The sequence below is a fragment of the Oncorhynchus mykiss genome, chromosome 28, assembly GCF_057628025.1.
Source record: "Oncorhynchus mykiss isolate SJ-2025 chromosome 28, ASM5762802v1, whole genome shotgun sequence".
Classification (NCBI taxonomy): Eukaryota; Metazoa; Chordata; class Actinopteri; order Salmoniformes; family Salmonidae; genus Oncorhynchus; species Oncorhynchus mykiss.
The window spans coordinates 4,606,253-4,678,341 of record NC_143049.1 but is presented as its reverse complement, the minus strand read 5'-3'; the positions used below and the strand labels follow the sequence as shown (position 1 = coordinate 4,678,341).

Below are 72,089 nucleotides of genomic sequence, written 5' to 3'. Positions count from 1 at the left end.
CATGCTCTGGACACTACGCTGACAGACACAGCAAACCTTCTTGCCACAGCTCGCATTGATGTGCCATCCTGGATGAGCTGCACTACGTGAGCCACTTGTGTGTGTTGTAGACTCCGTCTCATGCTACCACTAGATTGAAAGCACCGCCAGCATTCAAAAGTGACCAAAACATCAGCCAGGAAGCATAGGAACTGAGAAGTGGTCTGGTCACCACCTGCAGAACCACTCCTTTATTGGGGGTGTCTTGCTAAATGCCTATAATATCCACCTGTTGTCTATTCCATTTGCACAACAGCATGTGAAATGTATTGTCAATCAGTGTTGCTTCCTAAGTGGACAGTTTGATTTCACAGAAGTGTGATTGACTTGGAGTTACATTGTGTTTTTTAAGTGTTCCCTTTATTTTTTTGAGCAGTGTGTGTACAGTGGAGCAAAAAAGTATTTAGTCAGCCACCAATTGTGCAGGTTCTCCCACTTAAAAAGATGACAGAGGCCTGTAATTTTCATCATAGGTACACTTCAACTATGACAGACAAAATGAGAAAAAAATTCCAGAAAATCCCATTGTAGGATTTTTTATGAATTTATTTGCAAATTATGGTGGAAAATAAGTATTGGCCAATGATTATAACAGTGATCCTGATCCAAACATTCATTCATAAATTGTGCCCCTGGGCCTGAGAGTTCAATATGTAGATGCATGTTAGAAGGCTAATGTTAACTAGCTAACGTTGCCCATGAAAGGAAGTTAGGCTCGCAAGCAGGCATTTTAGCCGGGTAGCCTAGGAAAACAAAAAATAAAAGCCTGATATGTATGATGGCGTGATAGACACTTTCGTCAGCATGCAAAAGAGGAGGATGGCATTGGCGTTTCTCTATAAGTAGGGTGGGTAAACAGGTTTTTTCTACTTGCATGAATGTGCACACACACGCACAAGCACACAAAAATTAGAACCATGGACAGCCACATCATATTTAGCTTACGTTTGGACTAAATTGTTTTTGGTATCTTTTAGTTGTCACTGTATTAGACTGAGCAGAGGGGGTTTGATGATGTTCAAATGGTGCTGGAATAGAGGAGGCAGCTCCTGTTTTCTTTGCGACTTGCGGGAACATTGTCAGAGCAGAAGGAAGCAAGTTTTCTTCCAGGACAACCTTGTACGTGGCTTGATGCGTCCTTCACAAAGACAAATCTGCCCGATTCCAGCCTTGCTGAAGCACCCCCAGATCATCACCGATCCTCCACCAAATTTCACAGTAGGTGCGAGACACTGTGGCTTGTAGGCCTTTCCAGATCTCGCAACCTATGTGAAATTTGGTGGAGGATCGGTGATGATCTGGGGGTGCTTCAGCAAGGCAGTGCTCTACAGCAAGACAATGCTCCATGCCACACAGCCAGGTCAATCAAGGTGTGGATGGAGGACCACCAGATCAAGACCCTGTCATGGCCAGCCCAATCTCCAGACCTGAACCCCATTGAAAACCTCTGGAATGTGATCAAGAGGAAGATGGATGGTCACAAGCCATCAAACAAAGCCGAGCTGCTTGAATTGTTGCACCAGGACTGGCATAAAGTCACCCATCATCAATATGAAAGACTTGTGGAGAGCATGCCAAGACGCATGAAAGCTGTGATTGAAAATCAGGGTTATTCCACCAAATATTGATTTCTGAACTCTTCCTAAGTTAAACCATTAGTATTGTGTTGTTTAAAAATGAATATGAACTTATTTTCCTTTGCATTATTCGAGGTCTGACAACTTTGCATCTTTTTTGTTATTTTGACCAGTTGTAATTTTCTGCAAATAAATGCTCTAAATTAGAATATTTTTATTTGGAATTTGGGAGAAATGTTGTCGATAGTTTATAGAATAAAACAAAAATGTTAATTTTACCCAAACACATACCTATAAATAGTACAACCAGAGAAACTGATAATTTTGCAGTGGTCTCTTCATTTCTTTACAGAACTGTATATCACGGTCGCAATGCACATGAACTAACAGGATTTATAGAGCAAACAACGCAATTTTCACAACACATAGGTTGTAATATGGCTTTTTTTTCTGGCTTCCCCAGTGATTCCACCCAAACACCGCTACTCCCAACAGAACAGTTGTATTATTCATTTGTATCCTTTATATAATAAAAACATATCCTCTGCTAAATATCATCCATACAAAATGCGGTTGCCTTTTTGTCTGAATGTAGTTCACAAATGCCAGTTAGTGAGTGGATGTGGAGGAGCCATGACCATGTTGAGTGTGTCATTGGATGGTGTCACACTTCGCGCAATCCGTCCATCTCCAGTAGGGTCATCTTTTGTACGCTTTGGGAGGTTCATGAAAAGTAAAAGAGACATGAAGTCATTCATTATTTCATATAAATAAGGAACTTACAATGAATGACTGAATCAATAGACCACGGCATTTGTAACGTGTTTTGGAGAGTACTGTAGACCAGCAGAAGCATAGCACCGATGGAAAACTTGTGTGGTTATTTCCCCTAACAATACCAATTACACTCACAGTTAAGGTCTCATACCAGACACAGAGAAAAAAGCTAAACGTACTAACCAACAGTCCAGTCAAAGCCTTGGTGAAATAGCGAAAGCCTTGCCTGACTTTACATTTGGATGTCTTGCTCTTTTTGACATCATCTCCGGACACATCAGGTTTGGACTCCCTGCTCCCATTGACGACCTCATAAATGGTTGGCAAAGAGAATAATGACGCTGATGAAGGTGTTCGATTGATGTCACCACCGGCCTCTCCGGCTGTAATCATATGTAGAGACCAGTCTCGCCTCAGGGCCTTATCTGATTGGGTAGAGGCCAGAGGGGATCCATCCTCATTGGCAGACTGGGAGCATGATGACTGCAGTCGAGTGGACCTCTTCCTGGGAATCTAGGTGCAGTCAAGGGGGAAAGTAGCACATCACAGTTCTACAGCTCATGTAGGATTCTGATATAAACATAGTATATCTTCAGAGGCGCAGGGTTTTCACACATATCTATGCTGACAAACTAGCGATCAACAGCTTGGAGAACCACAGGGTGTACAAGGTTTTGTTTAAAGCCCAGCACTAACCAACCTGGTTCAGCTAATGAAGGTCTTGATGATCAGTAAAATCAGTTAGTGCTGGGTAGGAACAAAGGTTGATGCATACTCTGTCAATCTCAAAGTCTAGGGTTGGAGACCACTGGTCCCTTCTCTGACCAGTACCTTCATCTCTTGGAGATCCTCTGCGATAGAGTGGAACTTCTCAGTGAATGTGTCCATCATGGCTTTGGCTTGCTCATGGCGTTCCCTGGCACTGGAGACCCTCTCCTTCCGGTCTGTGGCCTCCTCATCATCACTGGTCCCAGGGGACTCCAGCTCCCCCGGAGCTATAGGGACAACTGGGGTCATCACTGCCCTGCTTCTGGAGGAGTGGGAATAGGACTGAGAGGTAGAGAACATGTAGACAAGGCATTGGGTTTACCAGTTATGTGTTAGGACTTTCTGTTGATTATTCTATCAAAGTTGTGTTTTGAGCTTAGACGCCTAATACATTAACTGAGACGCATTTCATTCACAAAATGGCAAAAGGCATTGTTAATCTATTGATTGTATGGACGTGTTGAATAAAATAATCAACTATGGATGGCATCATCAGCATGTAAAAGATATCGCTAGATACCTTCTCTGACTTTTGTTTGGTCCTCTTCTTAACTTCCAGATACTCTTGATTATCAGCAGTTATGTACTGTAAGAAGAAATGTCTTTAGTTAGAGAATGCGTATATCAAGTATAAGGATTCTGGAAGAATAAGAATAACATGTACATTATCTTCTCCAGAATCACCAATAATGCAGACCTAAATGGATCTCATTAGTTACTTCAAGTCAAATCAAACCAATCAAACTTTATTTGTCACATGCGCAGAATACAACAAGTAGACCTTACCGTGAAATGCAGAATACAACAAGTAGAACTTACCGTGAAATGCAGAATACAACAAGTAGACCTTACCGTGAAATGCAGAATACAACAAGTAGACCTTACCGTGAAATGCAGAATACAACAAGTAGACCTTACCGTGAAATGCAGAATACAACAAGTAGACCTTACCGTGAAATGCAGAATACAACAAGTAGACCTTACCGTGAAATGCAGAATACAACAAGTAGACCTTACCGTGAAATGCAGAATACAACAAGTAGACCTTACCGTGAAATGCAGAATACAACAAGTAGACCTTACCGTGAAATGCAGAATACAACAAGTAGACCTTACCGTGAAATGCAGAATACAACAAGTAGACCTTACCGTGAAATGCAGAATACAACAAGTAGAACTTACCGTGAAATGCAGAATACAACAAGTAGACCTTACCGTGAAATGCAGAATACAACAAGTAGACCTTACCGTGAAATGCAGAATACAACAAGTAGACCTTACCGTGAAATGCAGAATACAACAAGTAGACCTTACCGTGAAATGCTGACAAGCCCTTTACACCAATAGTGCAGTTCAAGAAGAGTTTGGAAAATATTTATCAAATAAACTCCAGTAAAAAATAATTAAATGTAACACAATAAAATAACACTAACGAGGCTATATACAGGGGGTACCGGTACCGAGTCAGTGTACTGGGGTACAGGTTAGTCGAGGTAATTTGTACATATAGGATATAGGTAGGGGTGAAGTGAAGTGATTATCCTTATGTGTTAAATGTATAGTTCATTTCCTCCATATTATGGTTGATGGCGCATTTAGAAAGGTCTTACAATTTTCTTAACTTCGGTCCTGCTGCTTGGTCGATAGACAGCTTTCTTAGGGTCATCCTTCAAATCCTCTAGTACCCATTTCAATTCTTTCACCCAGGGTTTCTCCTATACAAATAGCGAGAGACAGATTACAAATATAGTACATTCTTGAAAGCTCAGTAAACATGATGAACAACAATTTACCATATTCAGTAGTACGCTGAGCTCTATAGCGAACAGTTATCTATGAATAAACGTTTTTGTGGCACTGTTTAAATCTATATTGTGTTTAATTTCAAAAACATTTGTTAGTTCATCGCGTTCGATCGATTACGACATCAACATCGATTTGCTTCAATCGGTAAACTTGTTGGCTTCGGTGAAAATGTTATCGAAGTCATTCGCATGTTTTACAACAATATAAAAGAGTTATGTGTTACTAAACCTTAATACATCAAAAGATTCCGTATCAACAGAAGTGTACAACAGGGATGCCATTTGTATTCATTTTGGTTGTGGAACTTCTTTCTCTAGATATTCTGAATAATGCAAATCTGTATGGCTTAACCATTTTAAACAAAGAAATCTAAATTTCCCAACTGGCTGATACTCTTTTTTTAAGAAACAAAGACCAGGTCGCCCATGCCCTTAATGCTATCATTGCATCAGGATTAAAACTGAACGTTTCTAAATGTGAAATCTTATGTTTATATGACTGATGATAAAGAAATAGAAAACATTTCTGTAAAGGACTGTGCTAAATATTTAGGAATACATCTGTCAAAAAAAAGCACTTAGTCAGACTGTCTCGTTTCGTGTACCCCTCATTATCGTTATTTGTAAGTCCCTCTAGTTGTAAAGAGATCAACAAGACCTTTCTTGACTTCATCTGGAAAAATAAGTCTCACAAACTAAAAGAGTCAGTCCTCTCTAATAAAAGAGCTGAAGGCGGTCTGGAAGTGTTGGTTGGATTTGGTTGAAAACTGGTTGAAAATATGTTTGATTAGTACCGATTCAATATGGTATTTCATTCCAAATAATGTGTAATAAGTTACATTTTTACTGAAATGTAATTATATTCCTGAATGATTAACCACTAAATTGGCTAGGTTTCACCAACAAGCTTTAATGGCCTGGAAAATATTTCCTGAACAATTTTTCCCCACGTAAAGCTCTTTTGTGGAATAATTCAGACATAACTGTAAGGAATAAGTCATTGTTCTACCCCAGCTGGCATGAGAGGAATATTGACTTTGTTCTTGATGTTTTTGACATCAGAGGTAATATTCTTACATATGAAGAATTTATAACATTGAATGAATTTCCAATACCTTTCAGAGTTTATTGCTGTGATCAAAGCCATTCCCAGTGGTTTAACTACACTAATGAAAACTAATCTTAGCTTTGGGAATGATTACAGAGCTTATCCAGAACTGAGATTGGAAGGCGTGGGCTTACTTGAGAAATGTAGTTGTAATAAATATATAAGACAAATTCTTAATTCACAAAACCAACTTACACCGAGAGGAAAATCTTTATGGAACGTGCTTATTCCTGACATTGTCTAGAAAAAGCTTGGTTATTGTATACCAAACAAATTTAAGGAAGTGCACTTTAAAATTCTACACAAGATATATCCATGTAAATTATGTTGTCCAAATTTGTGGCTATTACCTGCGTTTTCTGTGAAAAAGGTGAGAATCTGACTCGTTCTTTGAATGTAAATGTGTGTCCGAATTCTGTGAAAACCTTGCAGAATACTTATTTACCATTATGAACACTACCCATGTTTTTGACATGAAGGATATAATATGTTACTATTGCAATGATAACAAGACCATTGAAATGATTGCATTTTAAAAAATTCTTGTTGCCAAATACTTTATAAACAAACACAAATTCCAGAATTCTATACCAAAATTACACATGTTTTTGATTGAATTCTCTTAAGACATTATCCCTAGTGAATAACAGCTTCCTTAATCATGACATTTTCTCAGGGTGAATACAATTGCACTAGAATAGTTATTTTTATTATTTTATTGATATTTTTTGTATGTTTGAGTATTTTCTTGTTAATACCCGTGTTTTGTTTTGTTTGACATGTTTGATGTAAGTTGTTGATTTTTGTATTATGAATAATATATATATATATATATATATATATATATATATATATATATATATATATATTTAAAGGTACACAGTAAATTGATTGGATAGGTTTTTGGATGTCCGCACAGGGATGACGATGATCTAGAGTTGATTGACACAGATCAATTAAATCATTCGCGGAATAAGCATTCACAAACGTGCACTGCAAGACCTCTAGATGCGACATGCACATAGCATTGACAATTTGGAGTTGGCTTTGCACTGGGTGTGCACTATTCATTTAAATTAAATTGAAAACATTCCATTGTGAATATTTATTTATACGTGGACAACCATCTGTAAACATTTGTTTCGACCCATAACACATGCATTGCTTTTCTTTCAGTCTAAGCTTTGTGAGGACATTCATACAACTCTCACAATGTCAATTAATTCAGGCATAGTAAACCTATTACATATTCAAACATAATTAAGACATAAGACATTGATGCAACATAACAACCATTGGCCTCAAGTAGTAAAAATCTTTAGTGGGTGCATGGCATGCATATGGAGTGTGTGTGTAGGGGGGATCCTGAAGTGATTCTGAATTGGAAACCAGTATTGACAGTAGACAACCTACTTAAATTTCAGTCAAGCTTAGCAAAAAAAGAGGCAGCATTTTTTAAGACTTTCCCCTCAGCTCCAGTAATGATTCATAGACAACATTTGCAAGCAAGCTTTTGTAACGATGAATATTTTTGCTTGAGATTCAGCTTAATGGTCAACAACAGGGTAGGCATTGTCTTTCAAGAAAAGCACAAAGTAAAAAAAGACATGTTTGTAAATCATCTGTTAAAACACGTGAAAACATTGCATTAAAACAGCAGTTGTAAATGACACTAACCTGTACAAATAAATATAACCAACCAAATAAGATAGAAACATATGATATTGAACTGAGGGTAAGGCACACTTATAAATACTGTAGTATTACTATAGTTAAAAAACTATAGTATGTACTGCAGTGTTCTGTGGACATGACTGTACTATTTACTATCGTGTTTTATGCATATATTACTAATATACTATAGTTATTCAAATATTATAATATATTTCTACAGAATTCACTACAGAATTCTACAGTAAGTACTACACATGAATGAGGAATACCACACTGTGTAGTATAGTATTCTACAGTATACTACCAAATTATATATTAAGTAATACCCTGATCGAGGGATACTACCGTGTGTAGTATAGTATTCTACAGTATACTACAGTTTACTTAGCCTGGGTACCAGCCTTTTTGGCTAACATTCCACTCCTCGACAGGTCGACATGGAGAAAAGCTGTCCACGACGAAGTTGCATGGTACAAAGAAAATCTCTGCCGTGCCGCAGAGGACAAGCGGCAACTTCGAAAGGAGAGACTTCCCATCAAGAACGCCCACCTGCCACCACCACTCACCCTGGCCCATACCGCATCAAAATATGTGGCTCCCGGATCGGCCTCTTCAGCCATCTGAAGACCCACAAGCAGGACCCACCAGGAGGACAATCATACTCAACCCAGAGTGCTCGTTGATGATGGGTACCAGTCTATTTAGCTAACATTCCACTCCTTGTAGCCTACTCCATGTCATATTCCAAAGAGACGGGTCTTTCTTCATTCTTTAAATATATCTTATGACACGGAGTACAGGTAGTGGAACGTTAGCTAAATTGACTGGTACCCAGACTACAATTTACCACAGAATTCTATAGCAAACTGTAGTAGTGTGGGATTCTCTAAAATGTGCGCATGGAGCGTCTAATATTACAGTGGAACAAAAATAGTTTGGACAAAGCTCTTGAACCTCGTTCACAGTGTTCACCTGAAGACATCGATACCTCGTCCTCTATGTTTTAAGGTCCATAATGCAGTTCTTAACGGGTATATTGCACCATATTGGAATTTCACCTGGAGTTAAAGAGAAGAGCATCCTTTTTGGAGAGTCTACTGCTATGGCCTATCTCAGACCCAACCTTGATTTCATGGTTCTCCTCGTAAGGCCCAGTACACAGAGTGATCACAAGATGGCAACGTTTGGTTGTCATAAAAGTCTGTGCGGATCACTAAGTTCCAACTAAACTGTCCAAAAAGACCTAAAGACTTAACATCCTGTATGACTGTCCCTGCATCATTTGGAGATCCCCAGGCCGGTCTTCATGTACTCGTAGACCACATAGCTGAGGCTCACAGCAGGAATCACTTTCATGAAGTTGGGCAGGATACCCCGGTACAGTCCAAAGAAACCCTCGTTAGCCATGATCCCCTTCATCAGTCCAGTCATGGTGGACTTGTCCGACGCTTCCAGAGTTGCTGAGAGAGACAGTAAATGAACAAAAGGATGCAGAAGGAAAGAAAAGGTTACACAGCCTACATATCAGGACAAATCAGTAGCAGCCTACATATCAGGACATATCAGTAGCAGCCTACATATCAGGACATACACTGTCTGTAGCAGCCTACATATCAGGACAAATCAGTAGCAGCCTACATATCAGGACATACACTGTCTGTAGCAGCCTACATATCAGGACATACACTGTCTGTAGCAGCCTACATATCAGGACATACACTGTCTGTAGCAGCCTACATATCAGGACATACACTGTCTGTAGCAGCCTACATATCAGGACATACACTGTCTGTAGCAGCCTACATATCAGGACATACACTGTCTGTAGCAGCCTACATATCAGGACATACACTGTCTGTAGCAGCCTACATATCAGGACATACACTGTCTGTAGCAGCCTACATATCAGGACATACACTGTCTGTAGCAGCCTACATATCAGGACATACACTGTCTGTAGCAGCCTACATATCAGGACATACACTGTCTGTAGCAGCTGGATCCATTCGTCAAAGATTTCTTTCTGTGCTGCTGGAGAGATGATTTGGAATGTTTTTCGGCTTCAATAAATAAAGAATATCTCATCTAGTTGCAGATGTATTTATTACCTTGTGCCTGCATGCGTGTGCGAAGCAGGGCGAGGGGGTAACTGGCCAGCTGGCCACAGGTGCTGGAGATGGTGCCACAGCCCAACAGCACCAAGATGCCAGGGTTGGCTGTGTCTTTGGCATAGCGGGACAACCATGCATTCTTCAGGCTCTAGGGTGCACAAAGAGAGGGTGGGGTAAGGGACAAGGGAAGTATCATCATTTAGGGGATGTGACTGGCGCCAAAGAGAATCGGTGTTCAGACAGTGGTCACATTAACGTGGTCAGCCTTCTCTCATTTAGAATAACACAACCGTTCGATGAACACAATTCAGTGGATTCAATCTTGAGTCCTGAAAAACGTCCAACATTATGGAATTCTCCGTTTTCAGTAATGCACGTCAGTGAACTGTAAATCATTGCAGTACTACAATGTGGAATGAGAAACAGCATTGACTCTATGATAGAAATCGTCAGCCTGCATACCTCGTAAACAGCTAGGTCGATGCCAGCATAGGGAATGATGCCTATCATGTTGGGAGTGTAGCCTTTATAGAAGGCTTTGATGCCCTCTTTCCTCAGAATCTTCTTGGCACAGTCAAACATTCCATTATACTGGCCAGTTTTCCCCAGAGTCAGTCTGGTCTTCATCACCTAAAAGGAGAAAGAAGACAATGGAGAGATGATGCTCAGCTATATAGAATTAATAAGTACTGATAGTTTATGAGAGGTAGTGGAAATGCTGTCATAATGTGTGCTGATCCTACAGATTGCAATCTTTCAATGAGAAACTGATTTTTATTCGATCAGTTCAGGGTGTTTGCCAAATAATTACATTAAAATACACTACCGATCAAAAGTTTTACTCATTCAAGGGTTTTTCTTAACTGACTATTTTCTACATTGTAGAATAATAGTGAAGACATCAAAACTATGAAATAACATCATGTAGTAACCAAACAAAGTGTTAAACAAATCAAAGTATATTTTATATTTGAGATTCTTCAAATAGCCACCCTTTGCCTTGATGACAGCTTTGCACACTGCATAATAATGACTGTATGAATGAAAATGCACAATGTAATCATGTCAACGTGTGTCAAATACAGTATGAAAGTTGAAAACACTATGTTAAAAGCACTGTGTGTGAGTTTCCCTTGCCAAAAACAAAGAGCTGTGAATGGATCAGTGGTTCACCAATCAGGGCCTTGATTGACTCGGCAAAAGTAACAAGGTGTGACGTGTAATGGAAGAAAACTAAGATTCTTTGGGACCATCAGGTGACGTCCTGACAACTGTTACACAGAAATGTTCCTGCAACGTTCCCATGAAACGTTTGTATGTTCGGTTACACTAACGTTTAAGTTGAAACTTTTAGGTTCAAAATGTACCCGAGAAATATATTTTCAGGGACATATTTCTTCCTGAGATAAAGTGTTTCTTATGTTAAATTAATTGTATACCACCTGCTAACGTGAATGCAGTTGACTGATTCATGTTGCTGTACTATGGGATTGCTACTTCATCAAATTAATTCCATGGATCTGACAGTGACGGAGACACTCGGTAACAGTGGGTGGTCCTCTCACCTCCATGGGGTAGATGGATGACTGGGCGGTGGCTCCTGCTAGAGAGCCAGCCATGAACCTCTGGTGGGTCTGGACCTTCCCTCCCTCTGGTGTCAGCAGCTTCTTATACTGATGGGGGAGAGAGTTGAGATACACCATGAGGATAACACAGAGATTCTATTAGAACCCCTCTCTTTCTCCCTCTGTAAACAACAGCCGTAGACTAGCAGTGAAAGGTAGATATGTACATACATGTAGGGATAAAGTGACTAGGCAACAGGAAAGACCATAACCGTAACAGTAACAGCAGCATATGTGATGAGTCAAAAGAGTGAGTGCAAAAAAGACAAATGTGGATAGTCCAGGTTGGTTAACTATGTAGCAGTCTTATGGCTCGGGTGTAGAAACTGTTCAGGGTCCTGTTGGTTCCAGATTTGGTGCATCGGTGGCTGGAGTCTTTGAACATTTTAAGGGCCTTCCTCTGACACCACCTGGTATAGAGGTCCTTGATGGCAGTGAGCCTGGCCCCGGTGATGTACTGGGCCATACGCACTACCCTCTGCTGTTTCTTGCGGTTGGTGGCCGAGCAGTTACCATACCAGTCAGGATGCTCTCAATGGTGCAGCTGTAGAATTTGTTGAGGATCTGAGGGCCCAGGACAAATATTTTCAGCCTCCTGAGGGAGAAGAGGCATTGTTGTGCCCTCTTCATGACTGTGTTGGAATGTGTGTGTATGGACCATGATACTCGTTAATGATGTGGACACCGAGGAACTTGAAGCTCCCGACCTGCCCCACTACAGCCTCATCGATGTGGATGGGGGTGTGCTCGGCCCTCCGTTTCCTGTAGTCCACGATCAGCTCTTTTGTCTTGCTGACAGGTCTCTGACCTCCCTGTAGGCTGTCTCATCGTTGTCAGTGATCAGGCCTACCACCTTCATGTCGTCTGCAAACTTAATTGTGGTGTTGGAGTGGTGCGCGAACAGGGAGTACAGGAGGAGACTAAGCACACACCATTGCGGGGCCCCGTGTTGAGGGTCAGCGCGGCGGATGTGTTGTTGCCTACCCTCACCACCAGGGCCGGCCCGTCAGGAAGGGTTCATACAGACAATAACAAGTCAAATTCGAGGACTTTCAAGTACTAATATTTATTTTCAAGGAACATCCATTTCTAATAGTTCATATTATGCAATTGTTACTAATCGCCACCAGATGGCAGTATAGCACCACAACCTCATGAAAAGAAAATAAACATAATATTCATCACTACCTTACAAGTTCTACTCAATAATACACTGTTTCACTATATACATGAGTGGTAAGTCAGTACTGATGATTTTGTCATTTGAGTAGTGATGAGCAGAGTTCTGGGACATGCCTACTGGAGAAGGGCGGGAGGGCTGTATGAGGAAAACAGCACGTAAACGGCCACCAGAACAGCAGGACCACAGCTGCCGCTTGATAAAGTGGAATATTGCGGGCGCCCTGGGAATTTTAGCTATCGATGTCACGTTTGGCCGCGCCTAATCAGTCAGATCTGTACCTGCCTGGCTGAGTGGCAGTGTGGGTGGAATGAGCGAGCTCGCCTGGCAACCACAGCACGAAACACGAGAGGAAATCAAATTTGGTAGTCTGCCTGGAAAATAGTTTGCAAAACCAATACATTTTTCTATAATTTTTCATAAACATATTTGATCATTATCTGTTCTCCCCTCATTTTAATTCAAGTACTTTCAAGTGTCAACTTGAGAAAATGTCTGTTTTTCAAGGTATACCAGTACTTGAATTTCAGTGCCAAACTCAGGTACTTTAACCTACTCTTGAGGGTCCATAGTTTAGTGATGAGCTTGGAAGGCACTGTGCTGTTGACCGCTGCGCTGTAGTCAATGAACAGCATTCTCACATACTGTAGGTGTTCATTTTCCCTGTCTGTCTTCCCCTCTCTGTCCCATTTCCTATTCCCGCCATCATTGTACTATTTACTTCCTGTTCTAAATGTCGCGCTGTAACTTCCTCTATAGGTCTCTCTCTCCTCCTGCTTCTCCCCCTCCGTCCATCAAACTAAAAACAGAAGAAACGGTGTCCAACCTGTTCGTAGGCCATGAACTTGATAGCAGTCTCAGGGGCTATTTTTAACACGTTGACCCCGTTCCCTCGCCATAATGAGGCCACGCCCCCTTCCTTAATCATCTGCTTGAATCCTCCCAGCAGGGTGACCCGGTTGGACTTGGAGGAGTGGACCTGAAACACAACCACAGGGGTTGGAGAATACACCATTTTGATGAAATGTTTGCATTCGTTATACTGTAGTCTTTTTTCACAAGGTATGATGTTAGGAATAAGGGTTGTGGTTAAATCATACCTGTAGTTATAAAGCATTGTATTCCCATCCTCTTTAGTAACAACCCTTCCAGTACTCAACCTGCATGAAGACCTTCACCCTGTCCAGGGGGGCGGTGCCTGTGCGAGAGACCGCCCCAGCCATCGCCCCGGCCGCCAGCTGTTTCCACCAGCCACCAGAGGTCTTCTCCTCCTCTGTGAACTCATCAGGGATGGCAATGCTCTCACCTATGTCCAGCACCTAGTGAGTGAAAGAAGAATGACGTTATATTGTCCTTATGCCCATCAGCCACCACCAAGAGTTTTGAACGTTTATCATAGCATTGTGCACTCAAGCATACATCGGGAAAAATATTTGAAAACTTGTGCAGTGGTGATCCATATCCCCGATCAATAGCCCCCGTGCACTGCAGCCTTTTATACTGTTGCAACTTCATCAGTCAGGCCTGTAAGATCAACTGCATGCTATTTGTAAGTAGCACATGTGGTCAACAAAACTTGCTGTAGAGAAACACACACTACCACCTACCCTACCAACAGGCCTATTCTCACACACTACCACCTACCCTACCAACTGGCCTGACTGATAAAGTTGTACAATGCTGAGAGAGGAACGTCTTGTCCAGACCTGCTATCTCACCAGTTGTGGCTTGAGAAATTGCAGCAACACCAGCCTAGCATGTAGTGTCTCAGCAAAAAGTTTATAAAAGGGACTCGCTATCTCCCAGAAACAGAATTTGTAAGATGATCTGGACTGGAGATAAACCATGCACTGGAGATGAACATTTTGTTGAAAGAAAGTCAATAAGATAGGAGTTTCTCCACAATATTGCTTGTACACATCTTGTTTTTCAAGGGGTGTGTGGGTGCAGGTGTGAATCCGGACTCCGGACTGGGTAACCCACTCACCGAGGAGTGTTTCCAGTAGCGTATGATCTCGTTCAGGTTATGGGCAGGATTGAACAGGAAGTGATCCCTCCACTCGTTCCAGTCCACCATCATGGTGCCATCAATGTCCATGCTGCACAAACAGGATATGAGGTCACAGAGCAGATAGTAACAGTACTAGCCTGGTTACCATTCTACTTCTGCTTTAGCCAACTTGACCATTTTTGTTCCAATCCAGCACTAATTTAACTCATCAAGGGTTTGATGATTAGTTGATAAGTGGAATAGACTAAAATGCTTATAGTTTGTAAGAAATGACATGGCTAATGAAGGGACACTTAGCTTATGAGGACAAACCTTTGTAGGATGGTCTGGGCCTCTTCCTTGGTTATGTCCATGCCCAGCTCTTCAAGGGATTGCTTGATCTCAGAGGCATCGATGTGCCCTGGAGGAAATGATAGAAGGGTTTTGTTTAAGTACATGCTCTAGTTCACAAGTATATGTTCATAAGTATAATGCATGTTCTATCATGCCTTGTTGTTGTAACAGTGATGTTACATTGTTGTGAGAATCATGTGCAGTCATTCTGACAGAGACAGGTCTCAGCACAACAAGATCACAGTCTCACTTCAGATTTCAACAATAGTCCAGGGGGGGTGGATGAACATCTATGGGTGAAGTGAAAGTAGGTCAAAGGTGAAGGTTGTAAAAACAGAACAAATTGAGGGTTAATCATAAAAAACTTGAGGATTAAGTTTAGGCATAAATTTTGCCTGGTTAAGGTTTGGGATAAGGTTAAAACAGAACCGTGACCCTTCCTGTATCCCCATTCACAACGCCCTAGCAAACTGGGAGCCAGATAGTAATACATGCTCACGCTGCCCCTAGTGGACGGTATTGAACGCATCTCCCGGCATCCTAGGGTCCTGGACAAATGTCAAATACTGAAGTCTATCTGTAGTGATCTCGCTGCTCATCAAGTACTGTACTTCCTAAACATTGTGTCACCAGTGATCCCCCCCCCCCCCCAGATCACCCGTGCCTTGTGGAGAAGGATATGATGTGGCAACCTACCATCGTTGTTTTTGTCCAAGCTCTTGAACGTCAGGCGCAGTTTCTTCTCGTGTTCTTTCAGGTATTTGTTGAACTCATTGAAGTCAAGCCCTCCATCTTTGTTTTCGTCACCAGACGATACAATTTTCTGCACAAACACAAAGGAGAGGATTAGTCTATTTGCCTCACTGTTGGAAGTTGAACCGCTGAAGCAGAACTTTGTACATTGGCAAGGTTACTCACACACAACTACGAGTCATAGGCATCACATAGGCTGCCTCGCTAATTCATGCAGTTGCATAGTGACTCACACAAGAACAGTATAGCTTTTCAATGCTATCATTAAATGGTAGGCTAATGTTATAGCGATACTGTGTAACCATAAGAGCATGTTGTGCACATTAATGAATATTGCATAATGACTGGAGATGGTGGCCAAGTCAATGGGGCAGGTATCTCCACTCTAGTGGTGCTAGTAACAACACAAACCAATATCTGTGTTCATTCCCTGATACTGGAGATGATGGCCAAGTCAATGGGGCAGGTATCTCCACTCTAGCAGTGCTAGTAACAACACAAATCAATATCTGTTTTCATTCCCTGATACTGGGGATGAGTCATTTGTAGATGTCATATTGATGATGAAACCTGTGTCCCACTGGACAATCTGTGATCGCTACATTCATTTTTGTACTTTTAAATTCATGATACATACTCATTGATTCTTGAAGAAAATGACTTATAAAAACCTTGTGAGATTAGTTCAACTGTCTAATCCCATCAGAACCCAAAACATAATCTTGATTTACTTGAGTTATTTCATTGTAAACAAATACTGTATAGCCTCAAAACATGGTTAAAACAAGGCAACACTAAACATGTCGTCCTCCAAGAATGATGCAGCGCCCCCCTTGGGCCAATCAGTGTTATTTTGTAAATGCCACATCTCAATAGCATTCACCCAAGTTTCGTCAAAACCGGGCTAATACATCAAATGTTGTACTAACATATGGCTGGAGACAGATCTAGTCCCCCTCCCCCTTTTTATATTACATTTATCCAGCCTCATCCCTCAGCTGTTTACCAAAACAGTGGTGGGGTGCCCGCTTTGTTGTTTGAGTCGCAGATTGCCCCTTTAAACCAGCCCTGCCCTGATAACACCAGACACTAACACGGTTACTACGGAGTTATCGCTCCAGAATGTGACAGGGAGAAACTAGTTAGTCGGCTAAAGTTGAGTATTTCGTTTATATAAAGTAGTAGGTTGTTTTATTTACAGGGAAATGCCCACAAATGGGCCAATAGGCTAAGTGAATGAGAATGGCATTATGTCTAGGTCTGTGTTGCGTATATTTGCTACACATACTGTATGTCCCAATCCCAAATCCTTCACGTCGGGAAACCGCATGGCTCTACTTTTACCTGCGCTGCACCTCTGCGGAATGACATGCCCATTGCGGTTAGGCCCGCTCTCAATTCAGCAACATCGACCTTCCCATCCTTGTTGGTGTCCAGTTTATCGAATAGGTCTTGGTATGACCTTTCACTATCGGGATCCCAGCATCGGGATTCTGTTAGAACAAGTCCTTTTATAACATGATACATTGTTGCTGTTGGCAAAGAGGCTACCGATAGCAAAAGCCCAATGTTTTTCAGAAAGTTGAATGCATAGTGCTCAGTCAATACGGAACCGCGGGTTGAGAAAAGGGTCGCTTGTCGTAATCCGTCGCAAATTCGCAATTATCTCCGTGGTCGACAAGGTACATACCGGTACACGAAATTTGAGACGACGATCTGACACAGCTTCATATCTCCTACAAATACTGCTGCATATCAGTAAATAACCTGAAACGCACTTCTCGGGATTACTGCAGTCAAATTGAGGGTGCGCGGTATAAGGAAGGACGCACCAGTATTCTGCCAGCAGCACAAATCATGACTCCACGTTTGTATGGTAATTTCGAAACCTTTTTTAAAAAAGCCCGATATTCAAACCACTGCAATGGGAAGAATTCATTCAAAAAGTGTATATATTTTTTCATCATTGGCCACTAGTATTGTGCCAACAAGAAAAGGCAAAAAGTAATTTATGAAAATAAAGACCAAAAATGAAAAAAAACGAAACTACAGTGTAGGCCGGGTCTCTGCTAACCAAATATGGTTTGTTTTTGAGGGAGACTCAGCAAGATCTCTACCAAGATTATTATAGTTTTGTGATTTAATTTGTTTTTATTTCACTTTTCGATTTTTATTTGAAATTTGACTTAGTTTCAGTTAGTTTTCAGATTTGATTTACTCGTTTTTATTTAGTTTCAGTTTGATAAAAACATTTCTATTTAGTTGTCATATTATTTAGTTTCAGTTGAAGTTTTAGTTTTAGGGGGAGAAAGTAGCCTATACGTGGGAGGGTAGGAGCCTTGCTATGTGTTGCCATCTGATGCACATTCAAATGTCATAAATTAACACTGCAGAGCTCTCCCTGTCCTCTGCCGTGTCTTGATTGTATTACTGTTGATGATATCCTGAAATGTGAATGTACACCCTGGCCCATCTACTGTTGCCAGCCCCAATTTGGACATGCTTTAACCACCTGACAAAGTCCTAAAGCAATGGGACTCCCTAAATCTTTCTCAGATTATTACCAATCCCAGTTCACAGCCAGCCAGCTTCTGTGTGTGTGCACGGGTTTCTGTTCAACCAAACAAGATTCTCTGCTTTATTTTTAAGAAGACTGGGTTCCAGAGAAGTGGTTGTTCAATTTCTCAAGTATGATGACAGCTGTCCACAGACAGAATACTGTCTCCACGAACACTTGGGATTCAGGAGCACAAACCAGATCTAGTGCCACAGGGCACAGCTTTAGATAAAAAGCCATCATTGTCTGACAGAATTGGAGAGGTGACTGTAAACATGCCCCCCTTTCCTTCTTCCAGGTATTTCCACTGCTCACGCTGGGCACTTAAAGATGCAATATGTAACTTTTTGGGCGACCCGAAATTTTAGTTATAGATATGTAATTCTCAATAAAAGCAAGTTTAAGAAGCAGTAAATCTGTTCTATGTGTGCTATTTCTATGCTTCCCATTGTTAAGTTTTGCATCTTTTACTGCTGGTTTTGTACACCAGCTTCAAACAGCTGAAAATACAATATTTTTGGTTATAGAAAATATATTTCACAGCGGGTTAGCTGGTACAATAAGGGGTATTCAAATCTTAACCTACGAGGTTCGGAGCCTGCTGGTTTTCTTTTCTACCTGATAATTAATTGCACACACCTGTTGTCCCAGGTCTAAATCAGTCCCTAATTAGAGGGGAACAATGAAACAACGCAGTGGTACTGTCATACCCTGGCCATAGAGAACCATTGTTTCTCTATGGTATAGTAAGTCAGGGCATGACTTGGGGGGGATTTAGTATATGTATGTCTATGTTGTATTCTAGTTTATTATTTCTATGTTGGTATTCTAGTTTTCATATTTCTAGGTTGGTGTGCTTGATATGGTTCCCAATTACAGGCAGCTGGCTATCGTTGTCTCTAATTGGGGATCATTTTTAAGTAGCATTTTTTCTACCTGTGTTTCATGGGATATTGTTTTGACTAGTGTATGTTACACCTCTTTGTTACGGGTTGTTGTTTTGTGCGGTTCTAATAAATAAAATGTGGAAACCATATCGCGCTGCAGCTTGGTCCGATCATTATTCCAGGGAACGTGACAGGTACTGGCTTTGAGATCCAGAGTTGAGTTTGAGGGCTCTACACTATACGTGCTTGTTTTGTCACACAAACTGAAATTAGGCTAACTATTCTAATTTTAGCAACCAGAAAATGGTGGAGTGATTTCTGCACAGTGCACCCGTAAGATGGCGCCGACAGACAGAACCTCTGCTTCTAGCTGCTAAGCCACTTTGTAGTACTTTGTTTTTTTTTGTGTTCTTTCTTACGTCAAAAGTTATATTTCTTAATTCTTTAGATTTGTGTGTATTGTTTTTAATTGTTACATATTAGTGCACAAGCATTTTGCTACACCTGCAATAACATCTGCTAAATATGTGTGACCAATAACATTTGATTTGATAATGCCCTGCCAGGTTGACCCTCCGGCTGGACAGTGACCCCTGACACAATCCTCGATAGGAAGACACATGTCTGAAGCACTGTGGCCAAGATGCTTGCTGGATTCATCATGCTGGCATCTTCCTGTTGGCTCCACGGCTGAACTCTGATTAACTAAAGTGCAAAAGTCTCTGTTTCTCTCATCATTGGCTTCATATCTGTTGAGCGAAGTGCCAGACACATCAAGCATTCTGCTACAGGGGTTGGATCGACGTTGGCTACCAGAGGATTCAGTATGCATGCAAAGCGCTCACGCTGTGATTTCAGGAGGACCTGTGCCAACTGTCTTGCAACAGTAGTTGACTGCAAGTTCTAGCTTGACCCAGTCACGCTCTGTGCTTGACCTTGGATTTCTTGGCTGTTAGCTAGTGATAGATAGTGATAGTGATGCACCAGTTAGGCCAATTTGATACATCGACATCTACTTGCAGCATTTACCCTTCTAGATTCAGAAGCTTAAACACCATTAGAAAAGTTTAGAATAAAAAAAATCTAAACATAATTTATGATGGTTTATTTTATTTTGTTTTTCAGTCAAAGATAATAGTTTCAGTGTAGTTTTAGTTTTTCAAAAAAAGGAACTGTGTCGTACTTATCCAGCAACACTTCGTTCTCCACCCCCCCCACCCCCCCCCCCCACCCCCCCCCCCCATAGCCCCCAAAGCAATACACTGTACAATATTATACATGGGGAACATATTGGCTCGTAGGGGTGGGAAATACTCCGTAGCGTCTCTACTAACCAAATATGGTTTGTTTTGGAGGGGGACTTTGTCGCATGGCCTGCTGCTGGCTTTTCACTCTGTCCCCTCCATAGTCCCCAATAAAATACACTGTAATATACTGGCATGCATATATTATTGTAGAGAACTTTTCTATCTGTTTGAAATATTACTTGGTTCAACTATTCGTTATTTACCCTGGCTATCAATGGCTTTCTTGCACCGACTGCATTAACTTTGGATGTGGAGGAGATCATTGGGTAAGACTTTTGCAGGTAGCATTTCCTTCACAAAAGATTGTCACACACATAGCGGTTTTGAAGCCTCTGTTGAAGCAATGGTTGTGTAGCCTGTCCTGTTTCACTGCATTTTTTTTTACTTACGGAAAAGTGGTGATTCCTAAAAATGATTGTACGAAAGGGATTTTTTTTCCTTTACTTTTGCTGCAAATAAGCCTTCCCAGTTATGTCTTAAAATTCCTGACACCTCTTTGTGAATGGACTTTTTCCCATTCATTAACACTGACTTACTTGCAGTTTCCTGCCTAAATTGCTTAAAAGTTGTTTCAGCTGACAAAACACACTAGAGTGTTCTTGACCTTGCTTATTTGAATTATAGGCTATTTATCTACTTCATCCACAGAATCATTACACTCAAGTGTTTCCGTGCTTATCAATGGTCCTACATCTATGTTTTTGATTACCGTCTGTTTATCTCAGTCATCTTCACAATAATTTGCAGTGTGTACTGGTTCCTTCCCAGTTAACCTACTATCTGACATGTATTGCATTGGGGGTTATGGAGGGGGTGGAGAACGAAGTGTTGCTGGATATGTACGATACAATCCCCCTCCAAACCTGCACATATTTGGTTAGTAGAGACAACTGGGTATTTTACATCCCACTTTAGCTGAGACCGGTATTTACAGTTGAAGTCAGAAGTTTACATACACCTTAGCCATACATTTAAACTCAGTTTTTCACAATTCCTGACATTTAATCCTAGTAAGAATTCCCTGTCTCAGATCAGTTAGGATCACCACTTTATTTTAAGAATGGGAAATGTCAGAATAATAGTAGAGAGAAGTATTTATTTCAGCTTTTATTTCTTTCATCACATTCCCAGTGGGTCAGAAGTTTACATACACTCAATTAGTATTTGGTAGCATTGCCTTTAAATTGGGTCAAACATTTCGGATAGCCTTCCACAAGCTTCCCACAATGAGTTGGGTGAATTTTGGCCCATTCCTCCTGACAGAGCTGGTGTAACTGAGTCAGGTTTGTAGGCCTCCTTGCTTTTGAGTTCTGCCCACAAATCAGGGCTTTGTGATGGCCACTCCAATACCTTGACTTTGTTGTTCTTAAGCCATTTTGCCACAACTTTGGAAGTTTGCTTGGGGTCATTGTCCATTTGGAAGACCCATTTGCGACCAAGCTTTAACTTCCTGGCTGATGTCTTGAGATGTTGCTTCAATATATCCACATACTTTTCCTGCCTCATGATGCCATCTATTTTGTGAAATGCACCAGTCCCTCCTGCAGCAAAGCACCCCCACAACATGATGCTACTACCCCCGTTCTTCACAGTTGGGATGGTGTTCTTCGGCTTGCAAGCCTTCCCCTTTTTCCACCAAACATAACGGTGGTCATTACGGCCAAGCAGTTCTATTTTTGTTTCATCAGACCAGAGGACATTTCTCCAAAAAGTACGATCTTTGTCCCTATGTGCAGTTGCAAAACGTAGTCTGGCTTTTTTATGGCGGTTTTGGAGCAGTGACTTCTTCCTTGCTGAGCGGCCTTTCAAGTTATGTCGATATAGGACTTGTTTTACTGTGGATATAGATACTTTTGTATCTATATCTTCCAGCATCTTCACAGGGTCCTTTGTTGTTGTTCTGGGATTGATCTGCACTTTTGCCACCAAAGTACGTTCATCTCTAGGAGACAGAACACGTCTCCTTCCTGAGCGGTATGACGGCTGCTTGGTTCCATGGTGTTTATACTTGCGTACTATTGTTTGTACAGATGAACGTGGTACCTTCAGGCATTTGGAAATTGTTCCCAATGATGAACCAGACGTGTGGTCTACAATATTTTCTGAGGTCTTGGCTGATTTCTTTTCATTTTCCCATGATGTCAAGCAAAGAGGCACTGAGTTTGAAGGTAGGCCTTGAAATACATCCACAGGTACACCTCCAATTGACTCAAATGATGTCAATTTGCCTATCAGAAGCTTCTAAAGCCATTACATCATTTTCTGGAATTTTCCAAGCTGTTTAAAGGCACAGTCAACTTAGTGTACATAAACTTCTGACCCACTGGAATTGTGATACAGTGAGTTATAAGTGAAATAATCTGTCTGTAAACAATTGTTGAAAATGCACAAAGTAGATATCCTAACCATCTTTCCAAAACTATAGTTTGTTAACAAGAAATGTGTGGAGTGGTTGAAAAACAAGTTTTAAAGACTCCAACCTATGTGTATGTAAACTTCCGACTTCAACTGTAAGTGCTCTCTCTACAAGCCAATATGTATCCCATGTTAAGTTTATTACAGTGTATTGCATCGGGGGCTATGGAGGGGGCAGAGTGAAAAGCCAGCAGCAGGCCGTATGACACAGTCCTCCCCCAAAATCTAACCGTATTTGGTTAGTAGAGACCCAACTGAGTATTTCCCACCCCAGTTGATACGAGACAGGTTTTTTCTCTACAAACCAATACGTATCCCATATACAGTGTATTGCATTGCAGTGAATGGAGTGGGCGGAATAAGGACCCACCAGCACTGTGAATTAAACCCCTTGCCCAGCACAAGAGACCAATTTACATCATGACTCTATTTAGAGTAATTCCAATAACATATATTTGTATTTTATTAAAAGTGTACTTTAAATATCGCCTACACATTGGCTTTCAACATACCAGTAAAATACATAAAATGATACATTTATTTGTTAAAAGGTGGTAGCAATGCTGTGAAAAAACTTGGTACTGCACTAGATTTCTAAATTCCCAATTTAGCGTATCTTTGCAGGGAGACTGTTATTTTGAAATAAAATGTAGTCGCGATCGTGCTACCAGCATAACATCCTGCTGCTTGGAGAACGGTAATGTAGAAGACACGCAAATGGTGAGGGTTGGCACATCGCTTTATGTAGTGAGAGCCCCTGGCTGTGCAGTGCAATAAGTAGGCTAATAACCTGTCAACGTTAATAACGTGTTTTATAACTAAGGTGGCCTTTACAATAGCTTGCACTGTGCATGATGCGGTTGTTAGGGGCGTTGGCTTGGTGGTCTGGAATGAGCAGAGACTTTTTATTTTAAAACATGTAGGTGTCAAATTTCGAGCTGCCTTTCACGCTTTGAAAATATTGCTCACTAGGTGGCGTTTTATGCTTGGATCGCCTTAGATAGACGGAAGATGGAACCTCCAATGACAGAACATGGATTCACTGTAGTAGATAGTCTGTAGGCTTTGAAATGGATAGGCTAATGAAGTAGATATTTGTTTTGTCATTTTACGTCATTATTTACAATGACTTTACATTGTTCTTCCGGACTAATTGTACACTCTATTTTCTGTGATTTGGACCCACAATCCACATAACCCTCAAAAAGAGTGGGCCAACAATACAAATGTAAACAATTGAGCAAATGCATCATAGGTGTTTTGGTAATGATAAGGTAAGACAGTTGTACTAAACTCAGCAAGGTGTTATTCTTTAAAATCAAAGGACATGCACTACCTTTCAAAAAACTCAGCAAAAAAAGAAACGTCCTCTCACTGTCAACTGCGTTTATTTTCAGCAAACTTAATGTGTAAATATTTGTATGAACCTAACAAGATTCAACAAATGAGACATAAACTGAACAAGTTCCACAGACATGTGACTAACATTCCTTCGATGATAAAAGAGAATCCGACCATCACCCCTGGTGAGACAAAACCGCGACTCGTCCGTGAAGAGCACTTTTTGCCAGTCCTGTCTGGTCCAGCGACGGTGGGTTTGTGCCCATAGGCGACGTTGTTGCCGGTGATGTCTGGTGAGGACCTGCCTTACAACAGGCCTACAAGCCCTCAGTCCTGCCTCTCTCAGCCTATTGCAGACAGCCTGAGCACTGATGGAGGGATTGTGTGTTCCTGGTGTAACTTGGGCAGTTGTTCTTGCCATCCTGTACCTGTCCCGCAGGTGTGATGTTCGGACGTACCGATCCTGTGCAGGTGTTGTTACATGTGGTCTGCCACTGAGAGGATGATCAGCTGTCCCGTCCTGTCTCCCTGTACAGTACAGATATTGAAATGTATTGCCCTAGCCTCCCGGGTGGCGGAGTGGTTAAGGGCGCTGTACTGCAGCGCCAGCTGTGCCATCAGAGTCTGGGTTCGCGCCCAGGCTCTGTCGTAACCGTCCTCGACCGGGAGGTCCGTGGAGCGACGCACAATTGGCCTAGCGTCGCCCGGGTTAGGGAGGGCTTGGTCGGTAGGGGTGTCCTTGTCTCATCGCGCACCAGCGACTCCTGTGGCGGGCTGGGCGCAGTGTGCGCTAACCAAGGTGGCCAGGTGCACGGTGTTTCCTCCGGCGCATTGGTGCGGCAGTCTTCCGGGTTGGATGTGCGCTGTGTTAAGAAGCAGTGCGGGTTGTGTATCGGAGGACGCACGACTTTCAACCTTCGTCTCTCCCGAGCCCGTACGAGACAAGATAGTAGCTACTACAACAATTGGATACCACGAAATTGGGGAGAAAAAGGGGTAAAAAAAAAAAATGTATTGCCCTGGCCACATCTGCAGTCCGCATGCCTAATGCACGTTCACACAGCCTACACATTGGCTTGGTGTTTTTCAGAATCAGTAGAAAGGCCTCTTTAGTGTCCTAAGTTTTCATAACTGTGAGCCTACCGTGTCTTAACGACCGTTCCACAGGTGCATGTTCATTAATTGTTTACGGTTCATTGAACAAGCATGGGAAACAACCCTCTACAGTGAAGTTATTTGGATTTTTACTAATTCTGTTTGAAAGACAGGGTCCTGAAAAAGGGACGTTTCTTTTTTTGCTGAGTTTATTATTGAGTAGAGCTTGTAAGGTGGTGATGAAAATTAAGGTTTTTATTTTTCATGAGGTTGTGGTGCTACACTGCCATCTGATGGTGACTAGAAACAATTGCATAATATTAACTATTATAATTGATGTTCCTTGAAAATAAATATTAGTGATTGAAAAAGTACTTGAAAGTCCTTGAATTTGACATGCCATTGTCTGTATGAACCCTGGACCCTGGGATTAAACACCTCCCTCTGCAACTGGGTCCTGTACTTCCTAAAGGCCGGCCCCGGTGGTGAGGGTAGGCAACAACATGTCCACTGCAATGACCTTCAACACGGGGCCCCTCAGGGGTGTGTGCTTAGTCCCCTCCTGTACTCCCTGTTTGCGCACGACTCCAACACCACAATTATGTTTGCAGACGGCACAAAGGTGGTAGGCCTGATCACCGACAACGATGAGACAGCCTACAGGGAGGTCAGAGACCTGTCAGGAAGACAAAAGAGCTGATTGTGGACTACAGGAAACGGAGGGCCGAGCACACCCCCATCCACATCGATGAGGCTGTAGTGGGGCAGGTCGGGAGCTTCAAGCTCCTCTGTGTCCACATCACTAACGAAGTATCATGGTCCACAAACACACACACACACTCCAACACAGTCATGAAGAGGGCACAACAATGCCTCTTACCCCTCAGGAGGCTGAAATTATTTGGCATGGGCCCTCAGATCCAAAAAATTCTACAGCTGCACCATCGAGAGCATCTTGACTGGCTACATCAGCGCTTGGTATGGCAACTGCTTGGCATCCGACGGCAAGGCACTACAGAGGGTAGTGTGTACGGCCCAGTATATCACTGGGGCCAGGCTCACTGCCACCCAGGACCTCTATACCAGGCGGTGTCAGAGGAAGGCCCTTAAAATGTTCAAAGACTTCAGACACCGATGCACCAAATCTGGAACCAACAGGACTCGGAATAGCTTCGACACACAAGCTATGAGACTGCTAAATAGTTAACCAGACTATCCGCATGTATCCTTTTTGCACTCACTCTTTTGACTCACCACATGTCCTTGGTTTTGAAAGAAAAGCAATTTTTTTGTCCATTACAAATAACATCAAATTGATCAAAAATACAGTGTAGACATTGTTAATGTTGTAAATGACAATTGTAGCTGGAAACGGCAGATTTTTAATGGAATATCTACATAGGTGAACAGAGGCCCGTTGTGTTAGCTAGTCCAAGTTAATCATTTTAAAAGGCTAGTTGATCATTAGAAAACCCTTTTGCAATTACGTTAGCACAGCTGAAAACTGTTGTTCTGATTAAAGAAGCAATACAACTGGCCTTCTTCCGACTAGTTGAGTATCTGAAGCATCAGCATTTGTGGGTTCAATTACAGGCTCAAAATGGCCAGAAACAAATATCTTTCTTCTGAAACTCGGGAGTCTATTCTTGTTCTGAGAAATGAAGGCTAATCCATGAGAGAAATTGCCAAGAAACTGAAGATCTCGTACATCACTGTGTACTACTTCCTTCACAGAACAGTGCAAACTGGTTCTAACCAGAATAGAAAGAGTGGGAGGCCCCGGTACACAGTTGAGCAAGAGGACAAGTACATTAGAGTGTCTAGTTTGAGAAACCGATGCCTAACAAGTCCTCAAGTGGCAGCCTCATTAAATAGTACCTGCAAAACACCAGTCTCAATGTCAACAGTAAAGAGGAGACTCCGAGAATCTGGCCTTCTCGGCAGAGTTGCAAAAAAAAAAGCCTTATCTCAGACTTTTCAAATCAAATCAAATCAAATGTATTTATATAGCCATTCGTACATCAGCTGATATCTCAAAGTGCTGTACAGAAATCCAGCCTAAAACCCCAAACAGCAAGCAATGCAGGTGTAGAAGCACGGTGGCTAGGAAAAACTCCCTAGAAAGGCCAGAACCTAGGAAGAAACCTAGAGAGGAACCAGGCTATGAGGGGTGGCCAGTCCTCTTCTGGCTGTGCCGGGTGGAGATTATAACAGAACATGGCCAAGATGTTCAAATGTTCATAAATGACCAGCATGGTCGAATAATAATAATCACAGGCAGAACAGTTGAAACTGGAGCAGCAGCATGGCCAGGTGGACTGGGGACAGCAAGGAGTCATCATACCAGGTACTCCTGAGGCATGGTCCTAGGGCTCAGGTCCTGCCAGAGAGAAAGAGAGAATTAGAGAGAGCATACTTAAATTCACACAGGACACCAGATAAGACAGGAGAAGTACTCCAAATATAACAAACTGACCCTAGCCCCCTGACACAAACTACTGCAGCATAAATACTGGAGGCTGAGACAGGAGGGGTCAGGAGACACTGTGGCCCCATCCAATGATACCCCCGGACAGGGCCAAACAGGAAGGATATAACCCCACCCACTTTGCCAAAGCACAGCCCCCACACCACTAGAGGGATATCTTCAACTACCAATTTACCATCAGACAAGGCCGAGTATAGCCCACAAAGATCTCCGCCACGGCACAACCCAAGGGGGGGTGCCAACCCAGACAGGAAGATCACATCAGTGACTCAACCCACTCAAGTGACACACGCCTCCTAGGGACGGCATGAAAGAGCACCAGTAAGCCAGTGACTCAGCCACTGTAATAGGGTTAGAGGCAGAGAATCCCAGTGGAAAGAGGGGAACCGGCCAGGCAGAGACAGCAAGGGCGGTTCGTTGCTCCCAAGCCTTTCCGTTCACCTTCACACTCCTGGGCCAGACTACACTCAATCATACAAAGACTCGATCAGGGACAGGTTGAAAATGTCAATGAAGACACTTGCCAGTTGGTCAGCGCATGCTCGGAGTACACGTCCTGGTAATCTGTCTGGCCCTGCGGCCTTGTGAATGTTGACCTGTTTAAAGGTCTTACTCACATCAGCTACACAGAGCGTGATCACACAGTTGTCCGGAACAGCTGACGCTTTCACGCATGCTTCAGTGTTGCTTGCCTTGAAGCAAGCATAGAAGTTATTTAGCTCATCTGGTAGGCTCGTGTCACTAAGCAGCTTGCGGCTGTGCTTCTCTTTGTAGCCCTGCCACATCCGACGAGCGGTGTAGTACAATTCAATCTTATTCCTGTAATGACGCTTTGCCTGGTTGATGGTTCGTTGGAGGGCATAGCAGGATTTCTATGAAGGGTCCGGGTTAGAGTCCTGCTCCTTGAAAGTGGCAGCTCTACCCTTTAACTCAGTATGGATGTTGCCTGTAATCCATGGCTTCTGGTTGGGGTATGTACGTACAGTCACTGTGCGACGTCATCGATGCTCTTATTGATGAAGCCAGTGACTGATGTGGTGTACTACTCAATGCCATCTGAAGAATACCGGAACATATTCCAATCTGTGCTAGGATAACAGTCCTGTAGCTTAGCATCTGCGTCATCTGACCACTTCCTTATTGAATGAGTCACTGGTACTCCCTGCTTTAGTTTTTGCTTGTAAGCAGGAATCAGGAGGATAGAGTTATGGTCAGATTTGCCAAATGGAGGGCGAGGGAGAGCTTTGTACGCGTCTCTGTGTGTGGAGTAAAGGTGGTCTAGAGTTTTTTTCCTCTGGTTGCACATTTAACATGCTGGTGGAAATGAGGTAAAATTGATTTAAGTTTCTCTGCATTAAAGTCCCTGGCCACTAGGAGCACCGCCTCTGGATGAGCATTTTCTTGTTTGGTTAAGGCCTTATACAGCTCAATGAGTGCCGTCTTAGTGCCGGCATTGGTTTGTGGTAAATAGAGAGCTACGAAAAATATAGATGAAGACTCTCTTGGTAAATAGTGTTGACACGACTTCTGCCGAAGTCGATGCCTCTCCTTGTTCGGGCGGTGCTCGGCGGTCGACGTCACTGGTCTTCTAGCCATCATTGATCCATTTTAAATTTTCCATTGGTTTTGTCTTCCTACACACCTGGTTTCAATCCCATTCATTACCTGTTGTGTATTTAACCCTCTGTTTCCCCTCATGTCTTTGTCAGAGATTGTTCGTTATTGTTTCTTGTTGTTTGTATTGGTGCGTGACGGGTCCTCGTACCCACTTTGTTTTGTTTATTTATTCATGGTTTTGGAGTTATGTTTTTTTTAAGTTATTAAACTACTCCATTTTACCAAGTTCGATTCTCCTGCGCCTGACTTCCTTGCCACCTACAGTGTATACACACGCCTATGACAGATTCCTTGTCCCAAATATGAAGTCAGCAGGAGAAGGTACCCCGGCCATGGAGGTGGAGGAGCACGTCCAGGAACATACTGAGAGGATTTACCATCTGAGCGCCGCCATGGATCGCGTTGTCCAGAATATGGACCGCTGGGAGAAACAAGGAGTTTTTTGCCAGCGCCTCTGCCAACACAACCGGGGTCTATCCTGAGCGCTCCTTTCCCACCTGAACCCAGAGGGATACGTTTATCTATGCCACAGGGGTACGACGGTGGTGCTGCCAACTGCCAGGGTTTCCTTCTCCAACTAAGCCTTTACCTGGCCACGGTCCACCCAGCTCCATCGGACCGTGAGAAGAGTTTTGCCCTCGTCTCGTGCCTCACCGGGATAGCCCTGGAGTGGACCAGCGCTGTGTGTGGAGAAGAGGATGCGCCGTTGGACCATTTTGAGGAGTTCGCCCGCCATTTCAGGACAGTATTCAACCACCCACCCGAGGGTAGAGCGGCGGGTGAGCGCCTCTACCATCTGAGGCAGGAGACGAGGAGCGCCCAGGAGTTTGCTCTGGAGTTTAGGATCCTGGATGGTGAAACAGGGCCCTGATCGACCATTACCGCTGTAGTCTACGCGAGGACGTCTGTCGGGATCTGGCCTGCAGAGACACCACCCCCAACCTTCGACCAGCTGGTAGACTTGTCCATCTGGCTGGACAACATGCTGGCTACTCGTGGACCTCCAGATCGGGGTCTGGTTGTTCCATCCTCCCGCACCCCCTCTCCTGTACCCATGGAGCTGGGAGGGGCGTTGCGCAGGGAGACCGGAGGGGGTTCCCGCTCGTGCACCATATGTGTTCGCAGAGGTCACACTGCTGGTCGGTGCCGGGTTGGTTCCTCTGGGAATCTAGGCAGCAGGCAGGGCACTCTGGCGTCACCCCAGGTGAGTATGCACCATTCTCATCCAGAGCCCTCTGTTGCAAAGATGTTTGTCTCTGTCACTTTTCCTGAATTTTCCCCCCGTTTCCAGCATTAGGAGCTAGTAGATTCAGGTGCGGCTGGGAATTTCATTAATAAAGTGTTAGCGCACAGTTTAGGGATCCCCATTGTTCCTGTGGATGTGCCTTTCCCTGTTTACGCCTTAGATAGTCGACCATTAGGGTCAGGGTTTATCAGGGAGGCCACCGCTCCTTTGAGTATGGTAACGCAGGGGGGTCACAGGGAAAATATTAGTCTTTTTCTTATTGATTCTCCTGCGTATCCCGTGGTGCTGGGCCTACCCTGGTTAGCTTGTCATAACCCCACTGTTTCTTGGCCACAGAGGGCTCTCACGGGGTGGTCGCGAGACTGCTCAGGTAGGTGTTTAGGGGTTTCCGTTGGTGCTACTGCGGTGGAAAGTCCAGACCAAGTCTCCACTGTGCGCTTTCCCCCAGAATATGTTGATTTGGCTCTCGCTTTCTGTAAAAAGAAGGCGACTCAATTACCACCCCATCGACGGGGGGATTGTGCGATAAATCTCCTGGTAGATGCTGCACTTCCCAGGAGTCACGTGTATCCCCTGTCGCAAGCGGAGACGGTGGCTATGGAGACATATGTCTCCGAATCCCTGCATCAGGGGTACATTCGGGCCTCCATTTCACCCGCCTCAAGTTTCTTTTTTGTGAAGAAAAAGGATGAAGGTTTGCGCCGTGCATTGATTATCGAGGTCTCAATCAAATCACTGTGAAGTACAGTTACTCTCTCTTATCACTATGGCGATTGAGTCAATGCACGGGGCGCGCTTCTTCACTAAACTGGATCTCAGGAGTACGTACAACCTGGTGCGTATCCGGAAGGGAGACGAGTGGAAGATGGCATTTAGTACCACCTCAGGACATTATGAGTACCTTGTCATGCCGTATGGGTTGATGAATGTTCCATCAGTCTTCCAATCCTTTGTAGACAAGATTTTCAGAGACCTGCACGGGCAGGGTGTAGTGGTGTATATTGATGTCATTCTGATATACTCCGCTACACGCACCGAGCATGTGTCACTGGTGCGCAGAGTGCTTGGTTGCCTGTTGGAGCATGACCTGTACGTCAAGGCTGATAAATGCCTGTTCTTCCAACAGTCTGTCTCCTTCCTAGGTCATCGTATTTCCACGTCAGGAGTGGAAATGGAGAGTGACCGCATTTCAGCCGTGAGTAATTGGCCGACTCCCACCACGGTAAAGGAGGTGCAGCGATTCTTAGGGTTTGCCAACTACTACCGGAGGTTTATCTGGGATTTTGGTCAGGTTGCTGCTCCCATTACCTCATTGCTAAAGGGGGGCCCACGCTTGCAGTGGTCAGCTGAGGAGAACAGGGCTTTTAGGCACCTGAAGGTTCTGTTTACCTCGGCTCCTGTGTTGGCTCATCCTGATCCATCTTTGCCGTTCATAGTGAAGGTGGACGCATCCGAAGCTGGGATAGGGGCAGTAATCTCTCAGTGCTCGGGTACGCCACTGAAGCTTCGCCCCCTGTGCCTTCTTTTCAAAGAAGCTCAGCCCAGCGGAGCGAAACTATGATGTGGGGGACCGGGAGCTGTTGGCTGTCATCAAGGCTTTGAAGGCGTGGAGACATTGGCTTGAGGGGGCTAAACACCCTTTTCTCATCTGACTGAATCCTCGCCAGGCAAGGTGGGCCATGTTTTTCAGCTGTTTTGTGTTTACTCTCTCTTACAGACCAGGCTCCCAGAACGTTAAGGCAGACGCACTGTCGCGGCTGTATGACACAGAGGAGCAGTCCATGGATCCCACTCCATACTTCCAGCCTCGTGTTTGGTGGCGTCGGTAGTGTGGGAGCTGGATGCGGACATTGAGCGGGCGTCACGTGCAGAGCCCTCTCCCCCTCAGTGTCCAGCTGGGCGTCTGTACGTTCCGTCTGCTGTCCGCGACCGACTGATCTATTGGGCCCACACGTCACCCTCCTCTGGTCATCCTGGGATATGTCGGACAGTGCGTCTTGATGGGAGGTACTGGTGGCCCACTTTAGCTAAGGACGTGAAGGTTTATGTTTCCTCCTGCTCAGTGTGCGCCCAGTGCAAGGCTCCTAGACACCTGCCCAGAGGTAAGTTACAACCCATACCCGTTCCACAACGGCCGTGGTCGCACCTGTCGGTGGCTTTCCTAACCGATCTTCCACCTTCACAGGGTAACACCACGATCCTGCTCATTGTGGATCGTTTTTCTAAGTCATGTCGTCTCCTCCCTTTGACCGGTCTCCCTACGGCTTTACAAACTGCGGAGGCCCTGTTTACACACGTTTTCCGGCACTATGGGGTGCCTGAGGATATAGTGTCTGATCGGGGTCCCCAGTTCACGTCAAGGGTTTGGAAGGAGTTCATGGAAGGTCTGGGGGTCTCGGTCAGCCTTACCTCAGGTTTTCACCCCGAGAGTTATGGGAAGGTGGAGAGAGTTAACCAGGATGTGGGTAGGTTTCTGCGGTCTTATTGCCAGGACTGGCCGGGGGAGTGGGCGAAGTTCGTGCCCTGGGCAGAGATGGCCCAGAACTGACTCCGCCACTCCTCCACTAACCTTTCTCCCTTTCAATGTGTATTAGGGTAGCAGCCAGTTCTGGTTCCTTGGCATCAGAGTCAGACTGAGGCTCCTGCGGTGGACAATTGGTTCCGGCGTGTGGAGTAAACCTGGGAAGCCACCCACGTCCACCTTCAGCGCGCTGTACTGCACCAGAAAGTTGGCACAGACCGTCACCGCAGTGAGGCCCCGGTGTTCGCACCAGGGGACAGGGTCTGGCTTTTGACCAAAAACCTGCCCCTCCGCCTTCCCTGCCGGAAGCTGGGTCCGCGGTTTGTGGGGCCGTTTAAAGTCCTGAGGAGAGTGAACGAGGTATGTTATAGTTTACAGTTACCCACCAATTACCGTATTAACCCCTCGTTCCATGTGTCTCTCATCAGGCCGGTGGTGGCTGGCCCGCTCCAGGAGGCTGAAGTGCGGGATGTTCCTCCGCCCCCTCAATGTGAGGGGCCCAGGCATACTTTGTTCTATCCATCTTGGATTCGAGACGTCGGGCGAGGGGCCTTCAGTACCTCGTGAACTGGGAGGGGTACAGTCCGGAGGAGAGATGCTGGGTTCCGTTGGAGGACGTGTTAGATCCTTCCCTGCTGCAATAATTCCACCGTCTCCATCTGGATTGCCCTGCGCCTCGCCCTCCGGGTCGTCCCCGAGGCCGCTGTCGACGCGCTGCTGGAGCCGCACATCAGGAGCTGCGCGTCAGGAGAGGGGGTACTGTCACGACTTCTACCAAAGTCGATGCCTCTCCTTGTTTGGGCGGTGCTCGGCGGTCAACGTCACCGGTCTTCTAGCCATCATTGATCCATTTTTAATTTTCCATTGGTTTTGTCTTCCTACACACCTGGTTTCAATCACATTCATTACCTGTTGTGTATTTAACCCTCTGTTTCCTCATGTCTTTGTCAGAGATTGTTCGTTATTGTTTCGTGTTGTTTGTATTGGTGCGTGACGGGTCCTCGTACCCACTTTGTTTTGTTTATTTATTCATGGTTTTGGAGTTATGTTTTTTTTCCAAGTATTCCATACTCCATTTTACCAAGTTCGATTCTCCTGCACCTGACTTCCTTGCCACCTATACACACGCCTATGACAAGTGTAGTCTACAGCTTATCAGGAGATACTCTACCTCAGGTGAGCAAAACCTTGACAATTCCATAATATTAGATTTTGTGCACCAGCTGTTAATTACAAATAGACACAGACTACCACCTTTCCTTGTCTTACCGGAGGCTTCTGTTCTGTCTTGCCGATGGACAGAAAACTCAGCCAGCTGTATGTTATCCATGTCGTAGTTCAGCCACGACTCGGTGAAACACAAGATACTACAGTTTTTAATGTGCCGTTGGTAGGATAGTCTGATGGTAGATGGGGATTACTCACTCGCCATCAGATCCTTACAAGGCACCCTGACCTACATCCCCGATATCTCTGTTTCTCTTCTTCATGCGAATGACAGGGATTTTTTATATACCTTTATTTAACTAGGCAAGTCAGTTAAGAACACGTTCTTATTTTCAATGACGGCCTAGGAACGGTGGGTTAACTGCCTTGTTCAGGGGCAGAACGACAGATTTTTACCTTGTCAGCTCGGGGGATCCAATCTTACAACCTTACAGTTAACTAGTCCAACGCAATAACGACCTGCCTCTCTCTCGTTGCACTCCACAAGGAGACTGCCTGTTTCGCGAATGCAGTAAACAAAGGTAAGTTGCTAGCTAGCATTAAACTTATCTTATAAAAAACAATCAATCATAATCACTAGTTAACTACACATGGTTGATGATATTACTAGATATTATCTAGCGTGTCCTGCGTTGCATATAATCTGACTGAGCATACAAGTATCTGACTGAGCGGTGGTAGGCAGAAGCAGGCGCGTAAACATTCATTCAAACAGCACATTCGTGCATTTTGCCAGCAGCTCTTTGTTGTGCGTCAAGCATTGCTCTGCTTATGACTTCAAGCCTATCAACTCCCGAGATGAGGCTGGTGTAACCGAAGTGAAATGGCTAGCTAGTTAGTGCGCGCTAACTAGAGGGACGGAAGCTATACTGTTTCACTGGCAATACTAAAGTGCCTATAAGAACATCCAATAGTCAAAGGTTAACGAAATACAAATGGTATAGAGGGAAATAGTCATATAATTCCCATAATAACTACAACCTAAAACTTCTTACCTGGGAATATTGAAGACTCATGTAAAAAGGAACCACCAGCTTTCATAGTGTAATGAAACAGCAGGGAGCAGGTCTCGAACCCTCGACCTTCTAGCCCGAGGTCCGGCGTGCTATCGACTCTGCTGCAAAAGCATGCTCCTGCGGCAGAGTCGATTTCCGCGCTTATAAACCCAGGGTCAACAATATGTTCTCACGTTCTGAGCAAGGAACTGAAACGTTAGCTTTCTTACATGGCACATATTGCACTTTTACTTTCTTCTCTAACACTTTGTATTTGCATTATTTAAACCAAATTGAACATGTTTCATTATTTACTTGAGGCTAAATTGATGTTATTGATGTATTATATTAAGTTAAACTAAGTGTTCATTCAGTATTGTTGTCATTGTCATTATTACAAAAAAAATTAAAATAAAATTGGCCGATTAATCGGTATCGGCTTTTTTGGTCCTCCAATAATCGGTATCTGTATCGAAAAATCATAATCGGTCGACCTCTAGTTTGTAGTACATCATAAAGCAAGTCTTGTCTTATGTGAGCTAAAGGACTGCAGACTCATTAACACTGCACATGAATCAGAGCAAATAACTAATTGGTCTGGCTTCCTCCACTTACTGCAAGGCCAACAGTATGGCCATCAGCTCCGCCGTATATACAGCCAGAGGATCTGTAATACGTTCCCTGACTGCCACCCCACATTCCTGCACTACAAATGCTGACCCAGTACGTTCTGTCCTTTGATCTTTTGAACTATCTGTGTAAATGGCCACAAAATCCTGATACACAGTATCCAGACATCTATTAAACAAATCAGATGGATCAACACCCTCCCTATCTTTCTTTAGTCTCTCCAACACATCTAGATTAACTACTGGAGGCAAGAGAAGCCATGGTGGATTTCCACCCACAACAACAACAACAACAACTACAACTACAACTACTACTACTACTACTACTACTACAACAACTACAACTACAACTACAACTACTACTACTACTACTACTACTACTACAACTACAACTACAACTACAACTACTACTACTACTACTACTACTACTACTACTTCTTCTTCTTCTTCGGTGGGGTTTATCGGTGGCAACATCAAACGTTATGGTGCATTTCCGCCACCTACTGTACTGGAGTGTGGGCCAGAAACAGGGAGAAACTAAATCCTACCTGCCAGCCCTGTTGCTCTTAAAAAAAGATAACAAAATATTTGAGACTATATCTAATGACTTTCTACTCAATATACTCTTTAAAAAACTAATTTCCTGTATCCCTTTCTCCCTCATTATAGATCTCAGCCTCTCTTTCCCTCTGATACTGCCCACACTAACACTGTTCTCACCCAGTTATTCATACCATTCACATCCCCTCTCATAACCACCCGAGCCATCACCTGCTCACTCAGCTCCTGAAACTGATCCCACTTTGCCCTTCCAAACACCCACCTGTCTACTCCATCCACTGACACTTCCTCCTCCCCCCAGCCTACTGTGCATACTATACCTCCCACTCACAGATTCCTGCCATCGCACTAGATACCAGAGTGAGGACCAAGGCGGACTCTTTCCCTGTGACCACATCAAACCTGGTCCCTCTGCCATCATTCTGGCACACCAGATCTTTAATTTCTATCAGATTTTCCATCAGTTGTCCATTTCCATCCATCTGTTCCACTCCAGCAAGTGTTGTGGGCATTAAAATCCCCACATTACCTTGCTTCTATTCTTGCCCTCCACCCTCTCCAGCACTTCAAGATCCAATATGACAGGGATTATAGTAGTTCACTACAACTAGCACCAATCCTCTCAATCACACCTCCACCACATATTCCTGTTCAATACCTTCGCCTAGCATCCTGTAGGGAAGTCCTTGCTTTATTAAGGTGCCCCCCACACACACATCTCTGTCCCTCCAAACCACTACATATCCCTGTATGATAAACTCCACATTCGATTTGAGCCATGTTTCCTGCACACAAATCACATCAGGCTTGGCTTGCATATCTACAATGAACTGCTTGAACTCCTGCTCATTAGCCAACAGGCTTTGAGCATTCCATTGTAGTATTACCACCATAAGATCCAGTAATGCATGATTCCACCCTCGGCTGACTGAGATCATCTCAAACCTCTTTCCATGTCAACCCTTTCATCCTCAGATGTCTCCCAGCAGCTTTCACTATTAGCTGAATCCTCTCTGTTTTAGACTCTACTTTAGCAGTGCTATTGATAGCTCCTGCTATGAACGTCACCAGCTTTTTCTTATCTATGTATACCATATCGCCTCCTACCTGCCCCGTAATCCCCGGTTTAGATGCTCCTAAACCTCTCTCCCTTGGACCTGTATCTCCCTGTACCTGGAGCACCCTCACTTCCTCAACATGACACCCTTCTCTCCACTCTCACTTGTTGCACCTCCACTGCCTGCTTCACTGCCTCACACCCACTAATGCCACAATATGAGCACTCCCACAGCTGCAGCACTTTGGTTGTACACCCTCCCCACACTTCCCATACTCATGCTCCCCTCCACACCTGACACACCTCTTTTTCTCTTTACAGGCTGTTGCCACATGCCCAAACCTCTGGCAGTTATAACACCTTAAAGGCTTCGATACATAAGCCCTCACATTATAATTACTATATGATTGTGGACTTCAGGAAACAGCAGAAGGAGTACACCCCTATCCACAGCAGAAGGAGTACACCCCTATCCACATCGACGGGACAGCAGTGGAGAAGGTGGAAAGTTTAAGTTCCTCGGCGTACGCATCATGGACAAACTGAAATGGTCCACCCACACAGACAGTGTGGTGAAGGAGCAACAGCGCCTCTTCAACTTCAGGAGGCTGAAGAAATTTGGCTTGTCACGTCAAACCCTCACAAACCTTTACAGATTCACAATTGAGAGCATCCTGGCAGGCTGCATCCCACAAACGCAAGGCTCTCCAGAGGATGGTGCGGTCTGTACAACACATCACCGGGTGTAAACTACCTGCCCTCCAGAACACCTACAGCATCCGATGTCTCAGGAAGGCAAAAAATATAATCAAGGACAACAACCACCCGAGCATCTGCCTGTACACCCAACAACCATACAAAAGGCGAGATCAGTACAGGTGCATCAAAGCTGGGACCGAGAGACTGAAAAACAGCTTCTATCAGACTGTTAAACAGCTATCACTAACACAGAGAGGCTGCTGCCTAAATACAAACTTGACATAATTTTAATAAATTGATCACAAGTCACTTTAATAATGTTTACATATCTTGCATTACTCATCTCATTTATGTATACTGTATTTTATTCCATCTATTGCATCTTACCTATGCCACTGTCATTGCTCATCCATATATTTATATGTATATATTCTTATTTCATTCCTTTACTTAGATTTGTGTGTATTAGGTAGCTGTTGTGGAACTGTTAGATTACATGTTAGATATTGTTGCACTGTCGGGAACTAAAAGCGGAAGCATTTCGCTACACTCGTAATAACATCTGCTAACCATGTGTATGTGACCAATAAAATGCGATTTGATGTCCTATGGTTATTTATTTGTCAGTATCCGGTTCTAGAAGTGCAACAGAGTAGACGGGCTATCTACCTTAACTCCACCCCTCGTTACTTGCATTCTTTGAACATGCACTAGAACGCCTCCTCTCAAATGGTCGCTTGTCGCGTTTAGTGTTAACACTCACTGCGCGGTGTCGCTCTGCTACTCATCAACCCTAGATCTAGGTAAGGGGGCGAGAAGTATTTTAACTCAACGTCAAACGCTAAATGAACTCAGACAGCCAGTGACAAGTGGGAGAAGTGACAGTCAAAAAGCTCGACCTTTGGCTAGCTATAGATACTATTATAATTAGGCACCAAGTTACTTTAGCATAATGTCGTTCATTATGATGAAGAAAAAGAAATTCAAATTTAAGGTAGATTTCGAGTTGGACGAACTATCTTCTGTTCCCTTTGTTAACGGGGTCCTGTTCTGCAAAGTACGACTGCTAGACCGTGGCTTTACAGAAGAGTCCTCTCGGTAAGAACGCCTTTCCTATTTTAAGCAGCAGTGAGAGCGAAAACTGCTGGCAGTAGTGGCATTGTTAGCCAGATACAGCTAGCAGCTATAGTTAGCTAACTAACTTCACCCGCTAGCTAGCTAGCTTAGTCACGAAGACAGTGGGGTGCATGTGAATAATGTGCTGTGTGTAAGTTAATAGCTAACAATGTCTCTCTTCATGTATTAACGTTATTCAATATGTAGCCTTGTATTTCTACCTGTGTTATTTTGATGTAGTTTCCATGGTAACTCGTCTGCCATCTTGTTCTGACTGAGTGATTGACACAGCAAAACACCCTCAGTCACGAGACCCACTGTCAAACATGGCTGCACGTGTGCGGCTTGCTTCATCTGTCATATCTGACATTTTATGTAGCCTACCTTAAAACGTCTGGCAACTGAAGGTCAGTATTAACGTTCGCTAGATTCCATTTCCCACTCTGAAATGCCAAGGAAAAGTAATGGATTTGCTTATCATTTTGTTAAAACCGATATTCCAATATCTCCTAGTTTAGACTGGATAGGGTCTTATTGATCACTAGTTGCAAAAACTTGGAAATCATTCATCCCCAATCCAACCCTGTTTTCATTGTACATTTGGAGATTTTAAATTTTGGAGATTTTACGCATAGTGAACTCTATAACAAACACACATTCAACACTTTGCTGGAAAATGTTTCAAGAACCCCATCATATGAGACTTTTTAAAGGGTGTCTCATACATTTCCTAAAACCTCATTATCCCACTCAACATCAGTTGATGCAACAAGAACTACTTGCTCTCCAAGGATCCAGAGCCATTGAGATGGCTAGACATATTGTCTAAAAACTAGTTTAGAATCCGTTAAAGATTGGATCTGTCAAGTCACGTTAACAGCGTCTAACTCATTTCTCTCATGTTATCCATTCACCATTCCTTCCTGTTTAGACTGGAACATCCCCTCCTCAGAATTCAGGATAGGACTTTGTCTGTGGCATTTGAACACAGACTTGTTTTCCCTAGAGAGAACCGATCTAAGAGCTCCAACGGATCCTTGTGGTATTTTAAGAGATTCACATGTCAAGCCACTCAACCGCACTGAGTAGGACTGCACTTAAATGAGTCAGTCACTGGAAAGTAGTGGACACAACTGGAGCACATGCCAGCTCTTAATGTTCAACTCAGTTGGCATTCCCAGAGGAACTGCCTGCATTTGTCCAATTATGTAAATGTACCAGAGAATTTTGTGTGTGTGAATTCTGAAAGTATTTAGACCCCTTCCCTTCTTCCACATTTTGTTACGTTACAGCCTTATTCTAAAATGGATTAAAAAATAATATTCTTACCCCATAATGACCAAGCGAAAACAGGTTTTTAGAAAACAGGTTTTTAGAAGTTCAAACAGAAGTATCTTATTTACATAAGTATTCAGACCCTTTGCTATGAGACTCGAAATTGATCTCTGCTGCATCCTGTTTCCATTGATCATCCTTGAGATGTTTCTTCAACTTGATTGGAGTCCACCTAATTCAATTGATTGCATATAATTAGGAAAGCCACACACCTGTCTATATAAGGTCCCACAGTTGACAGTGCATGTAAGAGCAAATACCAAGCCATGAGGTCGAAGGACTTGTCCATAGAGCTCCAAGACAGGATCATGTCGAGGCACAGATCTGGGGAAGGGTACCAAAACCTTTCATTGAACATTGAAGGTCCCCAAGAACAAAGTGGCCTCCATCGTTCTTAAATGGAAGTTTGGAACCCCCAAAACTCTTCCTAGAGCTTGCTGCCCGGCCAAACTGAGCAATCGGGGGAGAAGGTCTTTGGTCAGGGAGGTGACCAAGAACCTGATGGTCACTCTGACAGAGCTCCAGAGTTCCTCTGTGGAGATGAGAATTGACAGTCCCATCATTACTTTAAGACATGAAGGTCAGTCAATCCAGAAAATGTTAAGTTTCTTCAAGTGCAGTTGCAAAAACCATCAAGCGCTATGATGAAACTGGCTCTCATGAGGACCGCCACAGGAAAGGAAGACCCAGAGTTTCCTCTGTTGCAGAGGATAATTTCATTAGAGTTAACTGCACCTCAAATTGCAGCCCAAATAAATGCTTCAGAGTTCAAGTAACAGACACATCTCAACATCAACTGTACAGAGGAAACTGCATGAATCGGGCCTTCATGGTTGAATTGCTACAAAGAAACTACTACTAAAGGACACCAATAATAAGAAAAGACTTGCTTGGGCCAAGAACTACAAGCAATGGACATTAGACCTGTGGAAATCTGTCATTTGGTCTCATGAGGCTAAATGTGAGATTTTAGGTTCCATCCGCCATATCTTTGTGAGATGCAGAGTAGGTGAACAGATGATCTACACATGTGTGGTTCCCGCTGCGATGCATGGAGGAGGAGGTGTGGGGGTGCTTTGCTAGTGACACTCTGTGATTTATTTAGAATTCAAGGCACACTTAACCAGCATTGCTACCACAGCATACACCATCCCATCTGATTTGCACTTAGTGGGACTATCAATGTTTTTCAACAGACAATGACCCAAAACAAACCTCCAGGCTGTGTAAGGGCTATTTTACCAAGAAGTGGAGTGATTGAGTGCTGCATCAGATGACCTGGCATCCACAATCACCTGACCTCAACCCAATTGAGATGGTTTGGGATGAGTTAGACTGCAGAGTGAAGGAAAAGTAGCCAACAAGTGCTCAGCATTATGTAGGAACTCCTTCAAGACTGTTGGAAAAGCATTCCAGGTGAAGCTGGTTGAGAGAATGCCAAGAGTGTGCAAAGCTGTAATCAAGGGAAAGAGTGGCTACTTTGAAGACTCTAAAATATATTTTGATTGGTTTAGCACTTTTTTTGGTTACTACATGATTCCATATATTTATTTTTATTCATTTTATTTCACCTTTATTTAACCAGGTAGGCAAGTTGAGAACAAGTTCTCATTTACAATTGCGACCTGGCCAAGATAAAGCAAAGCAGTTCAACACATACAACGACACAGAGTTACACATGGAGTAAAACAAACATACAGTCAATAAATAATACAGTATAAACAAGTCTATATACGATGTGAGCAAATGAGGTGAGATAAGGGAGGTAAAGGCAAAAAAGGCCATGGTGGCAAAGTAAATACAATATAGCAAGTAAAACACTGGAATTGTAGATTTGCAATGGAAGAATGTGCAAAGTAGAAATAAAAATAATGGGGTGCAAAGGAGCAAAATTAAATTAAATACAGTAGGGAAAAAGGTAGTTGTTTGGGCTAAATTATAGGTGGGCTATGTACAGGTGCAGTAATCTGTGAGCTGCTCTGATGTATTAAATGTTATTTAATATATTTGTCTTCACTATTATTCTACAATGTCGAAAATAGTAACAATCAAGAAAAACCTTTGAATGAGTAGGTGTCCAAACTTTTGAATGGTACATATATATATGCCATTCAGCAGATGCTTTTATCCAAAGCGAAATAGTCATGCGTGAATACAACAAAAAAAAAATTCACCTGCATTAATGCTGAAGCACCTTACATATCACTTTCTCTAAAGAGCCAATGCATAGTGTTCTTCATCTGTCACTGTGAGGGGCCAGATGCGCAGAACACTGCCATCACATTTCAAAATCTATAATTCACTTAGCCTAGCCTACATCTATTTATGTGAGACTAATCCATAGGAAGGGAAAGAGCATGGGGAAGTTTGTTATTTTTACTTCAAGGCTTTTATGTTCCATGTCTCATCTCTCGCACACAGGATCTTCTCATTGACTGCCTTGTTGACAGCCTAGATTTATCTTAGCCATTTAATCAGATCAATGGATGAATGTGTAGTGTACCTAAACATTCCAATCAACTGTCACACAGTTCTGTTTTTTGTTGTTGATTGTACTGCTACTAACTTTGTCTTCTCCAGGGAGCAGGTCCAGGCTAACTGTGTGCGCTGGAGGAAGAGGTTCTCTTTCCTGTGTAAGATGAGTGCCAACGCTGGGACAGGAGTACTGGACCCCTGTGTGTGTCGGGTGTCTGTGCGCAAGGTACAGGACTCACTACAACAATGCTGCCAAAGTTATGTGAATGCTATGTCAAGTTCAATTGATGACAATAATAGGTATACTACTAGTAGGTATACTAATAGGTCTACTGCTAAAATATGTCTACCACTTGGTCAACTACAGGCTTTCAAGATGTCAATCACTGTTGAGACTATTGCTACAAAATCTGTGTTTTGAGATCGAATGTGGAGATGTACTTGTAGCACACAAGGATGGTTTGTTTGATGGATAACACATGTTTTTGTCATTTTAGGAAATGAAGGGTGGAAAGACCTTTGCCAAGGTAATCTTTTTGCTTTTGAATTCAGTCAATGACCATCTTGGCATGCTGACATTTTAAAGTAGATACAGAGCATTCTTATCATAATGCAAATTATAGTTAGTCATTCACCGCCTGAAAGTAACTTGTCCATTGTTAGTAAAGGTGAGGTTAAAGAGGATAGTTAGCCTGTTACTGCGAACTTCCGTCTTTGGTTACTGATTGCTGTTCAACACTTCTCTGTCCTTAAGCAGTCATTAATCCTTATGGCAATAACTAAAGAATGACGTCACTACCGCATGACTCATTCTTAAAAGGGAAGTACATTGAAAGTAGGGCAGTTGCAGTGACCGTATTACTGCCACACCGGCGATCACTTGTCAGTAACACAAGAAAATAACATAACGATAGTGAGGCTATTGCAGGGGGTACCGGTACCGAGTCAATGTGCGGGGGTACAGGTTAGTTGAGGTCATTTGTGAAGTAACTATGCATACTATAGATAACAAACAGTGAGTAGCAGCAGTGTAAAAAAAAAAAAAAGGCAGGTGGGATGTCAATGTAAACAGTCTAGGTGGCCATGTGATTAATTGTTCAGCAGTCTTATGGCTTGGGGGTAAAAGCTGTGTTAAGGAGCCCCTTGGTCCAAGACTTGGCTCTGATGCTGCTTGTGGTCATTAGTAGCCTACCAAACTTGCTAACTGCCTGGTACTCAGCACTCTATTGTCCCTGTAATCACTCTGACATCAATGCAAATGTGATCGGAAAATCTAATCAAACACTTCACGATAGTCCATGAGCACGTTGTGCAACATTTCAATAGGCTATGCAATTGCATTATAAAACAGAGTGATGGCCCATCGAGGGGCCATGATGATGGCCTAAATAGAGGAGGCTCCCATCAGCTTTCTATAGACTAGGCCTAATATATTTATTTCTCAACTTTCCTAATATTAAGCACATTGCTTTTCTTAACAACAGTATCATAGCCAACCTGACTGGCATGAAAATGAACCACGGGAAAAGAGTCCACTATTCGCTATTTAAGTGCATATAGATGACATGCATTTTTTTGACGCTGCCCTTGTTTCGAGACAGGTACATGATAATGATCCATTCTAAATCAAAACAAATTTCACACATTATTTAGTACAAGATTAAATCAAGAATAGTCTGAGTGACAATATTAGCCTATCAAGTGTGAATTATATATCATTACTTGTGAATGATACCCAGCATAAGAAATTGCCATTACATGCATAATCGCATTTGCGGTCATTTTTGATAATGGTGTTTTCCCGCTAATAGAACATTCGCGCTCTTTTAAGAAAGACACTGACCACTACTAACTACAGCTGGGTTAGACAGACCCCTACAACAGCATGGCTAGTGCCATGTGTGCATTGCTGCGCTTATAATATGAAGAAATAGCATAATCATTTATCAACATTTTAAGCTAGTATTCTGATCTGTTGCATCAGCCACATTGTGTAAAAAAGTTGTTTTTAATGCTAGTGGTTGTATTAATTTGGGATTTATTGCATCCCACAACTGTCCCCAGACTGTTTGGAATATTTATTTCTCTCACAGAAATAGAATAGGTCAACTTTTGTACTATGGTTATAGTAGATTGACAGGCTAGGACTTTTGCTATTTGTTAGGCCTACTCAACTTGTTGGCTGACAAAGTAATTGTGGACAGTTTTTCCAATATCTTCAATATGCACCTCGGAATTGGATAAGGACGTGCGCAGTTACCTTCCCGATGTGTCTGTCTTCACTTGTAGCCTGTGAGAAAGACCCGATCACGTGATGGAGATGTGAGTGAAAGTCTATTCGGAGCGCGCAGTGCTCGGGGTGAAGAGCACAACGCAGCACTCCGGGCCAAGGGCACAACGGCCACTAGCCGCAAAAGGCATGGATTTTTTTTTAGGTTGCGTTACGGCCACAAAGGGGATGCCACCGTGAAATTTGAGGCATTATCAAGTGCTTGACAAATTGTGAATGAGAGACTAATGAAGTGTGTACAGCCTGCACAAAGAAACAAAGCAGAGCTCATGCCTTTCAAGCTATTTTTTTCAAATCATTAGTCGCGTCATGCAGCCTTACAATGTATTACAAATCAAAAACATTGAGCGTAACGTTTGTAGAACAACTAAAGTTGCTCCTATATGCTTCATTTAGAGTTATTAATGATCTATTTCTTTGTTAACCGCTCAACACAGAATAGCCGCATGTGCGCACTCCCTCAAATCGTTTGGGGAAAATGTTTATTTTATTCAGATTTGTTCAATTGTATTCTTTAAACTATAAAATGACGTAAAATAATGCCACAGAATTGTAAGAAAATCTTGCTTTAATATATAACTAGTGTAGGCCACAGATTTGGCATAGCCACATCAGAACCTAACATAAGGACAACTCACGAGTATACTATTCTGTACGTTTTTTTTATCATGCATCTTTAGACCTAAAATAAATAATGGATTTATTGTGAAGGTGTAGGCTATATTACATGGATGTACTAGACTCGCGGTTACCATAAACCTGAAAAGATCTGTTCTCTCTATTCTGTAGCTGGGTTTTGCTGACCTGAACCTGTCAGAGTTTGCTGGCTCTGGCAGAACGACGCGCCGATGCCTACTAGAGGGTTACGACACCAAGAACTCCAGACAGGACAACTCTATACTCAAGGTACACTTCGGTACAGTTAGACAGGCCTCCAAAACATCTACTGTATAGGACGTGTGTATGACACTGGAGTCTGTCCTCCTCTGCCCTAGTCCACTTGGCTCTGTCCTATCACTCTAGAATGAGGAGCCCTACTTGTCTACACAGGGATCACTGCTCTTAAAGGACTGGATAGATTAAAGAAATACACGGATTAGCCTACACAACGTCAGCTATCCAGTCTTACTAATGAGTGTTCATGAGGGAGAGGAGACCAGGAAGGGAACCATGTGAGAGTATTGGGTCATAGCCAACATACCCAAGTATTGGCACACATTGGGAGTAAGCACATGGTTAGCTATCACCCTCCTCCGCCCCCTAGTCACCATTCAGGATTAGGTATTCTAATGATGCAACTGCTCTAACATGTACGTGAAGACAGGCACCTCTGAGCCTGTGATATTGGAGAAGTACCTGTTGTCATGAATGTATATTGTACATGCTTCGGGTAGAATTTGTACTTCGACACAGGTCTAGGATCACTTCATCCTATTTCATAGGGCCTGTGGATGTGTATGAGCCGTGCTGCCATTTTTTTGGGGCTGACATTGTTTTTGTCACCTCTGTCACAGGTTGTCATTAGTACACTGCTCATGTCTGGGGACCCCTGCTTTAAAACGTAAGTGCACCTTTCATTACCGTTTTTGTTCAATCCTTCTGGTGGGTTGCATCACAAAACGTTTTTTTGGACTTCACTGATTTTGGATCAGTGGTACAACTGCAGGATTAGCTTATCGGAAATGAATGCAGTTTTGGCCCATTATTCAGTAAAGGTAAGTAGGAAACATTGATGTGACAGACCGACAGACAGAAGTCTGCATCTGGCCAGACCACAGACACACAGAGCAAACCACCAACCTACATATGCATTCAGCATCCTGTCTCTGAGTACACCCAGACACGGCTGCTATCTCTGTGGCTTTATGAAACAGAGTCCCAGAAACGCAGGGGGTTAATTACCATCCCGTGTTTGTAAAAGTTCAAGTGTTGGCACAGTTTCCTCAGCACCACGTGAACAATTTGAAGTCAAGTTATACTTGTGGACTCTAATCAAACCAACTTCTGCCATTGAAAATGAATAGCAAGAGTTCTATTGTTTCGATATGATAAGAGAACTTCCTCACAGATTCTGTCTGTTAGAAAGGACTGATTTGAGCATGACGTGCCCACACACTCCTGGCAGCGCCTTTACTTTGGACACCCTCGTAAACAAACACACACACTGAATCACACTCTACTGCACCACCCCAGTGCCCTCTCTCTGAACACGTCGCTCTATTGTCTGAATCCCACAGTGGAGGAAACCGAATGGAATATAACGTTTACAGAGCCTTTATATTTCACCATGGAGGGGGTGAAAATGGACTTAGAATCAGTCCTCACTAATGCAGTGAGTGTGGGAGGGTTGCCTTGGCCAATGCCTCTGATGACACAGTGGAGAGATTCTGGGAGAAAGCTTTCATGCAATCATGAAGTGCTGGTGTGCCTCCGTGTTCCTCGGTGTCCCCCACAGAGTGTGTCTGTCTTTTACTAAGCTTTTCTCCTACAGAATGTGACTCACACACAATGTGTGTGTTGGGAGTATTGTAAGAGCTTTGTAGAAGGGAAGGGGAAACTTACAAATTTGCCAATAACAGCTAGTTTTAAAGTATTTTGTCTAATGTATTTTTTGTTATATGTCGGACACCAGTAAGACTAAGACTAGCTGTCGCCATTGGCGTCGACTAATGGGGATCCTAATAAATAAATACATCTTTATTGGTCTATTATTAACCAATTTACCACCCGGTGCCCATTGACTCTGTACCGCCTGTATATAGCCTCACTATTGTTATTTCACTGCTGTGTTATTTTTTTTACTTGACACGTATTTTTCTTAAACTGCATTGTTGGTTAGGGGCGTGTAAGAATTTCACAGTGAGGTCTACACCTGTTGTATTCAGCATTTCACAGTGAGGTCTACACCTGTTGTATTCAGCATTTCACAGTGAGGTCTACACCTGTTGTATTCAGCATTTCACAGTGAGGTCTACACCTGTTGTATTCAGCATTTCACAGTGAGGTCTACACCTGTTGTATTCAGCATTTCACAGTGAGGTCTACACCTGTTGTATTCAGCGCATGTGACAAATAAGATTTGATGTGGTGGCAAGCTGAATCTTCCGCCCGTGCAAACAGGCTGAATTAGAAGGTCCTGTGTAGATTGTATTTTCAACCAGCAACTATCAGGAAATAACACTGATACATTTTTTTTCTCACACTTTTACAGTGTTAGTTTCTATCAGCAAGAACAGAATTTTGACTGCACTGGTCCTTTGACTAACTTTGTCTCCTTCCAGTGTCTCTCTTTAAATGTCTGTCCCACTCTCTTCTTCTCCCTCACTTTCATGGTCTCTGTCTCTTGTATATAATTTGGTCTCTGGTATGTAATGTGAGTCCACCCCCTCTCCAATCTTGAGTTAGACCCGTTCATCTAAGAAATAAAAGAAGTGAGACCTGGTGCTTTCCTGTGTTGTGAAAGTGGGGTTATTAAAGATGAACATGAAGCTCCGCTGATATACGGCTCATAAAATCCTCTTGCTAACAGATCAGCACTTCTGATAGGATAAGATTCACGTGTTCCAGTTCCACAGAAGAACTTTGCATTCACAAAAAAAATGGCTTTAAATGGATATGTCAATTATGGCTTTAGATGTTACATTAACATGTATTCAATTCAGCCACTGACTTTGAAATAACCATTTGGACAAACAAATTAAAGACTCAAACCAATCAACAACCATGCATGGTAGGGAGTAGTAGGTTTGGAACAGATGGTGATGTTTGTAAAGCAGCTAATCGGGTCAGTGAAAGCAGTTGATGTGACTGACAATGTCCCTGCAGGCCACCGTCCACGGCCATGAAACTGGGCCTTCAGCAGGCTGAGGCAGAGTGTCTCCACGAAGACCGGAAGGGAGGGGACACACACACACCAACACCCTGCCTCCCCGTCCCAGGTACACACACACACACCCAAACACACACATACCTCCCGCCGGCTCTGTACACATAACACTTTGCTTTACAAGGATTGCAGAATTAAACCCTGTTAATCAGTAATCATTAGTGCTAATGTTGTGTATTGACATTGTCAAAATATTGTACTGCTGTTCTCTCCTGCTCAGAGGCCCCAGGGAAGTGTGCATCTGTTCCTGATGAACTGGGAGCATGTGGCCATTCTAGAACGTCCAGCTACGCCAGCCAGCAGTCCAAAGTCTCAGGTAGCTAGTAGCTACACGCCTCGTCTGAACCAAATGCGGATGAGAAAAGGCTATGACTTGTGTCATGAACTAAATAAGATATGAACAGTAGGCATGAATGTCTGAAAAGCTATAGCTTGCTGTCAAAGTTATGGTTCTTGTTGTGAAATCTGTGTCTCTGTTGTGTGGAGGGTAACATTACCTACTCGTTCCCCATAGGCTACAGCACAGGTCACTCGCGCTCTTCCAGCCTATCAGAGCTCACGCACAAGAGGAACCCCTCAGCAGGCTCCGCCTCGACGGGCATTGCAAGCATTCCTGAACCCAGAGAGGACCGGGGGACTGAGAGGGGGGAGAAGGAGGCCCACTCTACACTCCCGGTCTCTGTCACCTGTGCCTACTTCCCCGTGCCTGAATATCCCCCCACCCCCACAAAGAGCTCTGCCTCCGAGAGACTGAGCAGGTAATATTCACATACTTTGTTGAAAGATCAGAGATGAGTATCGCAATGTAATCAACAGGAGTCTTTCTTTCCATCTCATCCACCAGTGCTTTTTTCCCCTTACGTGTGTGTGTGCCTTAGGCATCTGATGAAGCAGAACTCAGTGGAGTCTCAGCTGAAGAGAGTGGATGCTACCCGGGTGGATGCGGACGACGTTGTGGATAAGATCCTCCAGAGCCAGGACTTCAGCCACGGCCTACTGGACTCCAGCACTGAGGGTACGCTCACAAGCCCTGGCTTTAGTTCAGAGGGATAGGGTTAGGCTTAGCTCAGTGGGGGATTACCAAGGATCACCTTCAGTGCTCGGTTGTCTACACCAAGTCTGTCCCCAAACTATTTGATTAGCTGGTTTTAAGCATTAAACTTTCAAATAGCTCTTTGTTGACTGTTGCTGGGTGTTATCGTCCACCATCAGCACCGGCCTGTACCCTACCTGCCCTAAGTTCTCTTCTGGCCCCTTACACTAAGTCTGAATTTGTCCTAAGAGGTGACCTAAACTGGGACATGCTTAAACCACCTGACCAAGTCCTAAAGCAATGGGACTCCCTAAATCTTTCTCAGATTATTACCAATCCCACAAGGTATGACTCCAAACACCCAGAAAAGAATACTCTCCTTGATGTTATCCTTACAAATCATCCTGATGGGTATCAGTCTGGTGGTTTCCGTAATGACCTTAGTGATCACTGCTTTACAGCCTGCCCCGATTTGTCATAGACGCTTGCTAAAAAACTATAATGATCAAGCCTTCCTTCATGAACTGGCCTCTGTAAATTGGTATAGAATCAGCTTGATCCCCTCTGTCGAAGACACTTGAACCTTCTTTTTTGATATTTTCAGTGGTATTGTTAACAAACACGCCCCCATAAAGAAAATTAGAATTAAAAACAGGTTCAGCCCCTGGTTCGACCGTGATCTGGCAGAGTTACTCCACCTCAAGAATTGCATTTGGCGAAAGGCGCGGCACATGGCTAATGAGAAATAAGTGTGCTCAAAGTTTGGAAGGCCAAAGTTAGTTACTTTAAGGAGCAGTTCTCTCTCTGTGGGTCTAACCCCAAGAAGTTCTGGTAAATGGTTGAAGACCTGGAGAATAAACCCTCCTCCTCACAGCTGCCCATGTCCCTTTAAATTGATGATGTGGTTGTTACCGACAAGAAGCACATGGCTGAGCTCTTTAATCACCACTTCATTAAAGTCAAGTTTCCTCTTTGACTCAGCCATGCCTCCTTGCCCATCCAACATTTCCTCATCTCCCACCCGTTCTAATGCAACTAGCCCTGATGCCTCTCCCTCTTTTTCCCCTGCCCCGCTACAAAGTTTCTCCCTGCAGGCGGTCACTGAGTCTGAGGTGCTAAAGGAGCTCCTTAAACCTGACCCCCAAAAAAACATCTGGGTCAGATGGTTTAGAGCCTTTCTTCTTTAAGGTTTCTGCCCCGATCATCACCAAGCCTATCTCTGACCTTTTAACCTGTCTCTCTGGGGAGGTTCCCATTGCTTGGAAGGCAGCCACAGTTCATCCTTTATTTAAAGGCGAGATAAAGCTGATCCTAACTGTTATAGGTATATTTATTTTTGCCCTGTTTATCAAAAGTGTTGGAAAAACTTGTCAATAAGCAACTGACTGGCTTTCTTGATGTCTATAGTATTCTCTTTGGTATGCAATCTGGTTTCCGCTCAGGTTATGGATGTGTCACTGCAACCTTAAAGGTCCTCAATGATGACACTATTGCCCTTGATTCCAAGCAATGTTGTGCTGCTACTTAGTCTAAGCTTTTGATACGGTAGACCACTCCATTCTTGTGGGACGGCTAAGGCATATTGGTGTCTCTGAGGGGTCTTTGGCCTGGTTTGCTAACTACCTCTCTCTCAAAGAGTGCAGTGTATAAAGTCTGAACATCTGCTGTCTTAGCCACTGTCTGTCACCAAGGGTTTACCCCAAGGCTCGAACCTAGGCCCCACGCTCTTCTCAATTTACATCAACAACATAGCTCAGGCAGTAGGATGCGCGCTCATCCATTTATATGCAGATTATACAATTTTATACTCAGAAGGCCCCTCCCCGCATGTGTTAAATGCGCTACAACAAAGCCTTCTTAGCGTCCAACAAGCTTTCTCTGCCCCTTAACCTTATTCTGAACATCTCCAAAACAAAGGTCATGTGGTTTGGTAAGAAGAATGCCCCTCTCCCCACCGGTATGATTACTACCTCTGAGGGTTTAGAGAGCTTAAGGTAGTCACCTCATACAAGTACTTGGGAGTATGGCTAGATGGTACACTGTCCTTCTCTCAGCACCAGTCTCAACGTCAACAGTGACGAGGCCAGCATCCCGGAGTCGCCTCTTCACTGTTGATGTTGAGACTGGTGTTTTGCGGGTACTATTTAATGAAGCTGCCAGTTAAGGCATTTCTCAAACTAGACACTCTAATGTACTTGTCCTCTTGCTCAGTTGTGCACCGGGGCCTTCCACTCCTGGTTAGAGCCAGTTTGCTCTGTTCTGTGAAGGGAGTAGTACACAGCGTTGTATGAGCTCTTTCTCAGAACAAGAATAGACTGATGAGTTTCAGAAGAAAGGTCTTCGTTTCTGGCCATTTTGAGCCTGTAATCAAACCCACAAATGCTGATGCTCCAGATACTCAACTAGTCTGAAGAAGGACAGTTGTATTGCTTCTTTAATCAGCACAACAGTTTTCAGCTGTGCTAACATAATTGCAAGGGTTTTCTAATGATCAATTAGCCTTTTAAAATGATTAACTTGGATTAGCTAACACAACGTGCAATTGGAACACAGGAGTGATGGTTGCTGATAATGGGCCTCTTTACGCCTATGTAGATATTCCATAAAAATCAGCCTTTTCCAGCTACAATAGTCATTTACAACATTAACAATGTCTACACTGTATTTCTGATCAATTTGATGTTATTTTAATAGACAAAAAATGTGCTTTTCTTTCAAAATCAAGGACATTTCTAAGTGACCCCAAACTTTTGATAGGTAGTGTGTGTGTGTATATATAAAAATAATAACATCTCTCACATATAGGACAGACACCTCAGAACAAACTTCCTTTAGATTTTTCTTTGGGGTGGGTCTCTCTGTTCCATGTAGTGAATATGTTATTCAATGCGTTTGTATGGGCAGTAAGGCCAAATCAGATTTTCCATAAAATAATTGTCATTTTTTTCGATACATCAAGGGGTCTTAAAATTTGAAATCAAATAGCAAAATGATCCTTGGTATGACCTTCTTAAAACAATTAATTATAGTTTAGTAGAAACCCCCTCCCCTGGTTTAGACATGGATTAGACTAATGGGTTAACAGATTACTGTATTTGCCATTTTCAAGTAACACATTTCTAGTTCTTTGCTGCTAAAGCAAAGTCCCTCTATGCCATGCCTCTTTCTCATCGTGAATAACACTCTTGTCAATAACCACTTCTTTTTAGATGTCTCATTGTTGGTTCCTAAGCAATTTTCGCAGCGCTGGGACCTTGTGTTGATTGACAGTAACTTACTTGTTTTTGCGTGTTACAGAGGAGGGGCTCAAGCTGTTTGTTGGTCCTGGTGGAAGCACGGCGCTGGGCAGCCAACACACCAGGTTGGTGACATCATTACCTAATGCATCAGAAATAGAATGACACAACAGGCACTGTCACTGATATTTCACCTTTTTTTAACTGCACGACGGCCAATCGATAGTTAAAGAATATTTGATTGATAGACTATTTGTTGGTTGTGAAGAGTTGTTCAGTAATGCCCTTTCACTTGTTTGTGTGAGTTTTGGCTGGTGAGATAACATGTGTTTATGTCTGGTGTTCTCTTTCAGGGTTGGGGCTGGGCCCTACGAGCAGGTGGTGATCAAACGCTAGCCCCCAGGGGGAGCGGACATGTGAGACTGCTTCCCCTAGTGTTAAAGGAAGAAGGTGACCTGAGGTTCATGTCAACTTATTTTTGAGAAGAAAGAGGAGGATATACTGTGCATTTGGCAAGTGTTCAGACCCTTTCCCTTTCCCACATGTTATAGCCTTATTCTAAAATGTCTTAAATGACATGTTTTCGTCATCAATCTACAAACAATACCCCATAATGACAAAGTGAAAACAGGTTTTTTAAAAACAGAAATACCTTACCTACTTAATAACTTAAATATTCATACCCTGGCCTCCCGAGTGGTCCAGTGGTCTAAGGCGCTGTGCCACTAGAGATTCTGGGTTCGAGTCCAGGCTCTGTCGCAGCCGATTGTGACCGGGAGACCCACGGGGCGGCGCACACCTGGCCCAGCGTCGTCCGGGTTAGGGGAGAGTTCGCCGGCAGGGATGTCCTTGTCCCATCGCGCACTCTGACACATTGGTGTGGCTTCCGGTTTAAGTGGGCATTGTGTCAAGAAGCAGTGCGGTTTGGTTGGATTGTGTTTCGGAGGGCGCACAGTTCTCGAACTTCACCTCTCCCGAGTCCGTACGGGAGTTGCAGCGATGAGACATGACTGTAACTACCAATTGGATACCAAGAAATTGGGGAGAAAAAGTAATGCCCTTTGCTATGAGACTCGAACTTAAGCTCAAGTGCATCCTGTTTCCATTGATCATCCTTGAGATATTTATAGAACTTGGTTGGTCCACCTGTGGTAAATTCAATTGGACATGATTTGGAAAGGCACACACCTGTCTATATACGGTCCCACAGTTGACCGTGCATGTCAGATCAAAAAACCAAGCCATGAGGTCGAAAGGATTGTCCGTAAAGATCAGAGACAGGATTGTGTTGAGGCACAGATCTGGGGAAGGGAACCAGAAGATGTCTGCAGCATTGAAGGTCCCCAAGAACACAGTGACCTCTATCATTCTTCAATGGAAGAAGTTTGGAACCGCCAAGACTCTTCCTAGAGCTGTCCTCCCGGCCAACTGAGCAATCTGGGAGAAGGGCCAGACTCCCCCTTTGTGGTGAAGTGGCCAGACGGAAGAATGCTTCTCAGTAAAAGGCACATGACAGCCCGCTTGGAGTTTGCCAAAATGCACCTAAAGGACTCTCAGACAATGAGAAACAAGATTCTCTGGTCTGATGAAACCAACATTGAACTCTTTGGCCTTAATGCCAAGCATCCCTACGGTGAAGCATGGTGGTGGTGGCAGCATCATGCTGTGGGGATGGTTTTTAGTGGCAGGGACTGGGAGACTAGTCAGGATCAAGGGAAAGATAAATGGAGAAAAGTACAGAAAGATCCTCCATGAAAACCTGCTCCAGAGCACTCAGGACCTCCGACTGGGGTGAAGGTTCACCTTCCAACAGGACAACAACCCTAAGCACAGCCATGACAACCCAGGAGTGGCTTCGGGACAAGTCTCTGAATGTCCTTGAGTGGCCCAGCCAGAGCCCGGACTTGAACCCAATCGAACATCTCTGGAGAGTCCTGAAAATAGCTGTGCAGCAACTCTCCCAATCCAACCTGATATCGCTTGAGAGGATCTGCTGAGAAGAATGGGAGAAACTCCACAAATACAGATGTGCCAAGTTTGTAATGTCATACCCAATAAGACGTGAGGCTGTAATCGCTGCGAAAGGTCCTCCAACAAAGGGTCTGAATACTTATGTAAATATATTTGTCATTATGGGATATTGTGTGTAGATTGATGAGGGGAAAAAAACGATTTAATCAATTTTAGAGTAAGGCTGTAATGTAACAATCTAATGTAACAAAGTCTAAAATGTCAAGGGGTCTGAATAATTTCTGAATGCACTGTATGGACTAGAGTGGAGCAGTATAATGTTCTCTCTACCCAGAGGGGGTAGTGTTTCCAGCCTGCAGGCCTTATGTAACATTTTTAGATAGGTAGGAGAATACTGTGCTCTTACAACAAAAAGGGCTTGTGATTTTTTTTAATGGAAGTCAAATGGTTCTAGGTTATTACTCTGGGAGGTATGTTGTAATTTACAGTTGTATGTTGCTGCTTGACATGTTCACTGTGTAAAATGTGCAGGGGGTGTAGTGGAGGACAAACGCAAGTAAACAAAGTTGACCCAGCAATTATTTTTGGTGCAACAGTTTACCTACCTTTTGCGGAAAAATGCATTGAAAGTATAGGGAGTGATCAGTTTATCAACAAATAAAAAAAATTAACAAATGTGTAGTGTTCCACATGTGCGCACACAGGTGTATTAACTGACAAAATGTGATCATTTCCCACAATGACCTTAAAACTGACTGAAGAACTATACACACACAGGTTGTGTGATGTCATCGACCTACAGGTGCCTGATTCTGTCGTATGAACAAAGAGGAACTGACAGTATGTTTAGCTATACATGAAGACTCGAGCCGGGAATGAAGGTTCTATAAGCAGCGGAATTACATATGGTGCCAGATGGTGAGAGAGAGGGAGGACGAGGAGTGTTAACATCAGATGGCGTTGACGATGTCCTTGTAACTGGATTAGTTACTAGACAGACCTGTAGGTTGGTGTTTAGGTGTTGAATCCTCAGCAAAACGGTTATATAGTAGCTTCACTATGATCCCAATATTGACAACAGTTCACTTGCTTTGATTTACAAAATTGTATTTGTAAGTATTTGGAGAGGCCTCCTTGTCCAGACATCAAATCAGATGTTTATTTTTTTCAGAAAGCTTATTTTGATTCTGTAGTAGTAAGTAGGAGGGAAAACTGCTTTAGGGACAGTGAACCTTTTGTTGATATTTTGCTCGTGGAAAGTGGGGCCCGGTTAGGTTCATTCAAGGAAAGATGGAGTCAGTCAAGTACAGTGATCCAACCAGGATGCTAGAGTTCTGACAAGCATCTGCAAGGCCAAATGTGACCTTTTGTTTAGTGCCTTGCTGAAATATTGTTTGTGGAGTTTATGCCCATGATGCAGTATGGTAAGTGTTGCCTCATTCAACCTCACATTCAATTAGCAGACCAGTTGTATTTGTGTATGTTGATACTGTCTGCATTTTATCGGTATGAATACAGATTAGATAAGAGACAAAAAAATGTATTCTGATTTTCATAATGTTACATTTTTAATGACTGTTTCTTATTTGTCTATTTTACCACAATGAAACCTTTTTATAGCATGTCTTTATGATGTTGGTGTACTACTTTGTTAGTTGCTTTTCTGGTTATTTCTGTAGATTGATGTTGCAAGTGCTGGTTCCGCATTGTTTAATTTTCTAAATGTTGGAAGATGGTTATTTCAATACTGTATCCCAATTCACAAACACATGCTGTTGTACTGTAAAGTACTCTGTAAAAGAATAAAAAATAATTTCCTTACACTGGATACGTGCATGTGACAAAATATCTTAAACAATTCCATTTATTTAGTAAACAATGTTTTTTTTGCTCAATAGTGTTTTTTGTCTTTCCTCTGCTAAACTGTTGCCTACTCTCCAACAGGGCAGTAGAATGCTTATGTTACCATCTCCAACAGGGCAGTAGAATGCTTATGTTACTAGCTCCAGCAGAGCAGCAGAATGCTTATTTTACTAGCTCCAACAGAGCAGTAGAATGCTTATGTTACTAGCTCTGACAGGGTAGTAGAATGCTTGTGTTGCTAGCTCCAGCAGAGCAGTAGAATGCTTATGTTACTAGCTCCAGCAGAGCAGCAGAATGCTTATTTTACTAGCTCCAACAGAGCAGTAGAATGCTTATGTTACTAGCTCCAGCAGAGCAGCAGAATGCTTATTTTACTAGCTCCAACAGGGCAGTAGAATGCTTATGTTACTAGCTCTGACAGGGTAGTAGAATGCTTGTGTTGCTAGCTTCGACAGTGTGGCAGAATGCTTGTGTTGCTAGCTCCGACAGTGCAGTAGAATGTCTAGCGAATACAATACGAATACACAAATAATCTAAAAAAATAACAATCCAAAGTACGTATATTACAGTGAGAATACAGAATATAAATATGTGGTATTTATGGACATAATTTTGTAAAGAAATTTAGTTTGCACAGTAGTAGGTAGATTAGGAGGAGCTATGTTGAGAATACAGTTTATAAATGCACAGAGTAAACAGTCCTGGAGGGCAGGCAGCATGCCCCCTGTGATGCGTTGGGCTGACCGCAGAGCCATTCTGTTGAGGGCATTCCGACAGAATGCTCTCAATGGTGCATCAGGAGTTTGTGAGGGTCTTAGGGGCTTTGCTGAATTTCTTCAGCCACCTGAGGATAGAAGAGGTGCTTTTGCGCCTTCTTCACCACACTGTCGGTTGGGGTGGGACCATTTCAGGTCCTCACTGATGTGCACGACAAGAAACATAAAGCTTTTGACCCCCTGCTGTGTCCCCATCGATGTGGATGGTGGCGGGCTCCCTCTTCTGACTCCTGTAGTCCATGATCAGTTCCTCTGTTTTTACATTGAGAGAGAGGTTATTTTCCTGGCACCACTCTGCCAGGGCTCTAACCTCCTCCCTGTAGGTTGTCGTCCTTGTTGGTAATCAGGCATACCACTGTCGTGACATCAGCAAACTTGATGATTGAGTTGGAGGCGTGCGTAGCCACACAGTCCTGGGTGAACAGGGAGTACAGGAGTGGGCTGAGCACACACCCCTGTGGGGCTCCTGTGTTGAGGATCAGTGTGGCTGACGTGTTGTTGCCTACCCTCATCACCTGGGGTCGGCCCATCAGGAAGTATAGTTGCACAGGGAGGAGTTCAGACCCAGGGCCCCTTGATGGATGCTACAAAATGGAGTCTCATTTTGAAGCAGTGGATCCATTCAGGCTCAAAAAGCGGTTATATTGCTCCTATCATTAGTACTCAACGCAGGGTCGTGTGGGGGTTGAGATAGCATTCAGGGCTACTTGTCACCGCCAGTCTGGCAGCCCTGGCTCTGCAGGGCAGATGGCTTGCTGCCATGGATCTTTATACTATCACTGGCAAGGAGGGAACGTTCCCAGAATAATCCTATTTAATTTACAGAGCTGCTGCACTGGAATGAACACATGTTGTGAAGAACTGTCTTTGACTCACGCTTTTGAATATATGAGAGAAGGGATTTGTATATTCTTGATTGTCAGAGTATACTGCAGTGATTGGGGGGGAATAGTTGGAGCAGGGCTACCTCCTGTGTCATAAGGGCTCAGACTTCATGGCAATAATGTACAGTATGCACTAACTGTAAGTCACCCTGGATACGAGCGTCTGCTAAATGACTCAAATGGAAATAATGGCAAGAGCAGTAGGCATAAATAAATAAAAGCTTGACCGCTTACTGGTGTACACACACCTAGGACTGATCATATGCAAATGCTTAAAGACACACTTAATAATGGATGAGAGAAAATGTGTTATTACATGTAGTAGTACTATGATCACTTAGAATACATTTTTCAAAACAACATGATCGTGCAGCTCATCGGTGTAAACATTGAGTCAAAGATTTTGAATTCCTCCCTGCAGCAGTTAGTGTACATGTAGAGCCTACTTTGGTACCCATTTAGGAGACTCACTCATTGGACGAGAGAAACACTCTTTTCACGCCACTTCAATACAATAAGTTACTTTGTTGTAGCGGGTTGAGAGACTGGGGGAAAGGTTAGGGAAAATGGTCACCTAATCTGCTACGAATATCACTTTGTATCGAAGTGGCTTGAAAAGAGTGTCCCCGTTTGACAAACAGCGGCCTCTACTTCAGTGCTTTAAATGCCAACAGATTGGGCATGTTGCTAATTTGTGCACTGTGCAAAGCTAAAATGAGATGTGCAAAACCATTGTAGTAGAAATTGTAGACTCCTTGGCCTTCATGTGTGGGGCATCAATGTGACTGCTTCACGTACGAGCAGGACTGCACAAATACAAGAAGTAGTGAAGGCAGCCAAAGACATTCAGGGGATTTCTGAAGTTACTATAGAAATGATACATCGGATGCTGAATCAAAATTCAAAGGAGGATCGGGATAATAAGTAGTATTATGGTGTTCCTTGTTGTCCAATGGAACGCTAGGAGTTCGATAGACAATGAACAAGCATTTAAGACATGTATATACTGAGCAAAAATAGAAACGCAACATGTAAAATGTTGGTCCCATGAGCTGAAATAAAATATCCCAGAAATGTTCCATATGCACAAAACGCTTATTTACAGTGCCTTGCGAAAGTATTCGGCCCCCTTGAACTTTGCGACCTTTTGCCACATTTCAGGCTTCAAACATAAAGATATAAAACTGTAATTTTTTTGTGAAGAATCAACAACAAGTGGGACACAATCATGAAGTGGAACGACATTTATTGGATATTTCAAACTTTTTTAACAAATCAAAAACTGAAAAATTGGGCGTGCAAAATTATTCAGCCCCTTTACTTTCAGTGCAGCAAACTCTCTCCAGAAGTTCAGTGAGGATCTCTGAATGATCCAATGTTGACCTAAATGACTAATGATGATAAATACAATCCACCTGTGTGTAATCAAGTCTCCGTATAAATGCACCTGCACTGTGATAGTCTCAGAGGTCCGTTAAAAGCGCAGAGAGCAACATGAAGAACAAGGAACGCACCAGGCAGGTCCGAGATACTGTTGTGAAGAAGTTTAAAGCCGGATTTGGATACAAAAAGATTTCCCAAGCTTTAAACATCCCAAGGAGCACTGTGCAAGCGATAATATTGAAATGGAAGGAGTATCAGACCACTACAAATCTACCAAGACCTGGCCTTCCCTCTAAACTTTCAGCTCATACAAGGAGAAGACTGATCAGAGATGCAGCCAAGAGGCCCATGATCACTCTGGATGAACTGCAGAGATCTACAACTGAGGTGGGAGACTCTGTCCATAGGACAACAATCAGTCGTATATTGCACAAATCTGGCCTTTACGGAAGAGTGGCAAGAAGAAAGCCATTTCTTAAAGATATCCATAAAAGGTTTGCCTCAAGCCACCTGGGAGACACACCAAACATGTGGAAGAAGGTGCTCTGGTCAGATGAAAGCAAAATTGAACTTTTGGCAACAATGCAAAACGTTATGTTTGGCGTAAAAGCAACACAGCTGAACACACCATACCCACTGTCAAACATGGTGGTGGCCGCATCATGGTTTGGGCCTGCTTTTCTTCAGCAGGGACAGGGAAGATGGTTAAAATTGATGGGAAGATGGATGGAGCCAAATACAGGACCATTCTGGAAGAAAACCTGATAGAGTCTGCAAAAGACCTGAGACTGGGACGGAGATTTGTCTTCCAACAAGACAATGATCCAAAACATAAAGCAAAATCTACAATGGAGTGGTTCAAAAATAAACATATCCAGGTGTTAGAATGGCCAAGTCAAAGTCCAGACCTGAATCCAATCGAGAATCTGTGGAAAGAACTGAAAACTGCTGTTCACAAATGCTCTCCATCCAACCTCACTGAGCTCGAGCTGTTTTGCAAGGAGGAATGGGAAAAAATTTCAGTCTCTCGATGTGCAAAACTGATAGACATACCCCAAGCGACTTACAGCTGTAATCGCAGCAAAAGGTGGCGCTACAAAGTATTAACTTAAGAGGGCTGAATAATTTTGCACGCCCAATTTTTCAGTTTTTGATTTGTTAAAAAAGTTTGAAATATCCAATAAATGTCGTTCCACTTCATGATTGTGTCCCACTTGTTGTTGATTCTTCACAAAAAAATACAGTTTTATATCTTTATGTTTGAAGCCTGAAATGTGGCAAAAGGTCGCAAAGTTCAAGGGGGCCGAATACTTTCGCAAGGCACTGTATCTCTCAAATTTTGTGCACACATTTGTTTATATCCGTGTTAGTGAGCATTTCTCCTTTTCCAAGATAATCCATCCACCTGACAGGTGTGGCATATCAAGAAGCTGATTAAATAGCATGATCATTACACAGGTGCACCTTGTGCTGGAGACAATAAAAGGCCACTCTAAAATGTGAAGTTTTGTCACACAACACAATACCACAGATGGCTCAAGTTTTAAGGGAGAGTGCAATTGGCATGCTGACTGCAGGAATGTCCACCAGAGCTGTTGCCAGAAAATTGAATGTTAATTTCTCTACCATAAGCCACCTCCAATGTAATTTTAGAGAATTAGGTAGTATGTCAAACCGGTCTCACAACCACAGTCCACGTGTAACCACGCCAGCCCAGGACATCAACATCTGGCTTCTTCACCTGCAGGATCATCCGAAGGGGTGCTGATGAGTATTTATGTCTGTAATAAAGCCCTTTTGTGGGGATAAACAAATTCTGGCCCACCCATGGTTGTGCCCCTGCCCAATCATGTGAAATCCATAGATTAGGGCCTAATGAATTTATTTAAATTTACGGATTTCCTTATATGAACTGTAACTCAGTAATATTTTTGTTCATATACATGATTTAGATGTTTTACCAGACGTGATGTGTATACAAGAAACATGGTTTAAACCTCAGTTCGATTATATTATACCTGGGTTTATATCTGAGAAGTGATAGAGTGCTCGGGTGGTGGGTGTGCTACATTTACCAAAGAAGGTGTAGCACATAGAGTGATTCATGGTTTCAAAGAACATGATTGTGTGACGGTGGAGATGTGTAGAGAAGGGGGTGTTATCACGTTGTTTATATTGTAAACCCAATTTGTATATATTGTAAACCCAAACCCAAATTGTAAACCCAATTCTGTGTGTGAATTAGACATAGTTGTGAAATCCAGTTCAGGTGATAAGGAGATATGGTGTGTAGATGTCAATGCGTGTATCAGCTTGTGAGGTAGCACTGCCACCGATGCCAATGGTTTAATGGTTGAAGATTTTATGGAGCGGAGGGGACTAGTTTGTCTAAATTATAGTCGGGGGACATGGGTAAATATGACTAGATGACTATGTTTAGATCGTACATTGACGTCCTCCTCCATTTCTGGTATTTGTGAGTGGGATGTGAAGATAGAATCCACAATTGGCATTAATCATTTCCCAGTTATGTTCAGCATAGACTTTGACGAATGTTTTCAGAAAAGGGAACTGGTTTCCCTGATCGTGATAATGCTTTTAAAACTTTCAAGAATAATTTGACATTTGATAGCATGATAGTCTTTCAGAGAAAGATAGCGTTGGCTTGGAAAGTCATTAAGAATGCAAAGAAAGGTGCACGGCGGGAATTCTGTTCTTCTATAGGAAGGGAAACAATTGGGGGATGTGTGGAAATTGTTAAAGAGGATGATGGCTCGAATCCCCGAGCTGAAAAGGTAAAACTCTGTCGTTCTGCCCCTGAGCGAGGCAGTTGTTCCCCGGGCTCTGAAGACGTGGATGTCGATTATGGCAGCCCCCCGCACCTCTGATTCAGAGGGGTTGGGTTAAATGCGGAAGACACATTTCCCTGTAATGGCTGTATGGTAGAGGAAAAAATGAAACATGTATGATTATTTTGTGAAATGTGTGACGTAGAAAGGGAGAGTTTGTTTGACAGGGTCAGAGAGGTTGGACGGGAATGGGGAGTGGGTGACATTTTGTGTGGGGGTGATGGGAGTCGTGAGGTTTGTAGGGAATGATTTGATTTAATCAGAAATTCAGGGTTAGTTAAGATAATGTAGTGGTATAAATCAGTGGAGGCTGCTGAGTGGAGAATGGCTCATGGCTGGAACGGAGTATATGGAATGGCATCAAACCATGTGTACCATCCTCACCAATTAAAGGTGTCAACCTCCTGTGGTATGGATACAGTGGCTCGTGACCGGCCTCACACTCCTCCAGTACAGTAGGTGGCGATGTAAGCAGCTGTCAGTTGGTTGCGATCCGGCAATAAAAGCGTAAAGAAGAAGACGCACGGCGTTAGTTTGTCGTTGCATTTTACTGTCTTTTACTGGCAGCGGCTGTTACGTGCACATTTCTTGTCGAAGAACCTCGGCTAGCCAGATATATAGTTATAGAAAGTAGGGTTTGGCGGTCTAAAATCGGGCGCTAGGTTATTGTAGAAAATAGTTTATTTACCGTGACTATTGAAGGTTTCATATCGCGTTTTAATGGCGTTGTAGTCGGAAGCATCTATTGTGTAAGAAAGCTAACGTTAGCGGCTAATTTCCCGCATTGTTGAATCGACAGCGTGGGATCCTCGCATTATGGCCAACAACACTGTCGCCGCGAACCAACAGCAACCACAGGCCGTGAGCAGGATTGGCCCTAACGCTGGAAAACATGGCAACAACTTGCCTCTCTGGGGCAACGAAAAGACTATGAACTTGAACCCTATGGTCCTCACCAACGTTCTCTCATCTCCATATTTCAAAGTGCAGCTGTATGAATTGAAAACCTACCATGAGGTGGTGGATGAGATCTATTTCAAGGTAACGTCTGGCTGGACCCATGCTACAAGGCTGGCTAACGTTAGCTAGCTAACCTTGGTTAGCTTCATAGCTAGCTGTTTGAATAAAAAAAAAGGGGGAAATGGCTAGCTAAATTATTAATTGTCAGGTAACGTTGACTAAATTTGGCCTAAATTGTTTTCATGTGTCAGTATGTAACTATCTCCATGTTAATTCCACAGCTAAACGGACACGTTTCTGTTCTGTTGACACATTTGAGCGTTTAGCTAACGTTAGTTAGTGTTAGCTATATTTAGCTAGAACAATCCCCAGTTGTGGTGGTTTCCTATAGTTAAGTCGACTGCTGATAATTGTGAATATTGTGTTGGAAGTAACGTTAAAGTAGTTAACTACACTTTCTAGACTAACCTAGCTTACGTTAGCGAGCCCGACTAGCTAAATATCCAACGTTAGATTACATAATTTGATGATTACTAGCTAGTGTTATGTTGATCAGTGAGGTAATAATTGCATGAGAATACAACGCTATCAACCTATTTGCATGTGGTGAGATTTGTCACTTATGGCTTAACTTTGAGGCAGCCAACAAATGACGTAGCCAACGCCACAATGATTTTTGCATCATTGAGTCACCATGTTATTTTCTCACTAGGTTACTCATGTTGAGCCCTGGGAGAAAGGCAGTAGGAAGACTGCCGGACAGACTGGAATGTGCGGAGGGGTAAGTTAGAAAGTACGTGCCTTTTGCCTAAATGTGTTTCTATCTCTCCCATGCTGCCTAGTCTCTGCCAACTCAGGTTCATAAGTGCATCACATACAGTCGGGTCCAAACTTACCCTGTTTCTGAGCTGGTCACGGGTGCACCTCAGCCACGCTCAAAGTCCTAAACAATATAATTACCGCCATCGATTAAAAGACAGTACTGTGCAGCCATCTTCATTGACCTGGCCAATCACTCTGTCAATCACCGCATTCTTATCGCCACAGCCTTGGTTTCTATGACTGTCTCGCCTTGTTCACTAACTGCTTCTCAGATAGTGTTCATTGTGTCACATCGGAGGACCTGTTGTCCGGACCTCTGGCAGTCTCTATGGGGGTGACACAGGGTTAGATTCTCGGGCCGACTCTTTTCTCTGTATATATCAATGATGTCGCTCTTGCTGTGGGTGATTCTCTGGTACACCTCTACGCACCTCTTCTGTATACATCTGGCCCTTCTTTGAACAATGTGTTAACAAACCTCCAAACGAGCTACAATGCCATACAACACTACTTCCATGACCTACAACTGCTCTTAAATGCTTGTAAAATGAAATGCATGCTCTACAACCGATCGCTTCCCGGTTGTAGAGCATCCATTAAGCATCTCCAATACAAAATTTAATCTAGAATCAGCTTCCTATTTTGCAACAAAGCCTCCGTCACTCATGCTGCGAAACACCCTCGTAAAACTGACTATTCTACCGATCCTTGACTTCGGCGACGTCATTTACAAAATATCCCCCAACTACATTGGATGTAGTCTATCACAGTGCCACCCGTTTTGTCACCAAAGCCCCATATGCTACCCACCACTGCGGCCTGTATGCTCTCGTCGGCTGGTCCTCGCTATATATTCGTCGCCAGACCCACTGGCTCCAGGTCATATAAGTCTTTGCTAGGTAAACCTCTGCCTTCTCAGCTCATTGGTCACCATAACACCCACCCGTAGCACGCGCTCCAGCAGGTATATCTCACTGGTCATCCCTAAAGCCAACACCTAATTTGTCTGCTTTTTCTTCCTGTTCTCTGCTGCCAATGACTGGAACAAATTGCAAAAATCACTGAAGCTGGAGACTCATATCTCCCTCACTAATGTTAAGCACCAGCTGTCAGAGCAGCTTACTGATCACTGGAGCTGTACACAGCCAATCTGTAAATAGTCCATCCAAATACCTACCTCATCACCATATTGTTTTTTTTGCTCACCATTATTTCTACTTGCACATCATTTGCACATATCACTCCAGTGTTAATTGCTAAATTGTAATTACTTTACCACTGGCCTATTTATTGCCTTTACCTCCTTACTTCATTTGCACACACTGTATACAGATTTTTATATTGTTATTGACTGTACATTTGTGTAATTCTGTGTTTTTTGTTACACTGATTTGCTTTATCTTGGCCAGGTTGCAGTTGTAAATGAGAACTTGTTCTCAATTGGCCTACATGGTTAAATAAAGGTGAAATAATAAAAAATAAAAAAAACATTGGTCCCCTTGATAAAGATGAGCAAAAAAATACAAGAAACACATTAGTAATACAATTGCTCAGAGAAAGAGATTTTGTTTAAAAAGTAATTCCTTTTCCAAAAAAAAGGATGGGGGTAAAAATTGAGACCCCTGTTTTCAAACCTTTCAATAACTCACCATGCCAGGATAACGGCACAGCCTTTTTTGTAAAATGTTTTCTGAGATTGAAGAACACATTAGGAGGGATCTTGCACAATTACTAAAAACAGAATATTTCCAGATCCTTAATATGCTTTGTCTGCTCTTATGGACTCCCCTCTTCCATTCAAACCACACGTTTTCAACAGGGTTGAAGTCTGGAGACCTAGATGGCCATTGCAACTTGTCGATTTTTTGTGGTCGATTAACAATTTCTTTGTGGATGTGTGCTTGGGGTTATTGTATTGCTGGACAATCCACTTGAGGCCAAGTTTCAGGCTCCTGGCTGGGGCAACCATTTGTTGGCTAAAATATACTGCTACTGGGCAGAGTTAATGATGCCATGGCCCTTAGCAAGGGCCCCAGGACAAGCTAGTGCTGAGTTGCGTTAGATTTCACTACTATTATTAAAAATAATCATGGGTCAGAGCTTCCCGAGTGGCGCATCGGTGTTAGAGGAGTCACTGCAGATCTGGTTCGATCCCATGATGCGATGCACAATTGGCCCAGCGTCGTCCAGGTTAGGGGAGGGTTTGGTCGGCTGGGATGTCCTTGTCGCGCTCTGGCGACTCCTTGTGGCCACTGGGCACATGCATGCTGAATTTGGTCGCCAGCTGTACGGTGTTTCCTCTGACACAATGGTGCGGCTGGCTTCGGGTTTAAGTGAGCAGTGTCAAAGCAGTGCGGCTTGGCGGGGTCGTGTTTCGTAGGATGCGTGGCTCTCGAACTTCGCCCCTCCCGAGTCCGTATAGGCGTTGCAGCGATGGGACAAGATCCCATCGCTGGATCACAAAATTGGGGAGAAAAAAAGTTTAAATACCAATCATGGGTTTCGATTATTTGACCTTAAAATTATTCAAGCGGTTAATGGAAATTCCAAAGCCAGAAATAGTAAATTAACCAAAAGGTAAAAAGTATTCCATTGTCTGTCAGGTCCACATAGAAAAACAAGACTTTACTATGAAATAATAAAATATGACTTAGTTTTATTAGACTTTTTAATTCCTTAGTCATCTGTGCTCAGGCAGTAACAGCCAGATGACAATCTAATGTCATCTGTTCTCCCCATACTGTCTGTAGTCATCCTATTCAGCTAGACTGCCCAACTATGCTGTAGAGCTGTCTGACAATCATTTGACTCGTTTTTGAAAGTCGACAGTTCATGAAAGTATGCCTTATCCTTTTCACATATCGTTGTGTACATTTCCCTCATGCGGCAACGTATGCAGTCTATCTAACCTAACAGGTGTGAAAGGGGATACCTAGTCAGTTGCATAACTGAATGCATTCAACCAAAATGTGTTATGCATTTAATCCAACCGCTCTGAATCAGGGAGGTGCGGGGTCTTAATTGACGTCCACGTCATCGGCGCCCGGTGAGCAGTTGTTGCTGGTTAACTGCCTTGCTCAAGATCTTTCCACCTTGCCGGCTCTGGGATTTTAACCAGCAAACTTTTGGTTACTGGCCCAACAGTGTATCCAACTTGGGCCCATCCAGAAAAGATCAGGAGTAATGGATTGTGGTCATTGTAGTTATTTGCCACATTTCTACGCTAAACTTGCCTGATCCCAACCATCCTCCTCCTGCTGACTGCAGATTCTGACATTAAGTTATATGTAAAATGTGGAATCTGCAACTTTTCTCATGTGGCATAACAATTGACTATTTCTACCGATCTGCGTGCCGGTTATGGTTTTCATATGCACATTTTTGTGGAACAGCTTCATTTAATTTGTCTTTATCTCAATCATTGTGATGTGGTTAATCAAAATTCTATCCAAATCAATATTAAAATGATTCAAACCTAAAAAGCAACTTCTATTGCCAACTATGTAAAAATGGCCTACATAAAGCCAACAAATAAACATTGCAGCCTGGAGGTATAAAATATCTGGATAAACATGAATATCCTATAAATCACAGAGGCATGGCCTGTCTGCCACAAACTTGAAACATTGTATCAACTATTAACTTGGGTCTTGCCAGAGCTCTCTAGCAAACTAACTTCTGGGCCCTACGTTTCCCACGCCAGTAAGCTCGGGACAGATGCAGCTGTAGGCTATCGGGTAGGCCTATTTTATGACATTTCCCCTGGATGAGAGCATGCCATTTTTTTATCGAAGGAGAGCGAGCTGGAGCGATTTTCAGATATATTGAGGAACTATTGTCATTTTCAATAGATGTAAAACAGATTTGGTTTGCTTGCTGTTTGAGGTGAAGAAAACATTACTTTGAGAAGCGCCACAGCTCATTATTGGTGGTGAGTTAAGCCAATCAGAAATACTATTAGATTCCCAAATGGGCACATTTGCATGCAGGGCAGGTAGCCTATAGGCCTATTTCTATGCGTAATCAAGTGATTACTCAACATTGACAGGAGTGTGCCAAACACAAGACACTGACCTAATTAACTCATAAATGTAATGAAATAAACCAAAACTTGTTTCTCACAAGTGTAGCATAGGTTGTGGAATAATATATTGAATGCATTAGCAGAGATTACCGTAACCTAACAAACATTGTAGATTAGGAATTAATGGTAATTGTACTACTGGTGGTATATGGGGCAGCAGGGTAGCCTAGTGGTTAGAGCGTTGGACTAGTAACCAAGTTCAAATCCCCGAGCTGACAAGGTAAAAATCTGTCGTTCTGCCCCTGAACGGGCAGTTAACCCACTTTTCCTAGGCCGTCATTGAAAATAAGAATTTGTTCTTATTCTTGCCTAGTAAAATAAAGGTTAAAATATATATATCAATTCCATATATCGGCCCTAATATATATATATATATATATATATATATATATATATATATATATATATATATATATATATATATATATATATATATATATATATATATATATATATATATATATATATATATATATATATATATATATATATATATATATATATATATTTTTATATATTAGGGCCGATATATGGAATTGATAGACTAACAAGCAAATGCAAACAGTTCACAAAATGAAGTTACGGAACAATTAATGTGCGCAAATTGGCAGGAGAGCACATTCTGGAGAGAGACTTGAGTTGTCGTGACATTTCCCTTATTCTTGGGCTGTGACATTCCCCTTATTCTTGGGCTGTGCCATCCCTGCATCCTCCGCAATGGATTAGCATCAGCCTACGCAATGGATTAGTTCACTGAGATGAGCGTGAATAAGACTGTCTCGAGTGCCATAAATACATATTTTCTACTGCTCGACAAAAAAGATCATTAACCTAATACAATTGCTCAGAATAAGGTTTTTAACAAGTAATGCCATTTTCTCCTTAAAGGGCAAAAATTACTGGCACCCCTATTTTGAATAACTCACCTTGTGAGGATAATGGCACTGAGCTTTTTTCTAAAATGTTTTATGAGTTTGGAGAACACATTGGGAGGGATCTTAAACCATTCCTTCATACATCATCTTTCATTTATATTATTTGTCTGTGCCTATGGGCTCTTCAATTAAAACCACATGTTTCCAACAGGGTTGAAGTCTGGAGACTGAGATGGCCACTGCAAAATGTTGATTGTTGTTGTCAATTAATATGGATGTAACTATTCACCTGATACGCATCAAATATGAATGCCCTAACCTCTGCAGGGGCACATGGCACTTTTCTCCACTTTTAATCAATGTCTCCTGTCTGGAGCTCCTGTCAATGTTGAGTAAGACGCGCACCTGACCTGAGTAAGACGCGCACCTTACGCTTAGAAGTAGGCCCATAGGCTTCCTGGCCTGAGCACAAATGTAGGCATATAAATGTGCCCATTTGGGGGTCTGGTTGTATTTCTGATTGGCTAATGAGCGGTGGAGCTTCTCAAAGTAATGTTTTCTTCACCTCAAAGAGCTATCAAACTAAATTAATGTTTTACATCAACTGAGAATGACAATAGTTCCTCAATGTATTATAAAATTATTTCCGGTTCTCTCCCTTTTCATAACCACTGTGTTAAAGGGACAAATGTCATGCTCTGGTCCAGTGGAAACTTAATTAAAATAGCCCTACCTGACTACTACTTGTTCAGTGCTTGGACTGAAATAGGTTTGGGTGCTGGTACTGTTTATTTTTAGGTGCAGAGGAGCTCCACTATATTTTGTAAGAGGAACAGGAGCTCAAGCAGTAGAAAATGTGAGGTGTCGGGTGCTCTGCTCCGGTGAGCTCCTGCTCAAGTCAAGCACTGCTTCTTATCCCTTTCACAAATAGCCTACAGCTGTCTGTCCCGAGCTTACTGGCAGTGCCCAGAATATTTTATACAATTTTGCTAGCTGCTACTTCTGACCAGACCAAAATTATTAGTTGATACTAGAGGTTGACCGATTAATCGGAATGGCTGATTAATTAGGGCCGATTTCAAGTTTTCATAACAATCGGAAATCGATATTTTTGTGTGCCGATTTAAAATGTTTTTTTTACACCTTTATTTAATCTTTATTTAACTAGGTAAGTCAGTTAACAACACATTCTTATTTTCAATGACTGCCTAGGAACGGTGGGTTAACTGCCTAGTTCAGGGGCAGAAAGACAGATTTTCACCTTGTCAGCTCGGGGGATCCAATCTTGCAACCTTACAGTTAACTAAGTCCAACGCAATAACGACCTGCCTCTCTCTCGTTGCACTCCACAAGGAGACTGCATGTTACGCAAATGCAGTAAGCCAAGGTAAGTTGCTAGCTAGCATTAAACTTACCTTATAAAAAACAATCAATCATAATCACTAGTTAACTACACATTGTTGATGATATTACTAGATATTATCTAGCATGTCCTGTGACGCATATAATCTGACTGAGCATACAAATATCTAAGTATCTGACTGAGCGGTGGTAGGCAGAAGCAGGCGTGTAAACATTCATTCAAACAGCACTTTAGTGTGTTTTGTCAGCAGCTCTTCGTTGTGTGTCAAGCATTGCGCTGTTTATGACTTCAAGCCTATCAACTCCCGAGATGAGGCCAGGTTTTTAATTAAAATAGCCCCGAAGTGAAATGGCTGGCTAGTTAGCGCGCGCTAATAGCATTTCAAACTTCACTCGCTCTGAGCCTTGCTCTGCATGGGTAACGCTGCTTTGATGTGGTGGCTGTTGTCGTTGTGTTGCTGGTTTGAGCCCAGGGAGGAGCGAGGA

At 43.0% G+C, this 72,089-nt stretch overlaps 3 protein-coding genes and 1 long non-coding RNA gene across 13 annotated transcripts in view; 2 read left to right on the top strand and 2 right to left on the bottom strand.

Moving 5' to 3' along the window:
• Window positions 1–7,164: 7,164 nt before the first annotated feature.
• Window positions 7,165–17,618, bottom strand: LOC110508366 (mitochondrial adenyl nucleotide antiporter SLC25A24). The gene is made up of 10 exons (XM_021588842.3): window positions 17,106–17,618; window positions 15,705–15,831; window positions 14,988–15,075; window positions 14,652–14,763; window positions 13,825–13,983; window positions 13,491–13,643; window positions 11,425–11,532; window positions 10,322–10,489; window positions 9,857–10,007; window positions 7,165–9,208 (listed from the first exon to the last, which is right to left on the bottom strand). Exons 1-10 carry the CDS (start codon window positions 17,286–17,288, stop codon window positions 9,027–9,029), a joined length of 1,431 nt encoding a protein of 476 aa, XP_021444517.3. The 5' UTR covers window positions 17,289–17,618; the 3' UTR covers window positions 7,165–9,026.
• A 9,107-nt stretch (window positions 17,619–26,725) lies between these two features.
• Window positions 26,726–39,853, bottom strand: LOC149970670 (uncharacterized). The gene is made up of 2 exons (XR_016492969.1): window positions 39,741–39,853; window positions 26,726–27,743 (listed from the first exon to the last, which is right to left on the bottom strand). It is a non-coding gene; the product is annotated as an uncharacterized LOC149970670 (long non-coding RNA).
• eeig2a (EEIG family member 2a) lies at window positions 38,923–57,608 on the top strand. Of its 5 annotated transcripts, none has more exons than XR_016492967.1 (12): window positions 38,959–39,501; window positions 43,435–43,555; window positions 43,827–43,856; window positions 46,409–46,525; window positions 47,134–47,180; window positions 49,445–49,557; window positions 49,726–49,821; window positions 50,020–50,263; window positions 50,384–50,520; window positions 53,836–53,899; window positions 54,128–54,224; window positions 56,523–57,608. XR_016492967.1 is itself a non-coding variant. In XM_021588838.3 (11 exons), exons 1-11 carry the CDS (start codon window positions 39,356–39,358, stop codon window positions 54,168–54,170), a joined length of 1,158 nt encoding a protein of 385 aa, XP_021444513.1. In that variant the 5' UTR covers window positions 38,923–39,355; the 3' UTR covers window positions 54,171–57,608. The 5 variants fall into 5 exon arrangements, 3 of the variants coding, with proteins under 3 accessions (XP_021444513.1, XP_021444514.1, XP_021444516.1); XR_016492968.1 differs by having other exon boundaries at window positions 39,053–39,206; XM_021588838.3 differs by having other exon boundaries at window positions 38,923–39,501; window positions 54,128–57,608.
• Window positions 57,609–63,980: 6,372 nt separating this feature from the next.
• prpf38b (pre-mRNA processing factor 38B) overlaps window positions 63,981–72,089 on the top strand; it is a 17,147-nt gene continuing 9,038 nt past the window's right edge. For 2 of the 6 annotated variants that reach the window (XM_090225933.1, XM_090225932.1), the window contains exons 1-2: window positions 63,996–64,541; window positions 65,173–65,253. Coding sequence is in view for 2 of the 6 variants with exons in the window: in XM_021588837.3 (XP_021444512.1) it covers window positions 64,317–64,541; window positions 65,173–65,241 (294 nt within the window). In the remaining 4 variants the exon portion in view is untranslated. Of the gene's footprint in view, window positions 64,542–65,172; window positions 65,254–72,089 lie in introns of all 6 variants that reach the window. The other 4 variants (XM_090225935.1, XM_021588837.3, XM_090225931.1 and 1 more) reach the window with 4 other exon arrangements.

Excerpts from the sequence above, each read along its gene's own strand:
- LOC110508366 (XM_021588842.3), bottom strand. The coding sequence starts at position 17,288 with ATGTATCATGTTATAAAAGGACTTGTTCTAACAGAATCCCGATGCTGG. Across the intron at positions 13,984-14,651 it reads GCTACTGGAAACACTCCTCG|GTGCTGGACATAGGTGAGAG; the intron begins GTGAGTGGGTTA and ends TTCACTCACTAG. Across the intron at positions 9,209-9,856 it reads CACACGCATGCAGGCACAAG|CAACTCTGGAAGCGTCGGAC; the intron begins GTAATAAATACA and ends TGTCTCTCTCAG.
- eeig2a (XM_021588838.3), top strand. The coding sequence starts at position 39,356 with ATGTCGTTCATTATGATGAAGAAAAAGAAATTCAAATTTAAGGTAGAT. Across the intron at positions 43,857-46,408 it reads GTGGAAAGACCTTTGCCAAG|CTGGGTTTTGCTGACCTGAA; the intron begins GTAATCTTTTTG and ends TCTATTCTGTAG. Across the intron at positions 49,558-49,725 it reads ACCCTGCCTCCCCGTCCCAG|AGGCCCCAGGGAAGTGTGCA; the intron begins GTACACACACAC and ends TCTCCTGCTCAG.